At 38.9% G+C, this 71,318-nt stretch overlaps 5 protein-coding genes and 1 pseudogene across 5 annotated transcripts; all 6 read left to right on the top strand.

Annotated features, from left to right (window-relative positions):
* Positions 1-9,472: 9,472 nt before the first annotated feature.
* Positions 9,473-12,905, top strand: LOC115821712 (nuclear factor 7, brain-like). The gene is made up of 6 exons (XM_030785515.1): positions 9,473-9,922; positions 11,408-11,503; positions 11,611-11,844; positions 11,952-12,007; positions 12,115-12,224; positions 12,391-12,905. Exons 1-6 carry the CDS (start codon positions 9,473-9,475, stop codon positions 12,903-12,905), a joined length of 1,461 nt encoding a protein of 486 aa, XP_030641375.1.
* A 9,529-nt stretch (positions 12,906-22,434) lies between these two features.
* LOC115821321 (E3 ubiquitin-protein ligase TRIM62-like) lies at positions 22,435-25,042 on the top strand. Its single transcript, XM_030785148.1, has 6 exons — positions 22,435-22,884; positions 23,522-23,617; positions 23,697-23,930; positions 24,053-24,105; positions 24,228-24,343; positions 24,534-25,042. The coding sequence occupies exons 1-6, from the start codon at positions 22,435-22,437 to the stop codon at positions 25,040-25,042; spliced, it is 1,458 nt and encodes a 485-aa protein (XP_030641008.1).
* A 3,574-nt stretch (positions 25,043-28,616) lies between these two features.
* LOC115821711 (E3 ubiquitin-protein ligase TRIM62-like) lies at positions 28,617-30,970 on the top strand. Its single transcript, XM_030785514.1, has 6 exons — positions 28,617-29,069; positions 29,424-29,519; positions 29,638-29,871; positions 29,994-30,046; positions 30,162-30,271; positions 30,456-30,970. The coding sequence occupies exons 1-6, from the start codon at positions 28,617-28,619 to the stop codon at positions 30,968-30,970; spliced, it is 1,461 nt and encodes a 486-aa protein (XP_030641374.1).
* An 8,121-nt stretch (positions 30,971-39,091) lies between these two features.
* Positions 39,092-41,542, top strand: LOC115821710 (E3 ubiquitin-protein ligase TRIM17-like). Its single transcript, XM_030785513.1, has 5 exons — positions 39,092-39,535; positions 39,764-39,859; positions 40,647-40,880; positions 41,224-41,303; positions 41,419-41,542. Exons 1-5 carry the CDS (start codon positions 39,092-39,094, stop codon positions 41,540-41,542), a joined length of 978 nt encoding a protein of 325 aa, XP_030641373.1.
* A 2,862-nt stretch (positions 41,543-44,404) lies between these two features.
* Positions 44,405-47,922, top strand: LOC115821052 (zinc-binding protein A33). Its single transcript, XM_030784802.1, has 6 exons — positions 44,405-44,746; positions 45,110-45,205; positions 45,710-45,943; positions 46,237-46,292; positions 46,498-46,613; positions 46,712-47,922. Exons 1-6 carry the CDS (start codon positions 44,576-44,578, stop codon positions 47,239-47,241), a joined length of 1,203 nt encoding a protein of 400 aa, XP_030640662.1. The 5' UTR covers positions 44,405-44,575; the 3' UTR covers positions 47,242-47,922.
* Positions 47,923-54,872: 6,950 nt separating this feature from the next.
* On the top strand, positions 54,873-66,570 carry LOC115821709 (zinc-binding protein A33-like; annotated as a pseudogene).
* The last annotated feature ends 4,748 nt before the right edge of the window (positions 66,571-71,318 follow it).

The raw sequence follows: 71,318 nt of genomic DNA, 5'->3' as shown, positions 1-71,318 counted from the left end.
AATAGCACAAAAGAAAAAGAAAATGGGGGGGGGGGGGGGTGACTAAAATATTACAGGGCAATAGAATAGTTTGATAACTGTAACAGAACTATCTTCAATTCCAGAACTGTGTCTGGTATGCAGTTGAAATAACTGCGGGTGAAAATGTTTGAGGTCAAATTCTCACATCAAATCATACACGACACGATAAAAAAAAAAAAAAAAAGTTAAATGTCTCGAGATAAAATGTGTCATTCTGCAAAAGTGTTTATTAATTGTCTTCTTCTGCGACATACATGGAATTATATGTAAATTCTCTAGTGATCCTTAAATACATAAACACAACATTTTCTAAAGCTCTTTTGTCTGACTATGTGATTCAATGTCAGATCAAATCCTGACACAAAACAGAGAGAGAGACAGAAACAAAAACAGAGAGAGAGAGAGAAAAAAAAAAAACAGTCGCTGTGAAAGAAGACACAACATGCTGAACACTATCCACGAAACGCGATTATCAGAATAATTCCTGAGGGAGGGTGTTCACCTGTTTTGGTTGCATTCTTTTGTTTGGGTTTGAACTGGTTGAATGATTCGTTCTGACAGGTGCATGTTTTACAGTTGATTTTTTTTTTTTTTTCCCTCAGCCCAGCCCACATGAGGTGTTTCCTGATTCCCTGACTTTATAAGTGCTGAACCAGTCAGTCTCAAAAAGACAGAGTGAACATACAGACCAGGTTTCTACATGAGACTCCAGTAGCCAGTAAGAAAATCTAGTCATGCTTTCTCTCTCTTCTCTGCTCTGCCTCTTGATAGAAAATCTAAGCCTTTTCTCATTGTCAGTTTGTTTGGTTGTTTTTGATGTTGTTGTTGTTTTAACTGAAAAACTCTTGGCTCTAGTATGCATTGCCTGCATACATGCAATTTCTTTTTCTCTCTCAGATAAGTACAGTGTCACCTTTCTCAACACTTCTTGAGCCGAGTATGAGTTTAATGCTCTAAAGTCGTTACAATAGCACTGTAGCAGAAACAGTGAAAACATTTACAGACAAAATCATGTTTGGTTACTCTTTGCCGCATTCTCTTTCAGTTATTTCCTCACATCTGTACGCTGTCGTCAGCTGCGGCTGTATTCCCCCGACATGTCTTCCCATCATCAGGCTTCACTTATGCTTCTCATCCTGTTCCTCTCAGGTCGGTTCCCTTTACACGTCCACTTAACTATCCATGCTTGACCTCACTGCCAAATGTTATAATATCAAAAAGACACGTAAAAGATAAAAGAAATACATTTTCCTTAACAGTTCTGACTGTCCATTCTGCAACATCAGTAACCCCAGCTTCTCGGGCAGGCGCACTCCCAGGTATGTAAGTGGTGCATATCCCTGTGGATGTATGTCTGAGATTTGATTGGTCCACATGGTAACTCACTGTGTCTCCACAGATTACGTGATGGGGTTTAGGTTTAAATTCGTCCCCGTGAACGCGCTGACGCAAAGTCAAATCACGTTTTTGTTGCAACAGGCAGAAACTTCGGTAAGTAATGAGCGTGCATAATTTCACTGCACTGATTTTAACACAGACGTTATCATTTCAGACTACACACTGCAGTTATTAACGAGAGCAGTGAGTTATATCACTTGCAGATCTAATTGTCCAGATTTATCCTCTGTAGTAATATATGTATTTACGGTCTGCTCAAGGTGGGTGCTAACTGCTTATGAAATGGCAATATAATTTAACGACAATCCAGTGTACTTAATGAAAGTAATCACATGTGCTACATTAAGATGTGTAACAGGGTAGCCTTTCTCATATGTAGATTGGCAGCTGTATATTGAATAGTGAGAAGTGTGGCTTTAAACCTTCTTCCCTGTTATTGTTTTCTCACAGTTTAAAAGTTTGCTAAGCGGACGTTTTGACCAAGAAACCATTGACAGCTTCTCACTTCGTCTGAGATACCTCGAAAAATTATGAATGTACACAGGTACAAAAAATTCCCCATGTCACTTTTTGGTTAAAATGTAAACTAATACTTCTACTGCTATCTCCACAACTACTGCTACTGCTGTTGTCAATAATAATAATAATAATAATAATAATAATAATAATAATAATAATAATCATTATCATCATCATCATCGTTTTCTATCCCCAGGTCTGCAGTTGGGACTCTGAAGCCCCTCTAATGCTGTGTTTAGGGATATCTCCAATTGAAACCTATCACTGAAGAAAGTTTAGCTCTAAAATCTGAATATAAAGCCTATAATGAAGCACTAGTGAGCCAGGTAAACAGCACTGACTGTAGTCACCATGGTAACTGTGTTGATAACAATTATGAGTGTGGCAAACAGCATTTACTTTAGTCACCAAGGATACTGTGTTGAATGTTGGAACTGAAAGTTAGCCACGCCCTTTTGATTCAAAATAAAATCGAAAGAAAAATGAACAATGAAGAGACATTAAACAATTCGGTGTTTATTTGTTTTATTTAGTTTTTTTGGTTTGTTTTGTTTTGTATCGTTTTACTATGAAAGAAATGCTTGCCTTATCTGCAACTTTAAAGAAAAATATCAAGTGTCATCTAATTTTGAAGTGATAAAGGCCTTCTTATATGTTGAGAATGTCTGTTTTTCTTTTATCTTTTTTTTCTGTCTCTGTATCATTGTATCGATTTCTGTGTGGGATCTTGTTATGAATAAAAGCAGGAACATGATAAGAACACACCTGATTTGAAAAATATAAGTGTTTCTTTGCTAAGTTTCACAGTAGTAATGTATAGTAAGACAAAGAAGACAAGTTTGTACATTTTTATAAGACTGAAAATGAAAGTTTTCGAAATATGCATTCACATTAAAAAAAAAAATAAACAAAAATCAAAAAGTGAGTGGGCAATCCTATTCTCGGAAGATGCGTCTGCAGGTTGTTAGGTCTGCTGATCTATCCCACATTTTCAAATTAAACAATGACTTTCCAAATCAAAATATCACTCCAGATATCTAGAGTTTCTCATGACCTACAAAGATCACAGGCAACTTTTCAATGGCCTTCATCTTGATGAGCCTCAGCCTATGAAAGTAAAATGTGAAAGACTTCTTCACCTACACTCGATGAAGGGCAGCTGAGATACCGAAACTAACTCTCCAGAGAGGAGATAAAACCATCAGTTAAAAGAGTTGAGCTATAATGGGACGGGGGAGTGGCCGGGCGTGCGGTGGGGCGTGACATTCATGCATTGCCAGACGCTTTGTTAGTCTTTACGCGTGGAGCATCCCCACAGTTTCTCTGTTAGGATGAAAACAGACGTAAAGATTGTAGAACATCGAGTCGCGATCAGAAAGATAAGGGTATACCTCACCTAAGACTAGGTGAGGTATATAAGGTATGATAAGGTCTCGTTTTAAAATGATAACATGACACTTATTGGCACAACAAAACCTCATTTAAATTCGACTCATTTCCCGTGCTTCTCTCCTGGATTCTATCTGAATAGGAAAAATAGTGATGCACTGTCATTGTATTGGGATTAATCCAGGTCTACTGGACACAGACAACTGGCTTAGAGACCTACTTTAGCAAAAACCACCAGTAGATTGCTGTTGTGATGCATCCATATTAATTGGTGTAAATATTCCTGTTACACAATTAACTTTAAAATCAACCTGATTGTATTCATTTTCAGTTTTAATTTTTGATGGAATAGTAGAAGCGACTGGCTTGTGGCAAGGCTCTAGTGACGTGGAAATTGCGAGGACTCCACCTGAGACCTTTCACCTCAATAGTTTGTAGGTATGCATCTCTAACCTGTAGGATGGGTTCCCCAGCACAGCTCCCCAAAGTTGAAAGTTAAAAAATTGTGATGGAGAACGGGGACCACTGTACTCCCCTGCCAACAGGGGAAAAACAAGTTCAATTACTATAACAGACCTAAACACAATAAAGGAATGCAAACTGATACCCAATGATTCTGCCCGAGTCGGAGTTCTAGATACACAGCATTGCTAAAACTCACCACCATATGAGATCATGGGAGATTACAATTGACACAGAAATGCCAAAATAACTGGGGGGGGGGGGGGGGGGGGGGGGTTAAAAAAAAGAAGAGCAAACAAAATGGACAAGAGATAAATCAGTAACATAAATGGCAAAACCAAACAAACAAACAAACATATATATGGTGAATAACCAAGCAAAGAAGAAAAGAGAAAACCCATACAAAAGAGAAGAGAGGGCAAATATAAGCAACTGGGACAACCAGGCAGACAGGCATGACACGCTGGCACTTCGTGGGAGATTAAAAAAAAAACCAACAAAAAAAAAAAAAAAAAGAAAAAACAACAGAGTAGCAATCTAGCAGGCAAATTAGTTTGTACGTTGGGCTCAGATAGGGTGTGTCACTCCACTTATAATATACGTGCAAATGTGAAAGTGAAATTTAGTCTCTGGCCTGAGTCTAGGAAAACCTCATTCCTTTAACACTGATATGTGTTAAAACAAAGACAGTTATCAAAAAAAAAAAAAAAAAGGAATCCTCATAGAGAGAGCACTGAGATTCTATGACCCCTTAGAGAAAGTCAAGATTTCAGCTGATGCATCTAAGCATGGACAAGGTGCAGTGCCACTGCAAAAGCCTAATGACCAATGGCAGCCCGATGACAACGCCGACTGAGACAGATTACATGCACAGACAGATAAAGAACTGTTGGCAGTCACTTATCCATATGATCATTTCCACGAGTTTCACTAAGAACAAGTGTTTATTGTTGATACTGATCTCAACCCACTGGTGCCCAAGAATACAAAGAACATTGATACCACTGTAGTAGTTGTCTACACCCTGGCGAGTATATGTTTGCGGCCGGTGCCCTTGCGTGAACTTTGGATCAGAAGAAAACAACAAACAAAAGAAGACTACATTGAAAAGAGAGGACTGCATAGACGAGGTTGTTGTCTCTCTACCTTTGTCTTCAAACAGGTCTGAACAAACCAGTTGAAAGACTGAGACAAATGTAACAATGAAAGAACTGAAAGCAGCAGTTTAGGAGGCTTGGCCTTTAAACAGAGAAAAGAATGTAGAAAGACAATACAAGCATTCTATAATTGTGGATGATAGTTATCAGTTATGTAAGGCGTAGTATTTAATGAAAACGTGTGTATATATATATATGTGTGTGTGTGTGTGTGTGTGTGTGTGTGTATGATTCAGCTTCAGAGCCAGCTTTACAAAAAGAGAGATTCTCCGCAAAATCCGGAGGAAGGTCACACAGGAGAAGAAAAGTGAAAAAAAAAGAAGAGCATGGGAAGTAACGCACTGGCTCTCAGAATAATTTTCTCAAACAACACCGTGCTTGACGTGCAAGCCAAAGCAGCAAGATGGTCCCTTGTCACCCAGTCCAGCGCCTGACACCTAATAAGTCTTTATAAAAAGTCTACGCAGATCTTATTGATTTTGAAGGAAAAAAAGACGTATTGTGTAGTCACTGACTACCGCTCCAGTTATCCTGAGGTAGCTACGTTACGGACAGCCTCGGGGCAAAACAGTCCCTGCTTTTACACGAGACTGTATTCCCCGCGCGCGGGGTCCCATCACGTACTGTCCTTCCAGACAAAGGCCCGCAGTTCTCCAGCTCAGAGTTTGGGCACTTTGACGAGGACCGGCGTTTTCAGCATGAGACTCATAGTCCTAGCTACCTTATCAAATGGCTTATAGGTGAACATTCAGTGACAAATTATAACAGTTAAGGAACTAATGAAAAAAGAAAAGCAGAAAAAGTCTCGTGACCTACGGGAGTGCACCAATGGAAAGTGGGTTTTCTCCAGCAGAGATGCCACCGAGAGCAGGTTCTTGCTCTGAGAGGTCCGTACTAACTTCCCCATTCGCAATCTTCTGCATCACCACTTGCGCGTTCCAACCTAGTGAAAAGCAACAAAGAGAGAAAAAGATCAAACAAAAAAGGTTGTACGTCAGAGGAAAAAAGAATCCTGTCTTGCCTAGGACCAAAAACTTCCATCAGACTTTTAGATCATAACACTGCAACCTGCCAACAAAAAGGTTGCAGTGCAAAAAGGGCAAGCTGCATGCTCCTCTTGTCATTCAAACTGAAAATGGTGAGATTGTGTGAAAAAAATGACGTTGACATAGGACCAGACCCTAAAGCCGAAATGGACACAAACCTAAAACAGAAACTGGGGAGTGTATTTAAACCCCGTTACATTGTTTCAGTTGCTAGTTCAAAAACAATGAAAAACATTAGGGCTTTTAAAGTAATATTGAAGTGTTTGAACATGAGAATGAGCATTAGAACTGAGGATGTGAGAATGTAGTTATTACACAGTCACAGATCAAGGAGAGACCAATTAATATCCTTGTTTTATGGTAAGATGCAAGAAGATAGAGTTATGTGTTCTCTCTTTAAATAGGGGAAGATGTCATGTTATAGAGTAATTACATACAGACTACAGTTCCCATAAACTTGGGGAGACAGACAGGAATTGTAATGGGGTAGTCATGGAGACAGTTGAAGAAGTTCAACGGCTATCGGTGTAATGTGCAAGGAATGAGAGTGAAGACAAAGAACACACCACACTGGTTTGTCATTTGTTTAGTGAACTATAGGACAAACATAAGATCTCTCACACCTTACATTTGCAGCCTGTGTTTGAGACACTGAGCAAACAGCGCCATCTGTTGAGTATGAATGAATACTGCGATAACATCCCATACTTGTGGAAATTATTATATTAATGGATCTGCTGTGCTGCTTTAACAGAACGAGTGAAAGAATGAATGGATGTATGGATGGATGTATGGATGGATGAATAATAAATAAATAAATCTAATAAGCATGAGTGTAGTGTTTTATTATACAATTCAACCAGTGCATTGTGAATTATGTGGTAAAAACATTCAAAAACATTTCATAGTCAAACAGTCTGTTTATCATACCTTTTCGATTTGGAGATAATGTAGAGATTATCCAACTCCAGTTCTGTGGGCCCACTGACTACGGGAGGTTGGTTCTGTGTGTGTGTGTGTGTGTGTGTGTGTGTGTGTGTGTGCTGATTATCCATGGAGAGGACAGTGGGCATCATCTGAAGAGAGGGCAGTGTTTTGTCAGGCTTCAGTTATGTCTATGTAGACTCACTGAGATGACGTGACACAGTCTATGTGAATGTTGATTGTTGACAATACACTATCACAGATTCCAAACATGAATGGCCTTAAATAAGAAATGTTTCAAGGATTGTTTAGCATAGATGTTACCTCTCTATCACATGCCAATGTGATCCTTCTGTGTCCAGAGGGATCCCAGTGCCTGACATTGGACAGATGGAGTTAATGTTAGCTAACTAGCTAGTTAGCTAGCTAGTTCATTCACTCAAGTCAAACTAACTAGCCAGGATCGTGATGGACAGCCACTGTTTAACATAGCGTGACCGCGCAGGAGTTAGGCCTATTCGTCAGATGATGTCTGGGGATGAATGGCACTGAACTACACGCAGCCTGCTAGTGAAGTTCTCTAGTTACCTGTATCCTGCGGATTCAGCCGCCTGTCTGGTCTGCTGACGTAATCAAAGAACCACCATGCTGAGTAATGATTCTGTAGTAATGACAAGATCATTCACTTCAACCATGGTAAACCAATGATGACCAGATAAGGAAATCAGTTATCTTGGCGTTGTACTATATCTTTTGCAGTTATTTTAGTCAATTATTTCACGACTTTTATTATATACACCTTGGAAAAAATACAGAGGTCTGGACCTCGGTGACCTCAGTGGTGTGGATACAGCCATACATCTGTAATCAGTTAATATTGTCTGGCAATGACTGTCCTGGATGGAAATCCATGACACTGGTAGCAATGTAAAATATGACAGCTACACGGTGGTGGGAAAAAATTATAAAGGATCAAAAGCTCGAGGGAATTGTTTTGCGACAGTTAACGACGTCATAACAGCAACTTGGAATCACCTCATGAGAACCCTTCATACAGTCAAACTTTTTCCTTGTATGACTAACATACCCTTTATGCGATCTTGCACTGTCACATGTCTGAAACACCTCCCTCTCCTCCTCTAACAGTGTGTGTGCTATAGTTGAAAGAGGCTTGATTATAGTTACGACGTAATGGTTTTACCATCAGAGATAACAGTACGAGCTGAGGAAAACAAAAAAAACAAAACGCAGCATCTGTCCGTTTTATGGCATCTTGTGGCATACAACATCCTCTGGATTAGAATTATTTATTTATCTATTATTATCATTGATACATAGCAAATATGAACACATTCAGGAGCTGTGTAGATCACATCCTGGATAGTTACGGAACTTTGGAAAGCTGAAACTATATATGAAATGTGTGTGTGTTTGCGTGTGTGTGTGTGTGTGTGTGTGTGTGCGTGTGTGTATGTGTGTGTGTGTGTGTGTGTGTGTGTGTAAACAATTACACCTAAAGGACAGTGGCCAAGGACCATGTGTTAAGTGGTATTTTTAGGGCTACAATTTTTAGGATCAACTTATCTAACAAGTCAAGTTTATAACTGCGCTACTGATAAGAGCATGAGCGTTAGGGGTAGGGTGTGTGTGTGTGTGTGTGTGTGTGTGTGTGTGCGCATGCGTGCATGTGTGTGCACAAGATGTCACACAGAAATGGACTGTCTATCTAATAGCAGGTAAAAAAAAAATATCTGGATCTTATCAACCAAGAATCTGGTATTATAAAATGAATAGAACAGAGGGTCAAACCATGCAATGGAATCCTGAATAGTTCATTTTGTTTTTTTGTTTTTTTAAAAAACATAAATAAATTGAAGCCATCACAAAACTGCACAACTGAACACTGTTTTTTATAATGCTGAATGTACCATCATACAGACACTTTTTGAGATACTTAAACTTGATACTGTTCCTAAAATTTAACAACAGTGTGCAGTTTACTGCTGTGCAAACATGATTCAGATTCTATTTCAAAGTGTAAAACCAATATTTTCAGAAAATAGACTAGAAAATCAGGAAACTGCGCTGCTTTAGATAATGCTCTGGCCAGCTCCTATAAATAAAAGGGGAGTTGGAAAAAGAGACATGTTTTGCCCTGATGTGCTTTAGGAATGCCTCAAAACATGGCATCCCATAGCATCATTTGAAACTAAAAAGAGAGAACGCTATGGTATGCGTGACATATATGTAAATCTCCGTGATTGCACACGGTCACAAAGACAGTCATAAAACACTGTCAGTTAAAACAGTGCCGAGAATTTACTTGTAAGACAGGCTGCTGAATGAATTTCCAGTAAACCGCTCCCCCTGGCAAGATTCCAGAGGTACAATGTCTTCTCGGTCCAAAGTACATACCCGCAGGCTGTTCAGTTAAGAATGAGAAAAAGTTCATAAGCTTGTCATATCAGCACAAGGGACACAACTAGGGAGCACAGTGACTAAAAAAAAAATCCTTGCTTTAACATAACGAAGTTTGAAAAAACTCGAACCATCCCCATGCATTCGGCTTTGTCTCAGCAGATCCAGTGTCCGATATGCCTGAACCATTTCAAAGATCCCGTGTGCCTACCCTGTGAGCACTCTTTCTGCAGGGGCTGTATCACCCGTCTCATGGAGTGTAACCCTCACGACTTGCGCTGCCCAGAGTGCAGAGGCCCTTTCTCCCAGCACGACGTCCGCACGAGCCGGCTCCTGAGAAACATGGTTTACGCGACGAGAGCGCATCTAGAGGAGCACGAGGCCCTGAAAAAGAGGGTGGACATGATTGGCACGGCAGCCGCGACTCCGAACAGGGATTCACCTGAGCTTATTTGTCCCAAACACAACGAGCCATTTAAACTGTTTTGTGAGACGGACCAAAAGCTCATATGTTTCATCTGTAGAGAGGAAAATGTCCACCAGGGGCACAAGTTCAAAACCATGAACGATGCGGCCAAAATTAAAAAGGTACAGTCTTCTCTTTTCACACAAAATGTAGCACGTGACTGGTAAAGTTACATTAGTGTGACCATTTTCAGTATGGTTATTTGAAGAAATGTGAGGCTTGAAATTTCTTCTTTCTTTCTTCCTTTATTTGTTCATTCATTCGTTCGTTCGTTCGTTCGTTCGTTCGTTAATTCATTCATTCATTCATTCATTCATTCATTCATTCATTTTTTTTTTCTTTGGATGTCAATAGAAATTGAAATATGTGCTATCATCCTAGAGCTTAATGATCAACACATATTGTTGAAATTATAAAATATGAACGTATTCATAATAACTAAGCCTAATTTACATAATAGTTTGGATGAGTTATGATTATACATCCTGCCATATTACAAACTTTATTAGTTTACAAAAGACTCAAATAAATGAATTATGTGAAAACATGAAACACTAAAGAATCAATCACATTTTGTTTGTTTCATTTTGTATTTTGCTATAAATGGCCTTGAAAGGGCTAAATAAACATATGTCACTCCATGCACTGATGCACTGTTCCACTTCTATACATTCTTCTTCACCAAATGCAAATGATCAAATACATAAAAATTTAACTTCATTTAAATTCAAATGATGAGCTAAAATGGAGATTCCAATTCAAATGTGTGACTCAAAGTCCACATTCCAGCAACGGAGTCCAAAAAAGTATTGCCAAAAAAAAAGAAAGAAAGAAAGAAAGAAAGAGAAAAAGAGAATGATTAACAGTCATTAAGTGAATAACATTCAGTGACGAAGGCCATAAGTGCAATATAAGAAGGTGCATTTGGACGAGTCCATGACTTTAGCATTTCTGTCCATGTTGTGCATTTAGACCTGTCTTTGACTTTACTGTGTCTGTCTGTGTTGTGCATTTAGACCTGTCTGTGACTTTACTGTGTCTGTCTGTGTTGTGCATTTAGACCTGTCTGTGACTTTAGTGTGTCTGTCTGTGTTGTGCATTTAGACCTGTCTGTGACTTTACTGTCTGTGTTGTGCATTTAGACCTGTCCGTAACTTTAGTGTGTCTGTCTGTGTTGTGCATTTAGACCTGTCTGTGACTTTACTGTGTCTGTCTGTGTTGTGCATTAAGACCTGTCCGTAACTTTAGTGTGTCTGTCTGTGTTGTGCATTTAGACCTGTCTGTGACTTTACTGTGTCTGTCTGTGTTGTGCATTTAGACCTGTCCATGACTTTAGTGTGTCTGTCTGTGTTGTGCATTTAGACCTGTCCATGACTTTACTGTGTCTGTCTGTGTTGTGCATTTAGACCTGTCCATGACTTCAGTGTGTCTGTCTGTGTTGTGCATATCCTGCCTTGTAATCTATGTCTTTTTACCCCAGCCTCTTGAATTGTCTGTTGGTCAGAGTCGTTGGTTATGTGATTGGACCGGCTAATATTTAAAGACTTTTGTAATGTTCACATTCTGAATGCTCACAACAAGCGATTCTCTTTTGTTAAAATCTGTAGGCAGAAGCAAACGCAGTGCTGAAGGTGTTATTCAGTGAGGATGAACAACTGACTGACATGAGTAAGAAACAGCATGACGAGATGTCAAAAACCAAGGTAGGATTAAATCTTGCTCAGTCAACAAGTAACAGAAGCAGACTTTTACCATCAAACTGTCGGGAAAAAAACCCCCCAAAAAAACAAAAAACGCTCAACGTTTACAGAGCAAGTCCGAATTCCTTGAGGCTAGGATTTCTGCACAGTTTGCAAAGATGCATAAGTTCCTGACTGAGCGGGAAGGGGAGTTGAAGAAAACACTGAGGGAGAATGAGCAGGAAGTAGTGGGACGGATGGAGCAAAATGTACGTACGATGGAAGAGCTACTGTCAGACGGAAAAGAGGAGCAGGGGACTTTAGTTTCGGCCCTCGAGACAGACAAACCAGACAGCTTTCTTAAGGTCAGAACGGTTCACTTTTTTTTCACCAGCAATTTGGAGATTTTCACCTTTTTACTTATTCACCTTACCTTCTCTCTCTCTCTCTCTCTCTCTCTCTCTCTCCCCAGTGGTGGAGTGAACAAGGAAACCGTATGGTTGAGGGAATGCTGAACGAGAGAATTAAGTGAGCACTTTTTATGGAGTGGATTTTATGAATACCGGAAATAAGTTTCATTTTAGGATGAATGGAAAGTGTTTATGATGACACATATTCCCCCTTTGCTGATACAGACCAAAGCTGGAAAATGTTAGTGTGATATCTGACTGTCTCTCCCTGGGACCCTACGAGACTTACCTGCAGTTCTTTGCGTGGAAGGAGATGCTGAGAACCGTCAATCCAAGTGAGCTGAGATCTCAACACTCCAAATATCATTTAAGTTAAAAGTTACCTGCATGTCCAAAAGACACTGATACAAGCTCATTTAAAAGAACTGTCATTTTTAGTTGTTCAGTGAAGCACAGATTAAGTCGGTAACTATGGAATCACGTTTGTTTGCTCTGTTCCAGTTCCTCGTCGTCTTACTATGAAGGACAACGATGACGCATGTCTAAAAGTGTCCCCTAGTGGACGCTTTGTCCAACGGTCAAGCAAGAAGGGTAAATTTTCCACTAAGAAGTATAACATGCCTTTCACCAGCAGCGCACAGTCTTTCCGTCATGGACAGCACTACTGGGAGGTGGAGGTCGGAGAGAAACTCTCCTGGGTCGTTGGTGTCAGTGTGAAGGAATACAGCCATGCAGACACAGTGCTGTACTTCAGCTCTGAGGAAGGTTACTACATCATTCAGTACGGTAGCGGCACGGCAGCGGAGAGAGCGCTTACAGGCATCGAGGAAAATCTCCGAAAGATAGGAGTGTGTCTGGACTGTGAGAGAAATCAGGTCTCATTTTATAATGCTGAAGGCATGACTCTCATCGATGTGACGGAATGTGATTTTAACTCTCCTCATTCACTGTGTGTCTCCCCTGGACTCTATCATGATGGGAAGAACAGTGATCCAGTAACACTATGTTGGTATTAATTCAAATGTAATATATATGGTAATAATTATAGTAATGGTCCAATCTGGTCTAGTCCTAAAGGGACCGGACATGGGTCAAATAATTATATGAGGTATTTAAATGACTCTCCAAATAATAAACATATACTTGAAATATATTTTAGAGGTTTCTTTTTACAATTTTGACAAGGCTAATTGTGTCAAAGCAATATCAGTGTGACAGGGCTCCGATACTTCAACTGTTTATTTGACCCTGGCCCGGTAGCGATAAAAACGATATCGATGTTCAGATAACAATATACAGTTGCAGCACCATTTTAATCAATGTGTGAGTCAGCAAAACTTAAAATAAATAAATCATCAATGAGTCTTTAAAAATATATGTGGCAGGGTTTGACATTTTTTCATGGAGCAGCTAGGGCTACCTCATATCAGTAATGATATTGAAGGATGGGCCTCTTGGGATATTTTAGATAACATGCATCTAGTTAGAGTGGAACTAAATAGCTACTAGCCTATAGCTCACCTGTTGCTATCATTTACATTCCAGTGGGCGTAAGTGTTTTACCATCTAAAACACAATGTTTATTACTGGATATTCTGTATGTAATTTAAATGACAAGCAAGCTTCCTTGTAGAAACTGAAATCTTGTACTTTTTTATTCAGTCAAAATAATTTACCTTGGCCTTTTAAATTTTCGGAGAGCTAGTTAGCTAACATAGGTTACTAATTGGATGTGTCTTAAAACATAGAGAGCGGCCTGCATAGGCAACATGTTGAGCCATCAAATTCACAGCCTTTACATCAATGCTGTCCTAAATCTTAGATACTTCAGATGCAAGGTTTTATAGTTATTATACCACTGCACTCTGATGAACGCTGATGACTGAGGTGACTAAGCATAAGTAGCATGAAACAACTGGTGATGTAATCACTTTTGTAATTACTATGGAAATAAGCTGTCTCATAAGGTTTCATTCTGGTTATGTACGCAGTAAGGAGAGTAACAGTTCATTAGGTTTTGAAACATACTCAGTATATTGGGAAAATGCTGACTTGCTGATGTGCTATATTCATGGCTTTGAAATGGATGTACTCACAGAGCTTAAAAGAACGTCTGGGAATGAAAGTGATGAATTTACAAAATTAAAATGATGACTGAATCAAACTGATTCAACAGTTTTATTCTATACTCAGGAGTCATTTGGATAAAAACACTTGAACTTTGTCTTTTAATTCACTGTCAGCTAGGATTGAAGATTGCAAATATGAAAGCAAAAACAACAACAACAACAAAAAAACATGAGTTGATGCATGAATTGATGCATTATTTCATGGATTTCATACAGTACATTATTGTTATGTTAGAGTCACTTACATCTTGAATCTCCATATGCAATATGACTGATATAGCTACAAAACCTGTAATTTTTGATATTTTTGTCTTTTCAAATATCTTACCTGTTAAGATCTTCATTTGATTTATAATCTAGTCTTCTGATTAGATTCTGGCCAAGTTCTCTTGCTTGAGTTCATTTGAAAGTTCCTTTCATCAAACACATCCTCAAAAAAACATGTTCTTAATCATTCAAAACAAACTATCACACTAACATTTTCCAACAGGTTTTAACACTTAAAGTTTGAGCTCTGATCAGAATATTCTGTGGTACCAATAACATTTTTTTGACTGCTCTCGAAAACTGTCACAGAGGTCACTGAGTCCACAAGAACCCACTTGCAGAGATATGACCTGGGACCCCAAGAGGTTTTTCTCTTTTAAGCTTTAACTTGAGAAACCAGAGAACAACATGAACACTCCTGAGTGCCATTACAAAAGGGCTAGAAACAGACACTGACACAAAATGAGACACAATGAGTCAGAGTTGACCAAAGACCAAGAATGAGCAGTGAAGACAGAAACATGGAGTGGGGGTGGGCAGACTGAAATATGCAAACGTAACAATCAGAGGTGGCAAAAGTAAAAGCAGAAGTACTCTTGCTACAAAAAGAAAAAAAAAAAAAAAAGGCTCTTAGAGTCCTTTTTTTTTTTTGTAAGAGAACTTCTACTTTTTACCTTTGCCACCTCTGATGACAAGACACAGGTGAAACAGTTTGAACTAATAAACAGCCAAATCTGAATGACTGTGTTTCTTGTCCTCCACCTCCCTCTGGTGACCAGATTGAGATATGACTATAAATTTAACATAGCTGTCTTTGGAATCATTTCATAAATGTCAAGTACTGTTACTTTTTGCTTTCAAGCAGCAAGTCAATCAAGTTAACTCAATTCAATTATTGTTATTTTTGTTGTCAACAATGACAATAACATTTGTGATTTTCTTAACAACGTCAGCAACAATACTACATTCAACTTGAATTATCCTTGGAATGAACTTACCTGGTAGGCTATGGAATGTTTTTTCAAGTAAACGTTTCCTTCTTCTGAGATCATGGCTCTTCCTAGTACAGGTTTTTAAGGACTATATATGTTTTTGTTAATATATTTTGTTATGTTCATTTTAATAAAAAGATAGTCAAAATGAACTCCTTAGTAGTAAGTATGTATGTCCTCAAACGGAGAAATAGTTTAGTTAACTATTTAGTTTCAGTAACATCCACATCATTATCTAGCAAGATGTTTTGCCTCCCAGCAAATCACAGTGGTACAGCCCGTGGAATGCATTTCCCTGTCGAGTCACATTTTAGTCCCAGTTTTAATCAGAAGCTGAGCAGTTTCTTTAGTATTTTGGATCTGAACAGGGGAGAGAAACAACAGATCGTGAACAATTAGTAGGTATTTTTTTTAAAGGGAAGTTAGGAGAACTTGGCTAAGGAAAGTGCGAAAACATTTGAACATGGCTTCAGCGTTGTCTCAGCAGATTCGATGTCCAGTATGCTGGAGTCATTTCACAGATCCGGTTAGCCTGCCCTGCGATCACTCTTTTTGTAGAGGATGCATCAATGGATATATGGAGTGTAACCCTGACGACTTCTGTTGCCCGGAATGCAGGGGTCCTTTTACCCGGCATGATCTCCGAACAAATAGAGTCCTGAGAAATATGGTTGAATCTATTAAGACACACCTAGAGGAGCACGAAGCCCTGAGAAACAGGGCGAACATGATTGCCGTGGCAGCTGAGGCCCAGAGCAATGATTCGTCTGATCTGATGTGTCTTAGACATAATGCAAAATTTGAACTGTTGTGTGAGACAGACCAAAAGCTGGTTTGTTTTACCTGTTTGGATGAACATGATGGACACAGGTTCATATCCATAAAGGATGGGGTCACAGTTATTCAGGTAAAATCACTAATTTTCTTTTTTGCATTCATATGCTTTCGTACATTATGGTAGTACTCCTAGGTTGTAGGTTTCAATGTAAACTTTAATGTGAATGACATTTAATGTTAAACTTCTCTTGTATGTAGCTGAGCTAAAATGATTGTATAGGGTTAGAATTAGGGTTAGTAAGTCTATAATAGCAGTCTCTTCTTTCTATTGCATATGATCCACTGAAATCGCATTCAGTATTAAAACTGATACTTTGGACCTATACATTTATTTTGTGTGATTTACTGAGCAACCATTTTGTTGAGTAACAATCAACTCAGGTGTTGCCAATATTTAACAAGGCTTAATAGTGGATGGGGCTATTTTAAAACCAAATCTAAATGTTTATTTATTTATTTATATTTTTTATATTTGTGTGTGTGTGTGTGTTTGTGACTTTTGTTTCTCCAGTTTTTCTCTCATTGTCATAAACCCCAGAAAATGATGGGCAATATTGTGATCATCAGATGCATTTTGTTCATGTCTGTAGGCAAAGGGGCAAGAGGCGTCAGACCGGTTAACTCAAGAAACTGCAGAATTGTGGAAACTGATTGACAAACAGAATAAAGAGATTGAGAAAATAAAGGTGAAATACAAAACATCCTGAATCAAAAATATAGGAAACTGGTTTTTCCTCCAAAAAAAAAAAAAAAATGTAATAGCATTTGGGATTTTCATTTACAGGAGAGGTCCAGATTCCTCTCAGCTCAGATCATTGCTGAGTTTGAGGAGCTGCATCAGTTGCTGCGGAGGAAGGAGGAGGAGGTGAAAGACCTCTTGAAGGAGCAAGAGCAAAAATTAGTGAGACAGATGGAAGAGAATATGCGTAGAGTAGAAGAAACATTATCAGATGGCATAGAGAAACATTATATTTTAATGTCGCACCTGGAATCGTCTGACAGCTTTATAGAGGTTCGATCAATAATGCTCTTTTTATTTCTCTCTTTTCTGCTTGAGTTTGTGTTTTTAAATTGTAGTTCTTGTTCACCTTACTCATCTCTCTCTCTTTCTCTCTCTATCCCCTCTGTCAGTTTTGGAGTGAACAGGGAGGACACTCCCTAATTGAGGGAATCCTGCAAGGAAGAATTATGTGAGAACTGTTTACTGGACACTACTGGAATTCATGAATACTCAAAAGAAAATGTACTTTGAGAGGCACGCCAAGTGTTTGGGAAATGAAAACTAATCCTCTTGCTGTTACAGGCCAAAGCTGGAGGGTGAGAATGTGACATCTGACTCGCTGCTATTGGGGCCCTATGAAACGCACATGCAGTCCTTAATTTTGGGGGACATGCTAGAATCCATTAACTCAGGTAGGAAGAAATGACCTTTTTTTAAAAAAAAAAGCACCACTGGCCAACTGCTAGATCCGCTACTTAGTTACATATGATGTTTTTTGCTCCCTGTGCTACTATCTACAACCACTCATATTTGATATTTTATGTGCGTTTAGTAAAATACATACCTATTTAGAAGAAGTGTTTCTGTTCTTTAATTTTGGTAAGGCAGGCTAACTCAGTGTCTTTTTCTTCTCTTTTGTCATTTGTTTTTTAGTGGCCTCTCGACATACCACAGCTGGCAGTAACGAACAGGCAACAGAGATCAGTGACAATGATGTTCTCAGTGAGTTAGAGATTCAACTTATTGAAAGCATACATTTCAATGAGTCCTGACAGACCACAGTGTAAGTGCACACAGTCACTAAAAAAGGAAGATGCAAGAGGAGACCAAGGATGGTTTTTATGTCTCCTTTTACATCCCCAAAGGAAAATGAAAATTTTGTTAAACCTTAGACAGGTCAAAGAGCTTAAATACAAAAACAGGTTTAATCAGGTAGTTCATGGGTTTGTCAAAAGTAATTGACTGAGTTAAATATTCTGTGTAGATATTTATATATATATATCTATATATCTATATATCTATATATATATATATATATATATATTTTTTTTTTTTTTTTTTTATTTATTTAATGGCCTGTGTCACCCTCTCCTAAGTGCATACCATACAATGCATAATGAATGCCAATGTGCAGGTTTGGTATGGGGTGTGTCCCTAAAAGTACCTGTGGGACTAGTGAGTTCTTGAAGAGCCTTGATTTAAGTTTACATATTCCAACTCAGACTAGACTAGCTTTTTATCACTAAGGATATCAAAATCAATGATCTGTACAATCATTGGTCCTTTTATATGCCAGCATGATTAGCGGTAGATAACTGTTTTTTTCTTCGACTTTCAATTTTAAACTGTACTGTTCCATAACCTCCTCTATTTTGGAAATAAAGCATAACAGTAACTCATAATTGGCATTGTTTTTTTACTGAGGGTTCACCTGTCATAACTTATGCTTTACTAAAGACAGTTATAACAGCTTGTCTAAAAACATATCCATTCTTTTTTCATATTTCAAAACATATATATATATACATACATTTGCTGTGGAAAATGAGGGCCTTGACCTGACTTTCACAATGTGTATTTTCAAGTTTTTCTAATTCACAAGTCAATGCCATGAGTGGCTCCGAATAGAAATAGTAATATAGCTGAGAAATGGACTGCCATAGAAAGGCCCTTTGAGAAATGCACACTAGCTGCACAGTAGAAGTAGAAGTAGAAGTAGTAGCACATCTGAAGTTTAGACTTCAGATGTGCTAGGCTCATCTTCAGGCATGGCAAGATCATCAGCACCAGAGGAAGAAAAATGAGATGAGGGATACATCAAGGACACAGACATCAATGATGGCTATAAGTGCCTCAGAATAGGCTAACATCAGGAGAACCTGACATTCTCCTGAAAAGGGCAAGAAGAAAGTCACAGACACCATAGGCACAGCCATAGACTGAAGCAAATCCTGACACTCTAACTGTACGGATGGAAGAAGACTGAATTAACAGGTACACCTTCTCAGTAAGAAGCTACACCGATAGGTAGTGCAGAGACCTGGAAGAGGTGTACGGATGGATGACGGAGACCGAGCTCAAGGCATCAACATAAGCTCTCATTGCTGCAACACTGAACCAGGCACTGAACACCAAGTGCCATAAAGCAAGGACACTGAAGGTCATCAAGGACCCAGAATGTAAACTGTGCAAGGAACTGGATAAGGCAGTCACCAACACCAGCGACTTGAAGTGTGAAAGATCTTGTTGATCTACTTGTTGTGAAACCGAAACCTGCTAATGTTTTGGTACCAGATACCACAGGACACCTTCAAAGGTCTTGTAGAGCCCATGCCTTGGCAGGTCAATGCTATTTTGCTGGCACATGGAGGACCAACAGCATATCAGGCAGGTGGTCATAATGTTTTGGCCCACAGGTGTATGTATGTTATATGTTTCTGAATCTTTAAATAAATCACTGTGTTTATGTGTGGTTTAATATATTTCATAATGCTTTGTGAACCAGAAATACTTTTTAATAACACTTTGCTCTAACAGTGTTTTTGATATGGATTGCATCATACATTTTATACATGTAGGAATTAGTAATATCATATAAATATTGAGTAATCTTTCTAAACATGGAGTGGAGTGCAAAACTGCACTTTAGTAACACCACATGAAGTACAGGTTAGTCTATCCTTTCATGGCTTGCACCCCCCCCCCCCCCCCCGCCTCCTCTCTCTCTCTCTCTCTCTCAACATTTGAAACAGTCATAGGACTGGTTAGCTACGAAATGCATTTCTAGCATATACTTCCTTTTAGTGAGATCAAATATCTGTAAGAGGTCTCTATGAACTGACATAAGGGAATGTCATAGTTAATGAAGAGATAATCATAGTGGATACCTTCATAACATGCTTTTTGTCATTTCCACAAGCAGAGAAGCTGTTTCAGTCAGTTACTCAAACTGATATAGTCAGGTACTCTCCTAAAATTATTGCAGTAGAAACCCACGTGTACTGTTTCCCAACATATCATTCTGGTAGGAGCCAACCGATGAAAAGCCCTGCCACGTCACATTTTTGCGTGAGTTTGCCGTGCAGTTTCCTCATAGCAGATCTGCATCTTAATCAGACTGGAAACAGCTTCAGTAACGTCTCTGTTAAATGTTCGGAACTTACATTATGTTAAGAATAAGCAATCGACATAAGCTGAAATAAAGCAAATCTAGCTTTAAGAAAAAAAAAAAAAAAGGCAAGAAGAGTGGAAATTCAAAACATCACCATGGCTTCAGCTTTGTTTCAACAGATCCAGCACCCAGTATGTTTGAAGGATTCCGAAGATCCTGTGAGCCTACACTGTGAACACTCTTTCTGCAGGAAGTGTATCGCCCACCATATGAAGGAGAGCAGCAAGGATAGCAAGTGTCCAGAGTGTAGAGGGTCCTTCACTCAGGGAGATCTTCGAGCGAACCGACTCCTGAGAAGCGTGGTTGAAGCCGCTAAACGCAGGAAAGGAAAAGGAAGGCAAACATGATTGCCTTAGTACCTTAGCATCTGATTCATCTGTGAGACACAGATGAAAAGCTGGTATATTTTATCTGGAGAGAAGAAGGTGAACACCAAGAACATAAATTTAAGCCAGCGAAGGATGCAGCTGAAATAAAGAAGGTATTGTAACTGAGACTCACACCAATTATTGCAATTCCGTGATCTCACTGTGATCTCCTCTCCAACTTCCAGTTTAATGTATCAAAAGCTTGAAAAGGTTTAAGATGAGAGAAACTTATGGGAAAGATGCTGAGGAATAGAAGGATTTTGGCCTACCATCTTATTTTTCACATCAAGGACAGAGAGCAGGAATTCATCCTGGCTGGACATTGCCCAGTGAAACAAGGTCTGTGTCACCTATTGAACAACCAGGGCAGAGCCAAAAAAATCATCTAGTGCATAAGAAGACAGCTGCAAATTGGTGCCTCGATCATATGTGGCATAATGCAGCTCAACAAGCTACAAATTCTGGAATTGGAAATGCAGCTATTACAGGTTAGTGTTTGCGGATGAGCAGAAGTCTTGAGGAAAAGACAAGGTCTCTTTGTTACAACATGAGGACAAAGAGTTCTTTACACAGACATCGCACCTGTGGAACCGTTCAGAGAAGACCGGGAAACAGTAGTGTATAAGATACATAAAATATGTATGCAGCTGTGGAAAATAGGAGTCTGGATGGAATCAGTCTTCGAACCAATCCCAAAGAAGGGAGTTTTAAAGTAAGTCCCTCATTACCTAACCATTTTATTAGTATCTCATGCCAGTAAAATACTGTTGAGATTTGTTTTGGAAAGAATAAGGCTCAGAGCAGAACTAGAAATTGCAGAGGAGCAACCAGGGATCCTCCGAATATTGAAGCAGAAAGAACAAGAAAACCAGCAACACCTTTGTTTTGGTGATATTCTAAAGGCTTTCAGCTCCATGCCACACAAGAAGGTCTCCAGAGCTTCTCATCCCAATGTTAGAGATGGGGTGCCCACCTCAGCTACAACAGTTGTTAGTTAAGGTCTATCAGAAATAATGAGCCGTGATCTGGGTTGCAAGTGTGACATCACACAGGTCTGAGGTTAAGAAAAATATGATGCAATGTTGTGTTCTCTCAGCACGCTTGTTCGATATTCTGGTAGTCGAGATGGTAATGAGAGAAGCACTGAAAGGTTTCAACAGAAGAATTGCGAATGGAGAGAGAAGGATTTCAAATCTAAATATATTCATGACGTCGTGCTTTCAGCAGGCGTGGAGAAGGATTTAGAAGAACCGTACTGCTGTTGAAATATTATTTGAAACAGTGTTTGGAATGAACTTGTCTGACAGGAAATGGAAACCATTTCCAGTAAATACTTCTCTCTGTTGAGATCACTTCTTTCTGTCACAGGTTTGTGACATCAAAAATGAGGCTATGGACTGCGTAACAAAGAGGTGATCATAGTGAAATCTTTCTGAATAACCAAGTTATTTTCAATTTACTCAAACTGAGAAATCATTTAGTGAATTAGGTATCATATATTTTAAATAAAAAAGTAATTAATTGACAACAAGTACCCCTGTATGTCACATGGTACAACCCAGGTCACACGTTTTCCTGTTAAGTCACATTTTTGCGTCTGAGTATTTGACAAGATCTCTTTACTAAAGACCTGTACTTTACGATTTGCTTCAGTCAGACCACGAAGAACACAAAGAAATTTCAGTAGTATTTCAGGGGCAGACATTAGAAGTTTTTGACAAATTTTTCATGCATCGTTGCTAAACAAAGCTAAAAATACTTTGAAATTTTGAGCTTCATCATGGCTTCTGCTTTGTCTCAGCATATCCGATGTTCGATATGTTTGACTGATTTTACAGATCCTGTGTGTCTACCATGTGAACACTCTTTCTGCAGGGAATGTATCACCACCCATATGACGGTAAAGGGCAAGGAGAGCACGTGTCCGGAGTGTAGAGGTTTCTTCTCTAAGAAAGATGTTCGAGCAAATCGACTCCTGAGAAACATGGTTGAAGCTGCTAAATCACACTTGGAAGAGCATGAAGCCATGAAGAAGAGGGCAAACCTGACTACTACAGCGCAGACCGCTCAGAACAACTGTTCTCCTGATCTAATGTGTCCTAAACACAATGAGAAATTTAAACTATTCTGTGAGACCGACCAAAAGCTTGTATGTTTTATCTGTAGAGAAGAAGATCAACACCGGAGGCACAAGTTTAAAACCATGACTGACGCTACCAAAATTAAGAAGGTAAAATCATTTGTTGTCAATCAAGTTCTTCTAATTCAAGCACCTTACGTTTAATAGACTCTACCTGTAGTAGATGATTCTGTATTTAAAACATTTCAAAGGTATATTACATGCCATTTAATCAATGATGTGCTACAGTGCATGTTATAGTAGAAGTTTGCTTTCATTTTCAGTAAATAACAAGTGAAACCTAAGCACTAATTACAGAAAAGGAAGATGGGGATATAAATAAACCTCCACATCCACATGCACACATGCACACATGCACACATACACGAGTGTGTGTGTGTGTGTGTGTGTGTGTAAAGAATAGAACATTGCCTTGTTTTTTGGTATCAGCTCATGCTACTATTTTCCCCTTGTCTTACTAATGTATGAAACTTCAAGGTTCATGCTCGGAAACTTCTCTGTCATGAGCAGAAATACAATATGAGCTGCTAGCAAAAAGCAGTGCAATTTCTTGCTCTAAACAATGCCTTGCTCTCCCGCTTGTGGACAACTTGTGGAGAACTTTTACATGAAACATGAAGATGCATCACTGACATCAAAAGTAGAACATGACATCTTATGTTTTGACAAATATAAACTTTTCAACTAAATATTTGAATAAGTAAATATATTATAACAAAATGTTTAGGAAAAGGGAAATGAAACCTTGGACCTGTTGTTTAGTGAGGATGAAGATCTGACTGCTATTCTTCTGAAACAGAGTGAGGCAATCGAAAGAACCAAGGTAGGAAAAGCTGTCCTCAGTCAAATACTGCATAAAGCAACTGGGCATTACTGAAGTAATACTGATGGTTAATTCACAGGAGAGGTCCAAAGTCCTCTCAGCTCAGATCTCTGCTCAGTTTGAGGAGATGCATCAGTTCCTGAGAGAGAAGGAAGAAGAGGTGAAGAAACAGCTGGAGGAGAAAGAGAAGAAATTACTGGAAGAGATGGAGGAAAATGTGTCTGAAATAGAAGAGATGCTCTCAGATGGAAGAGAGGAGCAAGGCATTTTACTTTCAGCTCTGGAAACAGACCAGTGTGACAAATTTCTTGAGGTTTCATCAGTTTAATTTTCTCCCTAAATGTTCTATGTATTTTCATCATTGTGCTTTTTCATCTTACCCCTTTGCCTCTTTCTATCAATCTCTTTCTGTTTATCTCTCTGTCATTCTGTCAGTGGTGGAGTGAAGATGGACAATCACTCGTTGAGGCAATCCAGTATGAGAGATTGTAAGGACTTTTTATAAAGACTTCTGGAATTTATGAACATATGAACATAAATGTATTTATTTAAACAAAATATGTCCTGATATATTACACAGTATTTATATCAATAAATATTCCTTTCATAGTTTCAGGCCAAAGGCAAAGAGTCTTGTTGTGATTTCTGAAAACCTCTTTCTGGGACAATATGAGTCTCACCTGCAGTTCTTTGTCTGGAAGGAGATGCTGGGAGTCATTAAACCAGGTGAGCAAGGGTGTCTGTACTTTAGGTTCAAGGGTGTCATTGGGATTTACTTTAGTACTTCATCTTTTCCTGTCATATTTTCAACTTTGTACATAAGTTCAATTTAAGTAAAATTTTGTACGAATGGCACTAACTCCAACATTCAGTGAAACATGACAATTTTAAAAGAAATATAAATTCCATTTTACAGTTCCTCATCGGCATATCCTGGAGGACAAAAATGACCCTTATTTAAAGGTGTTTCCCAGTGGACGTGCTGTTCAGCGAACATCCAAAAAGGGTGTGTTTGGAACTAAGAAGTATCACTCACCTTTTGCGTGCAGTAAGGAGTCTTTTACACATGGACAGCATTACTGGGAAGTGGAGGTTGGAGAGAAATTAACATGGGCCGTCGGTGTGATGGAACATGGCGAACCCGATACAGTTCTTGCATTCATGTCTGAGGAGGGCTATTGTATTATCAAGGATGACGGTGAAGACTCAACACAAGGGGCTATGATAGATATCAGAGACAAGCCCAGAAAGATAGGTGTGTACATGGACTGTGACAGAAATAAAGTTTTGTATTATAATGCAGACAATATGTCACTCATTGGCAAGGCAGAATGTGATTTAAACCGTCCTCATTCACTGTGTCTCTCTCATGGAATGTATCAGGACGGGAAAAACAGTGATCCCCTCACCATATGCTGGTATTAATTCACATCTTTTGCTGTTAGACAGCTGACACTGAGAACTGACTTTGTCAAAACGCTGAAAGGATGCTATAGTGATGAAAACATTTTCATTATGTTACAATTGCATGAAAATTTCACAAAGCAATTAATCCAGGACAGTTTCCCTTTTAATTTTTTTTTATTTAGTCACTTGAGGAAGACTTCTTTCTTGAATTGGAATCAAGTTATGTCTAAGTGGACTTTATTATTATTTATTAATCCTTTAATGTACACAGTATTTAACATATAGCGCGTATCTCTTGTGTAATGAATTGGATTTGATTTCCAGTAATGCACAAACATCACTGAAGAAACTATTTGATCACATCTGTATTTGTGTCTCGGCAGTTTTGTGGAATGTATAGCTACTATAATGTCCAAGTGGTTTTAGTACTGATTACTCTTCCTGCACTATCCACTACATTTGATATGTGATAAAGAATTGTTCCTAATGTACTTTGATGAATTAATGTCATGTCTCAAGCTGGCCACCAGTGGGAGTCAGAAAACAACATGAGACTTTTGCACTCATAGTGATCAGTTTACTACATGATCACCTTGTTACTCATTTAGTGCTTGCTCCTGTTTCTTGTTTGTTTTCCTATTTAAATCTTTGGTTGGACTTTTGTTGTTGTAGTTGTTGTTGTTCAGTCTGTCTGCTGTTCAGTTTTTGTTGTGCAATAACCTTTCTGTGAAATTCTAATCTTTGAACAAACATCTGAGTCCTGTAATTTTTAGTGCATTGGCTAGTAATTGTCCCTCTTTTTCAGACAAGTATTTTTTTGCTTGTTGTCACTTCATTTTGCCTGATTCTAATATACTTTACACTCTGAAATCTCTACCCCTGCCCCCTTGCCAATTTTTGGCTTTGAGTTTGAACTTCATTAACTGGGTTCACAACAGCGCTGAGAATTCTTTAGGCTATTTTTCTGAAGCTTTGTGATGATATGTAACGGTAGCCTGCAAGTAGAGTGCTACGCAGTGAGTATACTTCACTGCCCCCCATTACCTTAAGAGGCGTACTATTGACTGACACTAGTGCCCATGGGTTTTAGCCTCCTTGCTAACATGCCCACCTCCCATCACAAAGGTCGCCGGTTCTAGCCTTGTGGTAAACACAAGACAGAGCGGGTAACAGATGCAACAATGAAGATCGCTATACACCCCCCTCCAGCCCAGCTGCTAACCAGTGCACCAACAATCTAACAGAGAAACAAAACGTGTAAACTAAAGCCATACAAAGTCCAGTTACTACAACATAACCAAACAGGGGTAATAAGAGAAATTAATCCAAATAGAATCAGCACCAGCAGATGGGCTAGATACACAGTATTGCGAAAACACCACACAAAATAAAGTTTTGCAAACAGAACAGAACACAGAAACATTACAAAATCAAAGCAATGAATGAAACAAACGAAACAAACAAACAAAAAGGGGGAAAAAAAACGATAAATAAGTGATAAAAATAGCACGTAAAAAAGCAAAATGTGTAAATCACTGGGATCTGTAAAGAGGAATCAAACAGGAATTAAATAGCCCAATATCAAAACATGGTGCCACAAGGCAATTAGTACACCATTGACCAGAATATTGTTAAAAAAAAATAGTTACCTGTCTTCAGAATGATGTTCCTCATCTGTTATGCTAACATGCTAACATGCAACACTAAAGAACAATGGGAGCATTTTCACCACAGAATTGCACTGAAAAGCACCTTAGCACCTAAGCACCTTAGAAACATGGCATACCTCAGAAGTACAGACTCTTACCATGCCGTTCAGCATTGTATGTCACTCATCACCTCCAAGGCAGGGGTGTCCCTCTTTATCTTCAAGAACCTCTTGAGGACTCACCTTTTCCGAGAGCACCTCCTCCACTAACAACTAACACATCCAAGACCTTAACACGCCTTACTCGCACCTACTATGTACCTACTCTCCTGCCTCTGTCTTGAAAGAAAACTCACACTTAGTACTTGCACTTTAAACAGACGTAACATTAGTACCTAGTCATCGGTCTCTCTCTACACTGGAGCTTGAACTGTTTCCCCAGTTGGAAGTCGATTTGGAAGTTGATCAGTTTGACTATTTATGAAACAGTATCAATTAAGCCAAACAAACAGGAATGACTGAGCAAAACTTCAACATTAGATGCTAAAATGTAGGCGATTACCAAACATCTGGGACATGAAACATTTGTTGCCTGATGTTAAAAATAAACAAACAAATAAATAAATACACAAATAAATAACTGGATAAAAGGCCAGGCCTACATGGCATCAAATCTAGCCTATCGACTACCAGGAAGCATTTTATTTCTCCTTTTTTTCATTGTGGCAAAGTCCTCTGCTGCTGAATTGAAATCAGACATGTCCAATGTACCTTTGCAGCCGGGCTTCAAACCAAAACTTTCTTTTTTTTTTTTTTTTTTTTTTCCTTTTCTTTTTTTTTTTTTTTAGTTGGTTCATTCCGAGCAGAATTGGTATTTTAAGGTTTCCGGTTTTGCGTTCCACCTTAAAGTTATCATTCCTGAACCGCTCAGAACCAAGTGAAAGGCTGAAAGGCCATGGAGGGCTGTGTGACATGACAAATGTGCAAATGTTATTGTATGCAGAAAAATATTTTAATTTGTTGTTTAAAAAAAATGAAAGAACGAAAAAATAACGTCATTAACAGGTTATCATTATCTCAAATAAATGTTTCTGCTCAGAACATTGAAAAATTTAAAGTTTTTGGTTTTTGTTTTTGTTTTTGTTCCTAGCGAATATTGATTTTTTTGTGGTTTTCATTTTCATTCCTTGAACTGGTTTGAAGCCTTGCCTTGCAGCTAGCAATGTGCATAAGCTGTGTCACTCTCTCCTCTTCCAGACGACTTCGCAGTGCCGTCTTAATTCAATTCTTTCAAGTAAGAGCATGATTACCGGACATTTTGACTGGCAAGTTTTTAATTGATTGTTTGTTTGTTTGTTTGGTAAATTTTACCTGGCAAAAACCGACCAACAGTAACCCCTAGCTCTCTCACAACCAGTCAGTGGCAAATAGGATCTACATTGACATCTGGATTCTAGGTCAAAATTTCAGTAATGTTTACCTAGGTGACTTGATTCTGACAAAAGAGTGTAACATAAAACAATAGGATAATCGAGACCTAGGCAGATCACACTGTTTAGAAAATGTGTCAGGAGTATACCTGGAATATACAGATGTTACATCATAGTTGCTAACACATGGAGTTCAATTTATGTATAGATTGTGCTCTTCTGAGAACTGCAACCAGCGGTACTAAGTAATGTTTTGGCCAACTTCTGTTGATGGTTGACACGTTACATATATGGGTGTGACTTTTTGATAGCGCATGTGTACTTTCATATTAAGTCCAAAGTACAAATCTATATCAAGGATTGTGCCAATACGAGAGAGTGAGCAGTTTCAAGAGTACCCCTTCTAAAAACAAGGGCCAGAAAATAGGACCATTGAATTGATTCATTATCATAAACACAGAAGAGCAGGAGAAAATCTGAAAGATTTTTTTTTTGCTTTTTTTACCTCGTCATTATGGCCTCAGGCTTGTTTCACCAGATCCAGTGTCCTATATGTTTGAATGATTTCACCGATCCTGTGAGTCTACCATGCGATCACTCTTTTTGCCGAAGGTGCATCACCATAGACATGGAGATTAACTCCGATGCCTGCCGGTGTCCAGAGTGTAGAAGCACCTTCACCCGAAGAGAGATGAGAGATAACCGGCTCCTGAGGAATATTGTCGAAGCTGCTCGAAGACATCTTGAGGAACACGAAACCCTGAGAAAAAGAGTCGATAGAACAGCTCCACCGCCTGTGACTCAGAACAACAGTCCATCTGACCTAATGTGCCCTAAACACGATGACGAAAAGCTCAAACTGTTTTGCGAGACGGATCTAAAGTTGGTCTGTTTTATCTGTAGAGAGGAAGATCAGCACCAGGGGCACAAGTTTAAACCCTTAAAGGACGCAGCAGAGATTAAGAGGGTAAAGTCGTAAATTTTTAAACAAATGATCCTGACAAGTAACATAGTGCATAACAGTTAGATTATATCTGTGAGAGTGGAATACAGATTACACTGAATTAGGCTTTCTCTACTTGGTGCGGTAAAGTTTGCGTATATGGCCCGCAGGAAAAAAAAAAGTGTGAACATGTCGAACCTGTCGTTGACCCCAGCACTTTTCGAAACGAACCGACGCCCACGAGTGAAGTGTTTGTCATAATTATTTGATTTATGTCACAGTGCAGACTGTATTTCCACCGTTCGGTTTTTCCTTAACTTTAAAAAAGAAAAATGGAAAGACGGTTAAATCAATAATTATATTTTCTGAAACTGACAGACAGAGACAAAAGAAGCACGAGACATGTTACTTGAGGAGGATCAAGCTCTGACTGATCTGATTCAGAAACAGCGTGAAGAAATCAGGATGACTAAGGCGAGAGAATAAATCGTTCTATTTCTGTACAGTAACTATGAAATCCTAACCAATAAAGCCAGCAAGCTTTGTCCTACTGTTCATGAAAAATAATATCATTCACTGTTTCAACGTACAGGAGAGGTCCAAAGTCCTCTCAGCTCAGATCTCTGCTCAGTTTGAGGAGATGCATCAGTTCCTGAGAGAGAAGGAAGAGGAGCTGAAGAGGAGATTAGAGAAGGAGGAGAGGGAATTAGTGGATGGGATGGAGGACACCGTTGGTAGAATAGAGGAACTCCTATCAGATGGAAGGGAGGAACAGGGCGTTTTACTTTCAGCCTTGGAAATAGACCGATGTGACAAATTACTTGTGGTGAGGTCACTTTAACTTTCTCTCCAAGCGCTCTGTGTATTTTCATCATTGTACTTTTTCATCTTACCTCCTTGCCTCTTTCTATCAATCTCTTTCTGTTTATCTCTCTGTCATTCTGTCAGTGGTGGAGTGAAGATGGACAATCACTCGTTGAGGGAATCCAATGTGAGAGACTGTAAGGACTTTATGTAAAGGCTACTGGAATTTATGAACATAAATGTATTTATTTAAACAAAATATGTCCCGAAAATATTACACAGTATTTATATCAATACATCTTCCTTTTGCAGCCCAAAGGCAGAAAGTCTTGTTTCACTTTCTGAAAACCTCTCTCTGGGACCATATGAGTCTTATTTACAGTTCTTTGTTTGGAAGGAGATGCTGGGAATCATTAAACCAGGTGAGCAAGGGTGTCTGTACTTTTCGTCCAAGGGTGTCATTGAGATTTACTTTAGTAATTCATCATTTTTTCATTGCCACATTTTCAACTTTGTACATAAGTTCAATTTCAGTCAGATTTTGTAAAGATGGCACTTACTCCAATATTCAGTGAAACATGACCATTTTTAATTTCCATTTTACAGTTCCTCATCGTCATATCCTGGAGGACAAAAATGACCCTTATTTAAAGGTCTTCCCAAGTGGACGTGCTGTTCAGCGGACAACCAAAAAGGGTGTGTTTGGTACCAAGAAGGGTGAGACATCTTTTGCCTTCATTAAGGAGTCTTTTACACATGGACAGCATTACTGGGAGGTGGAGGTTGGAGAGAAGTCATCATGGGCTGTAGGCGTGACAGATCATGACAAACTCAATACAGCTCTTGTCTTCACTTCCGATGAGGGCTATTGTATAGGCAAGGATGATGATGATGATGATGATGACGATGAAGTGGTTATGATAGATATCAGAGACAAGCCCAGAAAGATAGGTGTGTACATGGATTGTGACAGAAATAAAGTTTTGTTTTATAATGCAGACAACATGTCACTCATTGGCAAGGCAGAATGTAATTTAAAAATGCCTCATTCACTGTGTCTCTCTCCTGGAATGTATCAGGACGGGAGTAACAGCGATCCCCTTACCATATGCTGGTATTAATTCACATCTTTTGCTGGTAGACAGCTGACACCAAGAACTAACTTTGTCAAAACACTGAAAGGATGCTATAGTGATGAATAAATATTTGCAAAGTCACATTCACAGAAAAATTTAAGTAAGCAATTAATCCAGGATGGTTTCCCTTTTTAAGGTTTTTTTTTTTTTTTTTCATTTGGTAACAGGTGTGGGTCATTTAGCTTCATTCACTGGAAGACATCTTCTTTCTTGTCTTCTTGTCTTGTCATCTTATGTCAACTTGTCCTTGTACACTGTGCGCCTTTTAATGTACATTACATTTCACATATAGCATGCAAATATCTCTTGTGTAATCAATTGGATTTGATTTCCAGTAACGCACAAATGTCACTGAGGACACCATTTGAGGAGAACTGTATTTTGTGTCTTGGCAACTTTGCGAAATTTATTACTACAATGATGTCCAAGTGATTACTCTTCCTGCACTATCCACTACATTTGACGTGTGATAAAGAATTGTTCCTAATGTACTTTGATGAATTAATGTCATGTCTCAAGCCGGCCACCGGTGGGAGTCATAAAACAACATGAGACTTATGCACTCATAGTGGTCAGTTTAACTTGATCACCTTGTTACTTATTTATTGCTTGCACCTGTTTCTTGTTTGTTTCCCTATTTAAATCTCTACTTGAACTTCTCTGTTGTTTTTGTTGTTGTTCAGTCTATCTGTTGTTCAGTTTTTGTTGTGCAATAACCTTTCTGTGAAATTCTAATCTTTGAACCCACATCTGCATCATGTAATTTTTAATGTGTTGGCTAGTTATTGTCCCTCTTTTTCAGAGAGAAGTATTTTTTTGTGTGTGTTATGGCTTCATTTTGCCTGATTTGTAATATACTCTATGTTCTGAAATATTTACTTCTGCGTCCTTGCCAGTTTTTGGCTTTGAGTTTGAGCTTCTTCAACTGGGTTCTTCAATTCTAAAGTAACATTTTGTAAGCATATATTTATATAACATTTTGCGATTAGCTCAAAAAAAAAAAAAAAAAAAATTCAACAAACAAGTAAAAAAAATAACAAACAGGAAAACAGAAAATAAGGTGATATTGAAATTTCTATTAAAACTAAAATTAAAACTAAATCTCAAAAGACTCAGTTTTAAAAGAGATCTCAGAGAAAACACAGACTTGGCCTCTCTTTTTTCCTCAGGTAAATGTTTACACATTCGTGGACCTTTGATCACAAAGGTGTGGTCTGTTTCACATGACAGTTTAGACTTTCGCATAGTCACTGATCTTTTTTACACTTAAACAGGAACTCATTTGCAGACGACCCGATATCAGGCCGGATGCTTTCAATAACGTCCCTCAGTTATTTAGTGGAAATAAGATCCAAAGAGTAGGCAGAGTATTTTTGATAAACAATAATCCCTATAATCTGAATAAATGTGAATGAATTCATATGTACCTCAAAGTTTTGTGAATGTGTCTCATCATATATCTCTATTTTCTAGTTCTCCTCTTCTTCTTCTTCTTCTTCTTCTTCTTCTTCTTCTTCATTTTTACCAATACTATTCATCAGGTTCAAAGCATTCAGTTTCACTCAGTATGATCTCAAGATTTGCAACATACAGCACAAATGCACTATATATAACATGCAAATCTCTATTCTCTATGCAATATTCTCTCTATCTCTCTCTCTCTCCCTTCTCTCTCTCTCTGTGTGTGTGTATACATATATATTCATATGAAACTGAAAACATGCCTAGGAAAAGTGCCAGGTGCCCTGCTAAGTGAAGAACTTGTGGAGGTTGTCTCCATCTAGTGGCTAATTACCAGCATTTCACAACTGTCATAATCCTGCTGAGATATTTTCACACAAATGACTAGATACAGATCCAGTGACTCTGCCCTACGAGCATTCTTTCTGTTGACAATGTACAACTGCTCACATGCAAACCAACCATAGTCCAGCCCTCTGTCCGGAGTGCAGACGGCCGTTCAAGGAGAAGGAGAAGGAGAAGGATCAAATACAGTTATTGGTAGCTGTAAAAATCTCAAAACAGCTGATGAATTCATATATAAACTTGTTTCCAATGTCCTAATCACTTATAAGTTTATCAGGAAGAAAATTCAGAATGCAGGAGTTCTTTACAGTGTAGCTTATATGTGTTTGCATAAGTAACATATGTTTATGTGAGTTTTATATGTTTCATTTGCATTTTTTCGATTATTCATTCATTTTCAAAGCCACTTATACTTATTAAGTTCACGGGGTGCTGGAGCCTATCCCAGCGCTCACTGGGTGAAAGACGGGGAAATACCCTGGACAGGCCACCAGTCCATCACAGTCATTTGCATTTTTTTTTTTTTATTTTATTTTTTTTTTTTTTCAATTTACAATTCATCTCTATATCTGGCTTGTTGTCTTGTTTTGGGAGATTTATTTCTCTATTTTCATAGACTTAGCTGGGCTATGCTGGATAAAAAAATCAATCTGAGATTGAAATAATTAATATGAATATAAACAAAGGCAGAAAGAGCTGCCAATCATCATTCAGAAACAGTATGTTTCTTGCACTGTGGATAGAATATGAATCATAAAATGCCCCTCTGTGGCAAGTGGTGACAAAAAAAGTCAGCTGTTTTGTTTCAGACAGTGAATGGTATGTCTTGTTACGTGTTCTTTCACGTCTAGCTCTCATTACAATCATATCAGTCTGGACATGTGAGGCTAACCCATGCTTCACTTTTAATGCATGAAACCAGACACCAGTGTGTGTTATCGCACTGTGACATGCGAAGTACAGCAAAATTACAGACAGAGTCTGGAAGAAAGCATTTAAAACCGCCCACATCTACAGCACAGCCTCACTGATAATGAATACTGACAAACAGGGAGAGACTGGAGGGATTCTGATCAACACACGATTCACAACTTACATATTATAATCAATAAAACTATTATTCTCTGTCCTTTCCAAACCCAGAAATAGGGCTCAAAGGATCAGTTTGAGAGAGCATGTTTTATGACTAAGTGCAAGATTCTTCTAACTTGACTTTCAACTTTTACCTAACTTACCCTTTTCTAATGCTCTCAGTAGAAGAATTTATAAACAAAGGTTTAGATGACTCATAGATGAGATTTCCTGTTTGGTTAGTTTTTGTGCCAGTGGTCAGAGGGCTGTTGACACAATAGGCCAAACAAAACCGAGAGTAAGCTTCAATTCAAAGGCTATGCGAAGAAGTTAACCCAGGGATAATCAGAGGGAAAAAAAAAATATTATTATTAGTAGTAGTAGTACAAGCAGCAGAGTGAAGGCTGTATATCACTGCATTTACATTAGGGTTTCGACATATATTAGAATGAGTTCATCCGCGGATCTTCGTGACGACCTTACATGTCCTGAGCATGAGGAGAAGCTGAAATTATTTTGTGAAACGGATCAGATGCTGGTTTGTGTTATCTGTAGAGATGGCATTAAACACCACGATCACACATTCAGACCTGTCAATGAGGCGGCCCAGATCAACAAGGTAGTATGCCTTCAATATTCAGTTTTTTAAACAAGGGGTAAGAACATTAATAACTAAAATTATCACTATTTACCGATCGGTACGGTGCCCGAGTTTATGCTAATAAATAATCACGCTCACCCACTTAAGAGAAAGAAAGTCATCATATTCAAACGACACGTGTCATAGATCATATAGATCAAAATGTTGATTTTAGAATTGAATTGCGAACCCTTTCTGGCACTGCAAATGTATGTTTGTTTACAGCTAAGTTTTAAGCAATATCAAGCAATCAGAGAAAGTTTTATTCTATTATTCATAAATGTCAGGAACATACCACCATACCAAACCTAATCCCAAAATTAGTAATGGCATTAATGGTTATTATATGACAACAATGTTCTATATTAGCTTACACGTTAGAGTTACGTTGTAGGTGATATTAGCAAGGCAGCAACAGTTGCCCTACAGTTGATCATGTCGGGGCATCAATTCTGATTTACAACTACATTCGACATTTTGTGACGAATTGAGAGAGACCAGATGCCAGTGCAGTCAAACATTTTAATCCAAATCGCAGTCCAAACACAAAGTCAGAGTGGAGAGAAAGCCAGAGAGTTTGATTCAGTGCGGTTGGTAGTTGAGTAGTTAATAAAGAATGTGTATGTCAGATGCACTTTATGAAATGTCTGAAATGTGCCACTTCCCGTCCGATCACCTTGTAAAGTGTGAATAAAGCAGAGAAGGTTATAAAAAAATTGCTTAAGAGTTTTTATTTCAGATTCATTCAATCATTTTCTAAGCCACTTATCCTAATTAGGGTCGCGGGGGGTGCTGGCGCCCATCCCAGCATTCACTGGACGAAAGGTGGGAAACACCCTGGAAGAGTAGCCAGTCCATCACAAACTGCAGATTCAGAGTTCAGTAGTGATTTTGAAGATGCAGTGAGTCCTCCGTGCGAGCAAGCGTTCTGTCATAAGTTTATTACCGCTCGAAAGTGAGTATCAAGCAGTTCAACAGGACCTCAGAGGTGATCTCTCAATGGACATTACGGGTACAAGAGAGCATCTTTAAAAACCCAAAAGAGCAGTTTGTGCTGCGCACCTCAAACTGCTCTGTGAGACAGACTGCAGGTTAGTTTGACTAATCTGCAAGTGTGACCGGTGGGGTGGGAGGGCAACGGGTATACTGACAACACCTCTTCGGGAATTTCGCCCCAAGAGACTCTTACACCTAATCCCTTAGCAAACAGCAAGTATTGCACTGGTCTTTTTATTGTAAAACAAGAGCTGAGACGTGGTGTAATAAGGGTAAAGTTTATTTAAATTTGCTGCAATGGAAGAGAAACTGCCAGAGAGGGTTAATGTACGAGAAACAGGATTTTATTTAAATACCAAAGAGTTTAATTTACTATTTAATAAGACCAAAAGACGGGTTTAACTGAGGTATTTCCGCACCTACCAACTGACACTATGGTTTAGAACAGCACAAGGCCAAGGAGCGAAAGAACAGGAGAATGCGGAAGGCTGACTGCAGAGGGAACCACTGGGGGCTTACCTAGCTCAAGAGAAGAGTACTTACTGTAAGGGTAGCAAGCAGGTACAGTACCGTGGAGTGAGCTCACTCCCTGACACCTTAAGAGTCATGCTAGAAACTGAGGTTAGCACCCACGGGTGTTAGCCTCTTTGCTAGCACACCCGACTCCCATGCCCGCGGCTGCGTGATCGAGTCCAGTGTGGGATTGTTTCTGTCTGTCAAAACAATGCAGTTAACATTGGTGCCATGACCCGGATGAGAGTGAGGTTTAGGGGGGTGAGTGTAGGGGTGGGCAGCAGGTACAGTGCTGTGCATTGAGTAAACCTCACTCTCCGACACCTTCAGAGGTGTGCTAGTGACCGACGCTAGTATCCATCGGTTTTAACCTCCTTGCTAGCGCACCCAACTCCCATGCCCGAGGTTACATGATCGAGTCTGGTGTGGGAATGTGTTTGTCCGTGAGACCAACACAGGCAACATTACCACCACCACACATGATCGTGAACATGCATGCGCTCACACAAATATATGGCACACACTGCAGAAGAGCTGCAATAGGAGATTAGGTGCAAGAAAATCACATCAATTAAACTTGCAGTGCCAAGAGTTAATAACAGGAAACCCCATTTGTATTCGATGGCTATACTCACCCACTTAAAAGCCACAGTAAACCACGGACACTGCAAGAAGTCACTGAAATCCTCAGCAGAGACTCAGGCAGCCCAGTTGCCAAACACAAGACACACACACACAGTATACTCTATCATAACACATATCTTCTGTTCATGTACTAGCTGTGGAGATGCAATATAAGCTAATATAATGAAACTGTCTTGTGTGAACCGTTCTCTCCTCTAGGGAGTGCTGAAAGAGGCTTTGAGCTTTTTATCTGAAGAAAACCAGCAACTGAGTGACATGATCCTGAAACAGGATGCTTAGATCACAAGAACCGAAGTGAGTTAAAGGTTCACGTTCATAATCATCGTTGTGCTCCCTAGCCACTTAGCCACAATTTGATCCCTCACAAAAGAATTACTGAATGCCTGAACCCCCCCCCCTCTCTCTCTCTCTCTCTCTCTCTCTCTCTCCCTCTCTCTCTCTCTCCCTGTATCTCTGAAAGCAGGCAAAATCAAAACTGCTCTCAGCCCAGATCTCCACTAATTCTGAAAAGATGCATCAATTCCTAAAAGAGAAGGAGAGAGAGATGAGGAAACAGCTGGAGGAAGAAGAGAAGAATGCAGTAGAAGCCATGCTAAGAAAAAAGAAGACAATAGAGGCATTACTGAATGAAGGAAAAGAGCAGCAGAATATTTTAGGGCTCAGTCTGAACTTCAGCCTGACCAGTTTCTACAAGTAAGATTATTATCCTGATGCCTATGCTAATTTTTGGTCTTTTTTTCCCTCCTTATTACACTGTGTATGCAGCATTACTCTGTAAAATGCATATGGTTCACAGTGGTGGAGTGAAAAGGGGTTTGCAGAAATTGAGAGAATGAAACTCCAGGATAATAATGGTGATAAAGATACCCAAACGAGTGACCCAGCCGCTCAGTGAGTATCCCCTGTTGTTACAGACATGCAAAATCTACATTAGTCTTAGGCTTCCAACCAGCTTGTGTTGTTTTATTTCCTCTCATTAAATTATCCTACAGTAAACTACCCCTAGTTTGTGCCAGTTGGCTGTTTGTGGTCCTTTAAGTGATCTCATCTAGTCTGTGGCCGGAAGTACCATTCAGAATGCCTGTCTTTACCACATAATTATTGAAAGAAGCATTGGATTTAACTTTGCAAATTTTGCAGTAGGTACAGATCAAGGGTTAAAGGTATATTCATCATCCCAGATCACCTCACTTTTGGACCTTCAAGCACTATCCCAAGAAGGAAAATGTTTCTCTCTGGCAGCGTCTACTTTACGACCAGTCCGAGAAAGTATGTCTGAGCTTTACAGATAAGAGCATCCAGATTGTCGGACCCATGGGTGATGAAATATCAATAGACATTCAAGTGCAACCCCGGAGAATAGGGGTTTACCTGGACTGTGAGAGACGTCAGGTTTCATTCTGTAATGCAGACACCATGACTCTCATTCACACTGCATGGTGTGGAGACATTTAAATACATCCACATTTGAAGAAAAGGTACATGATGGTGGCCTTGTATTGACCTTACATAACTTCTTGCTTACAATTACATTAAAGAAGGCATATCTGAACCACACAGCTATCCAACAATGTTAGATTACATGTTGTAGGTGATATTAGTGAGGTAGAACTAGTTAACACATTTTATGTTTCTCAGGGTAAGGCTGGATTGTACTCCTCCAGCTCCAGCTCTAACTGTGAAAAAGTGCCCTCTAACTACTCAAATATGTAAAGTCTGACTCTCAATTTTTTTTATATATATATATGACTAAAGGTTTTACTGTTGTGCACAGGACTAGTGTTTTAAAAAGCTCATGCAGTTATTAGTAGGATGGAGTGACTAAACTTTTTTTGTTATTTTAAATGTCATGTTAAAGTAAACTTATAGACAAAATATTTACATTCAGTACATTTCTGTGGGACACTAGTATTTAACATAATGACAATTCCATATTCTATCCATTTTAGGTTGTTATTCCACCATCTTATTTTCATTTTCAGCAAAAGCTAAGGGAAGTTCTTTCGTTCAAAAACTACAAATGCTACAGATTAGGTTATGTGAAATACTCGATTAAAGGTTACTTTGTTTGGTTTTGTCTTTTTTTGTGTGGAGCAGCATTATGTAAATAAACATTAATAATGTTTGAGGAATACTTCAACAACATTATGATGATAATAAAAAAGTTGTTTACTCCAGTGCATTTTCATTCTTTCACATTAACGAAACTATGTGGGAGTGTCATGTCCCTCATGGGGCTCAGAGTCGTAAGGGTCTGATAAAAGATTGAAAAGTGAAAGCACATTCTCACACAAAGACTCTGGAGATGCTACAGAAACTATTTCAGTCTGGACTGACTGACTTCAGGGGAAGATTATAGGATCTGAGGACAGATTGAAATACAGTCTACAATAATATTCTAATTGTAGAATTTAACAGAATATAGCATGGCTACTATGGATGCTCAGCTGTCTTTGCAAATCAAGTGTTCAGTGTGTTTGGGGGACTTTACAGATCCAGTGACTCTACCTTGCGAGCATTCTTTCTGTCGACAATGTATAACTGTTCACATGCAAACCAGCCGTGGTGTGGCCGTCTGTCCAGAGTGCAGACGGCCATTCACAGAGGAGGATCTACGCACCAGTCGACTGCTTAGAAATATAACTGAGGCCATGAGGAAACATCTTACTGTTCAAAAATCTGAAGCTAATTCAGAGGATGTGGCAATTTCTTTGAGGGTACAAGAAGTTCTGAATGAGTTGATGTGTCCAGAACACAATGAGAAGCTGAGGTTGTTCTGTGAAACAGATCAAGTTTTGATATGTGTGATTTGTCGGGATGGAGAGAAACATCGGGGACACATTTTCAAACCTGCAAATGAAGCAGCCCCAATCAAAAAGGTACAACTCTCACAATTAAATAACCTTGCAAGTCAAGTAAAAAAAGGGGAGTAAAAAAGAAAAGAGCACCATAAATAACGTTAGTCTTGTTTTTCAGCTTTGATTTGAAATTATGACTTGGCATTATTACTGTAATACAAAACAAATTTGTTTAGACCAGTTTCCAAAATGTATTATGGAATTTGACTTGCAAAAGAGCTCAAACTGGTTTTTATATTTGTGTTGTAGGATTCTGTCCGAGATGCACTTGATTTCTTGTCACGTGATAACAGAGAGCTAGTTGTCTTGACGCAACGTCAGAGTGATGAGATTGATAAGACTAAGGTGAGGATTGCTTTTTTTTATGAACTCTCTCATTCACAATGAATAGTCAGATTGCTCTTAAAAAGTGATAGTTAGTCTCACTGACTGCATTTTGTATTCTCACGCAACTGTGAATTCAACATGCAAAGGCTTGCACAGACATTCAGAATGCTCACAACACACTCAGTAGCTGCAGATCCTTTTTTATGAAGCCACTTGAGGGTGAATAGACCAAAGACATAGTTATCAAACCTTCTTGTCTCCTCATTTCATTATTTATTCTTCCAAAGTGGGAAGAATGCTCATGGGATTTTTATTGGTGAAGGAAATGAAAATGGAAGCTTCTTTTGTCCATATTGTCTTTATGTTATAATATGTATAAAATATATAAATAATGCAGACAAAAGCATTTAAATACCTGCAATCGAAAAACAAGATTAGGATATAGACAAGATAAGAGTAGAATACCTCAAAGAGTTGAAATACATCATGCAACATGCAATGCCACCACCATGCAACATGCAATTAGCTAGCTATTCACATTGTCAGAAAAAAACAATGAGGCTTTATTTGTGATTATAGCTATGTCAGCAGCGTATAGTATAGGATTAGAATGTTATGACATTTCCAAATGTGCACATGTGTATTAAATGAGGCATATATAGAGAGAGAGGCTTTATGTAATATAAGTTGAATTAATAGTGGATTCCATTGAGATCCAAATTCAGCATATATTGTGTATTTAATTGCTGGTCCAAACAGATTATGACTCCAAGTTATGGAATTTTCCTTTTCATTTACATTTCAGGAGAAGTCAGGATTAATTGCAACACAAATCTCCTCCCAGTTTGAAGAGATGTATCAGTTTCTTAGAAAGAGAAAGGAGGAGGTGGAAAAACTAGTGAAGAGTGAAGAGAAGAAAGCTCTGGAAATCATGCAGAAAAAACAATGTCTGATTCAGAGACGGATGATGGCGGGAACAGAGCTGGAAGTTCTTATACAGTCTGCAGTGGACATTCCTGAACCTGACAAATTTTTGCAGGTTATATCTATAGATATTGTTTACTTTATTCTCAGTTAGACTAATAACTACTTCTACCGGTGTATTAAACTCGTATATCACCATAGCCCTGCATATAAGTGCAGGGTATACTTTGCTTTATTGGAGTGACTGGAAAATTACTCATAGTAGGAATGTCATGGTGAGGAAATAGCAATATCTGGTTAAAAATCAGAGTAAATACCTTGATCAACATCAATCCCTGAAGAAAAAAAAAAAAAAAAAAAAAAAAAATATATATATATATATATATATATATATATATATATATTTTTTTTTTTTTTTTTTTTTTTTTTTTTTTTTGTCTCTCTCTTTTTCTCTGCAGTGGTGGAGTGAAAAGGGATATTTTGTTACAGAGGGAATGAAACAAAGGGAAATTGGAGAAAATGCATCACAAAACATCAAGTAAGTTCCCAAACACTGTCATAGACACATACAGAAATTGCGATAGAGTTAGCATCCGTGATGAACATCAATATACTCAGTGAAAAAATGTGATAATAGGTTGTTGTTGTTTCAGGTATCACTCTTACGGGGAAGGCCTTTATGTGATCCCTGATACCCTCTTCTTTGGACCCTATGAGACTCACCTGCAGTTCTTTGTGTGGAAGGAGATGCTGAGATCCATCAAACCACGTAGGTGAAAGCAGGAACATGTTAAGACTCTCTTATTCAGTATAAGAGGCTGAAAGTTATCTAATAAAGAAGACATTCACAAACACATTGTAAAGAAAGAATACTTAGAAAATAATCTGTTTTGTAATGTATTGTCCATTTTTGGTTTTTACAGTACCATGTCATGATACCATTAAGGATCAAAATGACAGGTGTTTGCAGGTATCACCAGATAGACGAAGTGTCCGGAGGACAGCCAAGACAGGGTTGCGGGCCTCTAAGAGGAATCACATGCCTTTTGTCAGCATTAGTCAATCTTTTCATACTGGGCAACACTACTGGGAGGTGGAAGTTGGTGAGAAGTTAGATTGGGGTGTGGGTGTTGGTGTGACAGAGAATGACAGTGAAATTCCAGATACAGTTCTAATTCTCTGTCATAAGAAAGGCTACCATATCAGCCAGAACCAACCAATCAAAGATATTGTAGAAATCAGAGACAAACCCAGAAAGATAGGAGTATATCTAGACTGTGAGAGAAATTGGGTCTCGTTTTATAATGCTGATAATATGACTCTCATTTCTGCTTTGGAATGTCAATTTAATTCATCTCATTCACTCTGTATCTCTCCTGGACTCTATCTGGGGGGTAAGAACAGTGGTCCACTCTCACTGTGTTTTTATTGAACTCACTTCCACATTAGCACTTAACCTGTATTCATTTCATTGCATTAAGATTATAATTCAGAATGCATATTATATATTTGTGTAGGTTCAAAGCTATTTCAAATGCAATTGTTGGTAAGCATACAAATCTCAAAACTGTTGATGAAGTCATATATAAATTTGTTTCAGATGTCCTAATCACTTATAACTTTATCAGTAAGAAAATTCAGAATTTCACAGTTCTTCACTGTGTGGGTTATATGTGTTCCATAAATATCATATGTTTATGTGTGTCAGTTGTGTTTCATTTGCACGTTGAATAGTGTAAGATATTTTGTTTTTGTTGTTATATATTTGCACAGGTCTAAAGCTTATTCAGTTAATATTTGCGGTAACCATACAAATCTCAAAACTGTTGATGAATTCAAATGTAAACTTGTAAACTTTTCATACCCTTATAACTTTGTCGGTAAGAAAATTCAGAATATATTGGTTCTTCACAGTGTAGCTTATATTTGTTTGCATAAGTAACATGATTGTTTAGACTATTTTTGTTTCATTTGCATGTTGAGTAGTGTTATACACTGTGTTATTTTTTAACTATAAATAAATATTGCTAAAGATCTTAAGAACATATGTAGTAAATAAAATCATTTACAATTCAGCTTTACATCTGAATTTTGTTCTGTTTTTGGAAATGTTTACTTTTATTTTCAGTGAATTACCAGGCTCTCTAAATAATTGCTATAAACATATTGAAACAAATAAAGAGCTGTTTGGAATGTTTAAATCTTTAATGCCCTTCCACTGTAATTGCTTGACAAAACAAGCCAACTGTCTTGTTTCAGACACTGAATGGAATGATCTGTTGCATGTTCTCTCATGTCTAGCTCTCTTTGACAGCCGTAACAGTCTGGGTGTGCGAGGCTAACTCTTGCGTCCCTTAACGCATGAAACCTGACACCAGTGCTTGTTTTCGCACTGTGACGTGTGTAGTACTGCCAAATGTCAGATAGACCCTGAATGAGCAGTGTTTCCTTAAAACTGTCCAATCGCCCTATGCAACCACCTAGGTTGCCTATGCCTAGAAATGCCCCTGCATATTACAAGTTACGTATTGTTTTCAGTTATGCCAATTGTTCTCTGAACTTTATTCTTATTCTTATTCAATATGTAACCTCTCGTTCCCCACCGACGCTACTCTAACAGGAATCACAAACGGGATGGACCGGGTTCACAGCTCTTGTTTTATTAACTGGCAAATAAACAGTATTCGGTTGTCAGTTTACAGTATTATAATACAACTCGTCTAAGGCTCCGCACTCGCCACCAGTACAATGAATAGGGACGAGATATCGTTCACATATTACATAGTAACAGGTTTTGATCGTGTTTTCTTTTGTTTGTTTTTTTGTTTGTTTTTTGTTTTAATTTGTTACAAAACACAGTTACACGTTTTGTTAAAATCCATTATGTCTAACAGATAACACAAATAACATTCAGAATATAGTAGCCACTTAGTTAACTAAAAATACATTTAAACACAATACATTTTAACGTACCTGGCAAATAAACAGTATTTGGTTGTCCATTTACAGTATTACAATACAACTCGTCTCCAGCTCCTGTGCATAAAAATGGAATACCATCATTAATTAAATAATTCAAAGCATTTTTAATATGACAATGGCCGGAGCTTGTGTTTTAACCTACCGCACTCACCACCAGTACAAAGAATAGGGACGAGATGTGGCGTAACCAATGACCTTGACAACTAACGGTTACCAACTGACGCGAGGAGAGGGGCATCCGAATTCAAAGAGATTAAAAAAAAATATCATGAGAACACTTGGAAAGGGATATTCGGGGGAATGAGAATCTAACATTTTGACGAACTTCATTTGAACAGGTTAAAACTGCTCTTGCTACATATACCACTGAAATTCATCCCATTATGTATTCAGATATGGCTGCTCATAAACAAGACACAGTACTCAAAGACAAGGTTTTTTTTTGTTTGTTTTGTTTTTTTTTTTTTCACGAGGTGTCCTTCTTAACCTCAGAGATATAGCTCAAAGGACCAGTTTGAAGGAGAGCGTTTATCACTTTCATTCATCAAATGCGCTTAAGACACGAGCTTCTAAATTAAGCCTTAGAAGACTCATAGACTAGATTTCCTGTTTGGTCAGTTTTTGTACCAGCACTGGGATTGGTGCTACAACAGACCGAACAAAACCGAAAGTAAGCTTCCAGACAAAGGTTATGCAACGAAGCTAATCCAGCGACATTCAGGCTTCATCGAAGACAAAATCTGTAGCAGATTTTTTTTTTCTTTTAAAAACAGCTCGGTAAAGGCTGTATCTCACTGTACTTACATAAAGGTTTTCACATACTTTAGAATGAGTGCATCTGCGGATCTTCGTGACGAATTGATATGTCCCGAACATGAGGAAAGACTGAGACTGTTTTGCGAAACGGATCAGAAGCTGGCCTGCGTTATCTGTAGAGATGGCATTAAACATCGCAATCACACATTCAGACCTATCAAGGAGGCAGCCCAGATCTACAAGGTTGTATGACTTATATTAAACAATATTCCGTTTCTAAAACAAGGGGTAAAAACATGAACAACTTAAGAATTAAGTTTTCAGTATTTACCGATCACTATGTTGCCCGGATTTATGCTACAAATAATCATTCGAATCAATTTAGGAGAAAGAACGCCATCATACTCAAACAAAATATGTCATATACATCATATTCTTTTTAAAATGTTGTTTTCAGAATTGATTTATGAAGCCTTTCTCATACTGCAGACGTACATGTTTGCTTTCAGTTAAATATTAAGCGGCATTTGTTTGCGTTCTCTCCAGAACATTTTATGAGTGGTATATGCCATTTGTATAACTGAACTTTGTAACATTGTGTCATAGGGCCATCTGATGGAGGCCTTGAGTTTTCTGGCAAAAGAGAACAGGGATCTAGGTGACTTGGCTACACGTCAGGCTACTGCGACAACAGAAACTGAGGTAAGAAAAAAAAAAAAAGAAAGAAAAACTATAGTTACTCAAATCTATGTCAGGGAATTTGAAAAGAAAGGAAAAGTTTCCAACCAGTTCGGTTTTGCACTCGCGTGACCTTTCATATTCAAATATAACTTTCGTGATGCATTCCAGAGTCTTGGAAGACAACACCATAGAATCAGAGCCAAGTTACAGGGGAATTAGTTTTTCTTGCTGTTGTCTCAGTGGTTAAACAACAGGCAAAGCCATGTTATCGTATGCTACTTTTGAATGAGCGTATTGTGAAAAATATGTTTTGTAGGCTTTTTTCATAAGTGCAGTCGAGCACAAAAGGGCAGCAATTTAATAATAAAACTATGATGTTTATTCAGAGTAATGCTGAGTTAGGGGAACACTTTACAACACATATACGGCTGATTCAGAAGTAATTATTTTTTTACCCAGTGATGCAAGTGATCGTATTTGATTACAGTGCATTATCATGTTTCTCTCTTCCTATGCACTGTGTAGGACAGATCAAAAGTTCTCTCAGACCAGATCTCTGCTCAGTTTGAAGAGATGTATAACTTTCTGAAGAAAAGGGAGAGAGAACTGAAGGAACAGCTGGCAAATGAAGAGAAGCACCTTGTGAATCCCATGGTGAGAAATCATTCCTCTATCGAGAACAGGTGGTTGGACGGAAGAGAAGTGGAAGTTCTTCTTCAGTCTGCCCTGGATATTCCAGAACCGGACCATTTTCTGAAGGTTTGTCTAGATTTGCGTTTTTGTAATCAAAACAAGCCGGTTTAGTTACGTAACCAGCGTTCAGCTGCTGTGCTCAGCGACGCTGTATGAATGCAGGTTATTGTTGCAGGTTTGTGGGCGGTGGGATGGTGATAGTCATCCCTGCTTGTCATTCGTATGGTTTTCATTTGTTTGCTGAGTTAGAGATAGTGTAGGGGAGATACTTCCTGGAACGACTTGCCGTATTTACTTTAACCAGTGTGACAGTCATGAACGGGACTGATGGGTGGATGTCGTTTTTTCTGTCTCTACAGTGGTGGAGTGAGAAAGGCTACTCTGTAACAAAGAGAATGAAGGCGGGACAAACAACGTAAAGTACACTACCAACACTAATGAGAACCAAATACGACAATTATTGTCAAACCATTCAAACATAATGAAATTCAAATAACGGTCCATAAAAAAAATAAAATAAAATAAACTTCACTGTTACGTCACTGTTGTTTGTTTGTTTGTTTGTTTGTTTCTTTCTTTCTTTCTTTCTTTCTTTCTTTCTTTCTTTGTCTTTAACTTAGGTACAAGTCAAAGGTGAAAGATGTAAAAGTGATTCCTCACTCTCTGTTCCTTGGACCACTGGAGACTCACCTGCAGTTCTTTGTCTGGAAGGAGATGCTGAGTTGCATCAAACCAGGTAAGAAAATTCTGGGGATTTGAATAGAATCCGCAGCCCAAAGTAAATGTGCCCGGAACAGATCCTACATCATGTCACTCCGTGTTCCTGTTTTGCAGTTCCTGAAACACTAACCATTAAAGACTCAGGCGACTCCTACCTGAAGGTGTCTCCAGGTGGCGCCCGTGTGCGACAGGCAGACAGGCAGACCAGCCAGTACAAATCCTACAACCCTGGGGTCGTTACCAAAGACACCTTTCAAAGGGGTCAGCATTACTGGGACGTGGAGGTGGGAGAGAAGTTAGACTGGAGCATCGGTGTTACGGCAGACACAGACCCCAAAAAAAAGGATCCAAAAAAGCAGATCACTCTCCACCTTAAACATGAGAAAGGCTACATCCTCAGCCATGAAGACAAGGAGATTCCCATCACGATGAACCCACTGGTGAAACCCCGAAAGATCGGGCTGTACTTAGATTGTGACAGACGCAGGGTTTCCTTCTACAATGCAGACAACATGACTCTCATTCAAGCATGTAACTTCAGCTCCATTCCACCCTATTCTATCAGCCTGTGTCCCGGGCTATATCTGGACGGCAAGAACAATGACCCACTGACCGTATGTTGGTACGGATCTGCTAGACGCTAGCGCCGATCGCTAATGTACATCCAACCTCATGCATTCATCTGTGGACTACCGCTAGGTGTTGTATCTGATTAGCAGTCCAGGGACAGAACAGATTTAGCTGTCTGGATGTCGTTGTGCTCTAACAGATTACTAGTTTTAATATGCATACCTTTAGTTTGATTTTACTTTTCATTCGTACGTATGGGTGTGCCTTTCGCGAAGATGTGATTATTTTGGTTGTATTAAGTCATCACAGAAATAATCTGAAGGAAGTGCCATTGGTTTAATACATCATCCACTGATAAAGTTTTTGTTTGTTGGTTTGCTTGTTTGTTTGTATTTTCCAAACTCAGCCCATTGATAGTCCCAGACAAGTCACTACTGGTCATTTTGCAGAGGCAATTCCATGTAGTACGAAATATACACGTCTCTAAATCTCTTATATATATGCAAATGTAATCTGTCAGCTGAGATATTTCTATTTAAAATATCAATTTTAGTTTCATTTGTCATACGAAGTGTTCTGTTATCTGATATCAAAGTACTGAATTTACTGTGTTCACAATATGTAAATGGTGGCTGGAACTTGGTGTATAAATAAGTAGTTTAAAAGAAACATTTGTCTTCTCTTATAGATTTATATTTATGCAATGTGTGTGAGATCCCATGTCAGATTTGTTAAAAAGTATTTGATAGGAAGACCACTCTTTTGGTCTTTTATTTGCTAGACTCTAGTGATTAAACACTAGATGTAGGATTTTAGTTTGACTTTTTGTGCAACACAGCTTCGTGTTTTCATTTATGCAGCCTGTAGGGGGCAGTGTTCACACAGGGAAAGCACAGAGGAGTATGTGGTAATCAGAAGCCAAACAAACACATGTAACTGGATGTTCCGTTTGTCAGTCCTTAAGACTTGTATTCAACTATGTGAAAGCAATAACTTCATTATTATGCTCCATCCTGACTCAAAATTAGATCTCTGCAGAAAATCAAGGGTTTACCTTGTTAGACTATTCATAAATGAGTAGTAGTACAGCCTAATAAAAAAGAATATAATCTCTATAACAGATACAGCTACTCCTGATCACTTGATCTATGAGTTTATCGACCTGCAAATTTAATCCACCCCTCCAGTTTCAGTCCTCAGACTTAATGCTGGCTTTGAGTGGGGTTGCTAACTTTGACACAAATGCTCATGAGCACACCACCCCCACACATACATACAGAGAGGGGAGGAGAAGGAGAGAGAGAGAGAGAGAGAGAGAGAGAGAGAGAGACACAGAGAGATAAACAGCAGAAGCAGCAGTGGGACAGAACTGAATAATTTTTGCATTTTTTTTGCATTCCACTCTTTCACTCTTCATAACACAAGTCCTCATACCAACTCATACCAGGGCTGTACTACGAAGCGAGGTAATTGGCTTATCCAGGTAACTTTTGGTTAAGTTAACTCAGAGTATGTAGTAATAGAGGAGCTCTATGGCTTTGTTTTGCTAGGAGAATGAAGCCATAGGTCTCTTCTATTAGGAGCTTTACTACTCACTCTGAGTTAACTTACCCAAAATTTACCTTTACCTCGCTTCGTAGTACAGCCCTCTGCTCCATTACTCTTACTGTTTACACCATGACTGTTCTCACTGTTGCCACCTGCATTTTAAAATTATTACACTACATTGACTGTATATTTGACCTTGTTTCATCCTTCTATGTATTGTACAACTATCTATTCTTTTATTGTATTTATTATCTATTCTACCTATTCTAATATGCAAAGCTGAGTTGGCTCTGAGTCCAAGAATTTCATTATTACTGATAGTGATGTCGACATTGTTATCTAGTACACGACAATAAACTTGAAACTTGAGTCTTCTTTTTCATGTCACCAGGGTTTTCAAATAAAAAACTTTAACAGTGAATTTCAATCACTCAGTATTAGTGTTCTGTGTTTCATGGCACTGAGACCTTGCAGTATCTAAGAAACTGTCTAGTGTTTTTTTATTTGTTTGTTTGTTTGTTTGTTTGTTTTTACCTCTGTTAAGAACCAGATTAATACAATACATTCTCTTTACACTGAACTCATTTTACCTAACTCTGTTAATAAACTATACAGTATCTGGATTTGACTCTTTAAAGGAACTGTCATGGTCTGAGGGAAGTTCTAGATACTTGTGCAGATTTGCTTGGTTTTATTTGAATTGAACAGGATGAAGAAAAGACTTCTGGGAACTTACTGGTTTCATGACACATTGTGTGGAATTGCATTGTGTTGTGTTGTAAGTCAAAGAAGGGAAAACTAGGGGGTATTTATATAGAACAGAACGAGTTTAGACAAACCAAAAACAGCTGAAACTAATGATATAATTAACAAGGGGAAGCAAAGGAAGCCAGGGGGTAACACAAAAATGACCTGCAGAGGGGGAGAGAGAGAGAACCAGGACTGATTGTAACCTTAAAAACATAAAATGCAACATTAAAATAAATCAAACATTCATTGTATTTTTTTTAATTCTGTTTATGCTCATACATGATGGAAGCTTGATAACTGTGGTATGTTTTGAAAAGGTTGACCTTGACAGATAGGCTTTGTTTTGCCACAAAAATGTTTTATATGTTAAAAAGACACTAAATTGACTGTTGAAATATGTTTTGTATTGTTATATGTACAAATGATTGTGGAGCTTTTATTTTAACTCTTATATTTTATTTAGAGAGTAGAAAGGAAAATGAGAAGTAGGAAGTAGGAAGAACTGTAAACTGAGAAAGCCACGGCTGCATCTGTATAAATCTGCATGTTTAATCCCAATTAATCCTTTGTGTGTATTCCTAAAAAAGCAATGGCTGTAAGTGTTACATGTTCTTTACCTGTTAGATAATTAATAGTGCTGAGTTTTATGGACATTTTCTAAGTTTGTACGAACATAGTAGCTAAATGTGTTTTGGCCCATAAAATAACAATACCATCATATACTAACGTTGCATGCTACTTACCTAGTTGTCTGTTATGTTAATGACAGTCTTCATACTTAGCTGTTCTATACCTATTGGTCTACAATGTTAATGTTAGGCTGTTCATATTTACCTGTTGCTCATATAGCAGCCCATTAAGTCTGTTTTGTATATTTTTTTTTTTCTAGTTTCACTCCATTTCAGTGTTTTCATATTGAGTTACCTGCTGTGTACGAAGTCATTAAAGAAGCAAGAACAGTCACTCTCCTGGCTCTTGAAAAGGAGTTTGGCTGCCTGTTTATCTATGTCAACACTTAGGAAGTAAGCACATAAAGAGAACAGTACGGGCTGGTTTTCATGCTGTGACAGAGGGCTCTGTCTCAGGCCACGAGCGGCGTTCCTCCCCCCCCCCCAACTAACCACTGTCCTTAGTTGTACTTTGTTCGTTCGTGTTTGTGTCCTGTTACGTGTACGTCATTCATACATATCTATAATACACATATTCCAATGACATATTGCGGTAGCTTCGAGGGTGCTCACTCGAAGCACGCAGTAGGTTACCCGGTTTCATACACGCAAACATTTCCAATTCACGTTCACAATCTTACAGTTTAAAACACCCTACAAACAAGCACACTTTCTGTCTTCGGTGTATTACTACTTATTTTGAAGCGAGTATCAAGCAATGCAGGTGCCCAGAATGCTGATGACCATTCGGTCAACAGAGCCGTAGAAGTAATCGGCTCTTGAGGAACATAGCTTGTATGACAAGAGAGCATCTTCAAAGATTAAAAAAACAACAGGGCAGTTTATGTGCCAGGTACCATGAGGTCCTCAAACTGTTCAGTGAGACAGACTGCGGGCTAGTTTGCCTAATCTGCAAGGAAGCGTATAAGCATCATGCACACAGTTTCAAACCTTTGAAGGAGGTTACAAACCACTATGCAAACGGTGCCATCGAACTTTTCAGATAAAAGGAGGAAACACCTCCAACTTTGCGCAGTACCTTGAGGACAGACATTCAGATTTATTCAAAGAATTCAAGGTGAGTGAGTTTAAATTCATATTAATGTTACATTAACAACTTATCCAAAGTGTTATCCTTATTATCCTCACCCTGAAATACACGTTACCAATATTTTTGTTTGAGACAGCTGGCATTGCTGGGTAGCCATCTATGTTCCATATGACGTTTGCAACGGCTAAACGCTAAAGGCCACAGTGTTTAGGCTAATGTAATGTAACCACACCTCGTGTATGTAAACTACCATCATTACCGTTCAGTCTATGTCAGCTGTCATCAAAATATAATGCTAGCATTTTAAATTATTATTTCCAGACTAATGGTCTGTCACCATGTCAGTAAATTTCAACTACTGCTTGCACTCTGAGTATAGAGGGGGGTGTGTGTGCGTGTGTGTGTGTGCGCGCGCGTGCGTGCGCGCATGCGTGTGTTAGTACACGCATTAGTCGTGAGCTATATCTGATAACTGAAATCTCATAATTTTCCTTTAACAGTATCAGCCAGAGGAGGATGTTGACCAGGAGAAGCTGGAGCAAAGTCAGCATACACATACACAGCCAACCATATCAGTAGCGACTTGCCACTGTTTTTTTTTTTTTTTTTTTTGTAATGTTAACGGTATTAGGTTTCGCCCACAGCTTCCTGCGTGCCTTGAGTTTCTTTCTTTCTTTCTTTTTTTTGTTTGCCTGTAGCGTTCTGTTTTGCCTTTAGTTCACTTCTCATTGCGTTTCCGTTTATTGCTTTACCTGATCAGGCAAGGACCCCGATCAGAGTCTGCTTACCTGAGTTTGGGTTGGCTTGTATCGTCCTGCATGCTTGGGTTTACTGTTTTGCGTTGCGCTGCTGCGTAATTTGCGTTGCTTGCTTTTACTGTTTTATTGTTTTGCTGGCTTGCTTTACTGTCTATTTTGCTTGTTTGGGTTTATTGCTTTGCCTATTTTACTGTTTTGCCTGCTTTACTGGGTTTTGCATGCTTTATTGTTTACCGTGTTGCTTGAGTTTTATTGTAGACTTGCTTATATTGTTAACCAGCTGCTTTTGTTTTTTTTAGCATTAGTTTGTCTATCTTTCTGATACAAGTTTCATAGTTGGATTCCATGCTACTAACCCTTGCCACTGCATGCTTAATTGATGTGCTTTTCTTGCACTTAACAGCTTATCGCATCTCTTTTTGCAGTGTGTGTGTGCTGTGTGTGCCGTGTATGTATGAGTGTGTGCATGTTCATGATCTCGTGTGGCGGTGGTAAGTATATCCCTGTCAGCTAGCTAACTCTCCCATTAGTCCCCTCAGCGGTCGGCCTGCCTTTCTTGGTGCCCCTCTTTCTAGTGACTTTTTTCTTTTTCTAGTAACCCTAGCGGCAGCTGTAGGTATAGACACACCTTGTTTAAATCTCTTATTGCTTTAGTAAATAGTAAATTCAATTCTGTAGTATTTAAATAAAGTGTTTTTTGTGCATGAACACTCTCATGCAGCTCTTTTTCTCCCATTACAGCGACTTGAAATAAACTTTACTCTCATGATGCTTGAACACCACGTGTCTGACTTGTTTTACAATAAAGGACCTGTGCAATACCTGCTGTTTACTGAGGGATTAGGTATAATACTATTTTTTTTTTTTTTTGGGCGAAATTCCCAAAGTGGCGTGGTCTGTGTATACATTGTCCCAGGAGGTTCAAGTTCAAGTTCAAGTTCAAGTTTATTTAGAGCCCAATATCACTGTTTACAGTCTCAAGGGGCTTTACAGGCCACAACAGTCAAATCAAAATATGACGGCACCCCCTGACTTAATCCTCATGGCGGGCAAGAAAAAACTCCCCAAAAACCCAAGAGGGAAATGGGAAAATGGGAGAAATCTTGAGGAGGACCACAGAGAGAGGAGACCCCTCCTTGGTCAGACAATGCATTTCTTATCTTGTTAATATTTCTAAGATGAAAGAAGGCTATCCTGGTAATATTATCTACATGAGCTTCAAATGAAAGACTGGGGTCAATAATTACACCAAGATCTTTTACTGCTGCACCTAATGAAAGAGAAAGGCCATCCAGAGTAACTATGTGGTTTATTATGATAGCGTGGCGAGCTGCATATATTATTACTAAGAAATATTTTGAATGAGATAAGATAATGATCTGAGATAGCTTCAGATTGTGGAAATGTGACTATACTTCCTACATTTAGTCCGAGTGTTAGTATAAGATCGAGGGTGTGGCCACCATTATGAGTGGGCCCTATGACCGTCTGATTAATCCCTACTGAATCTAGAATGGACACGAACGCTGTTCTCAGAGGGTCCTGTGGGTTATCAAAATGAATGTTAAAGTCTCCGACAATTAGAGCTTTGTCTAAAGAAATAACAAGGTTTGAGATAAAATCTGCAAATTCACAGAGGAATTCAGAGTACGGCCCAGGCGGTCTATAGATAATAATTAGTGTGATAGACTGGGTATTTTTTGTGGCTACATATGTTATGTTTGTATAAAGAACTTCAAACGCATTGAATTTATGTAGAGGTTTTTGTATGATGCCTAGGCTATCATTATAAATAACTGCAACGCCTCCTCCTCTGCTAGTTACACGAGGCTGGTGTATATAACTGTATCCGGGAGGACTAGCTTCATTTAATGCGACGTACTCATTTGGTTTGATCCACGTTTCTGTTAAACACAGTACATTAAACTCCTGATCAGTAATAATTTCATTGACAATGAGCGCTTTAGGAGTAAGAGATCTAATATTTAACAGTCCTAGTTTTAGATCGAAGGTGCTGGCGGTACATTCTGTATGATTTAAATCTATGTTAATTAGATTACTAGAACAAATTCTCTGAGTATTTCTACATTTTCGTATAGGTCGGGGAACAGACACAGTCTCAATATAGTTTAACCTGGGTGACGACTCTGTGCAGCTAGCAGACGGTCGGTTTAGCCTTTTTGCCTGCTCCCTGGCCTTGGCTCTGGATTGTCACTTTTACCTACCTATCTACCCTAGCCTCCTCCTTCTCACCCGGTCACATCAGTGTGTATAGATTTGTATTTATGTAGGTAGAGTTTTAGGTACTGCGTACGAATGACCAGGATGAATTACGCGGTGGTTGCGATTGCGTGTATGCAAATGGAACGTACTTAGCCGCTAATTCTGTGCGTGCACTCACAGATGCAGCTAAATTTTAACTGGAGAAAGGGAATGTAATATGGTGGAGGTTAACCAGAAGTGTTGCCGTGGTTACCGACAGAGCCCTCTGTCACACTCAAGGATGTCCTTTTGTTCTAAAACTACAGAGAATATTATATGAAATACTTGCTATGTGTTTAAAGCTTACTCTATTCGTATTCTTTCTTTTAGATGTGGAGCAGTATTATGTAAATATACATTAATAAAAGCTGAGAAATATTGCAACACTGTTACAATGGTGCCAAAAAGTTGCTTACTCAAGTGCATTTTCTTCTGTTCACATCAGGAAGCCTACATGGGAGTGAGAAGTCCCCCGCCCCCTAGTGCTCAGAGTAGTAAGGGTCTGATAAAAGATTGAAAAGTGAAAGCACATTCTCACACACAGAATCTGGAGGGGCTAAAGAAACCAATGTAGACTGGACTAACTGACTTCAGGGGAAGATTATAGGATCTGAGGACAGATTGAAACACAGTCTACAATGTAACTGTAGAATGTAACAGACTATAGCATGGCTTCAAAGGATTCACAGCTATTTTGGTAAATTGAGTGCTCATTGTGTTTAGGTGACTTAACAGATCCAGTGACTCTACCTTGCGAGCATTCGTTCTGTCGACAATGTATAACTGCCCACATGCGAACCAGCTGTAGACCAGCCCTTTGTCTGAAGTGCAGACAGCCATACACAGAGGAGGATCTATGCACCAGTCGACTACAGAGAAATATGGCCATGCAGAAACACTTTACTGTTCAAAAATCTGGAGCTAATTCGGAGAATGTGGGAACTTCTTTGAGAGCAAAAGTTGCAAATGAGTTGATGTGTCCAGAACACAGTGAGAAGCTGAAGCTGTTTTGTGAAACAGACCAAGTTTTGATGTGTGTGATCTGTAGGGATGGAGACAAACATCGAGGGCATAGTTTCAGTCCTGCAAAGGAAGCAGTCCCAATCAAAAAGGTACAACTGTCACAATTAAATAACTCTGCAAGTGCAATACAAAAAAATAAAATGAATTAAAATCATTAGATTTGCAGTTTTTCAGCTTTCAATTCAACGTTTGATGTTGTTAAAATTATGGAAAAAAAATCCAAAATGTATTGTGAATTTACAATGAAAAGTTTCTAAAGACACTGTAAAACTGCCCAAGCTTTTTTTTTTTTTCTCTTCATTTTAATCTTTATGCAATAGGATTCTGTCAGACATGCACTTGATTTCTTATCACATGAGAACAGAGAATTAGCTGTCTTGACCCAACGTCAGAGTGATGAGATTGATAAGACTAAGGTGAGGATTGCTGTCATTTCATGAATTAAAACTCATCCATTCACAATGAATAATCACAATGCTCCTAAGAACTTAAGGTCAGTCTCATCAGTTGCATTTTTGTATTTTCACACAAATATGTTCTTAATATGCAAAGGCTTGCAATGACATTCAGTAATAATCACAATACTCTCCGCAGTGGCAGATCTTTGTTTATACAGCCACATGAGGGAGAATAGTGCAAATACATGGGAAAGAAATGGGAATCAGAGTTTCTACTCTGCTCATTTAATGCATTTTTCTGATGTCCTTGTGATGTCATCCCTGGGATAGAGGGGGATGCCTGTGGAGGTGATAAGGTAGCTGGAAAGGGCTTACATCTTTATAACATACTGAGGAAAGTATGAAAAATGCAAACAGTGACAATAACTTGTGAGAAATATTTTTAGAACAGCCAGTTCATTGAAGTATTGCACCAAAGTGAACCAATAAAAGAGATTTTTGTACTCATTCCAAATGCATAATGTGATCTGTTTTATAATCTCTTTTCTATCTGTCATTTCCATGTTATCACATTATTAAGAATACAAATGACAAGTTTTTACAGGTATCACCAAGTGGACAGTGTCCAGAGGAAGGCCAAGCCAGGCTTATTGTCTTAGCCATCCTCATCAGGTGTTTAAGAGAATGTATGTTTCAGGATGCATGTTTTTCATTTGTATATGTTCAAAGCTGTTTCAAGCATAATTAGTGCTACTGATAAACTCATATATCATATGTATCATTAGATACAGTAAGTTACAGTGCTACATGTGACTTATTTACATGTTATTTATTTATTTATTTATTTTTGAAAGTTATTGTCTTATTTATCCGCATTTGATTTATTTATTCATTTATTTTTGAGAGTTATTGTCCTATAGGCATGCCTATATTATCTTCTCGAAACATCTATGCTGACAGAAATATTTTGAGCAGAAGCATTGTATTTATGAATATATTTAATATAAAATTAAAAATTTTATGAGTTATAATTTTTATGAATACGATAAAGAACTGATAATTGTTGTTCAACATTTTTAGCATTGTTTGGCATCGACGTTTTAAATGTTAAAAACAGTAAACAGGCACATAGATGGTTTTCAGTCGTAGTCTTCTTTATCGGAGGTCAGTGATAATAATACAGCTGAACAGGATAAAGGCATTTAATTACATGTGTGTCTATTCTTTTGACCTTAATACCACAGAGAACATTCTGATAGGCCCCACATCTCCCCCCTTCTTAATCATTGAGAAGCCTTAATGATTACTACTGACTAAATATGCAATATGCAAGCAAAACATTCATCAGCCCCTCTATACATATAATGGATGGCCAATCCATTATCCCTCTACATCCTTAAAGTGAGGAGGTCTAACACGTCAATTCTTGTACCATGCACTGGGAATAAGTGACAAATTGAGAAAGGCACAAAGGGCCTTTTAGCACGCTAATGTTTTGGCTTCTGTTGTCGTGAAGTAGTAACAGTCTTAATACCACAACACGTAAATCTCCAAGCAAAATGAATAAACAGCACTGCCCACAAAATCAGTATTAGGACATAACCCCTGTCAAGCCATAGGCCAAAGTCCCCCAGACAGATTATTAAACCTACCACTGTTATCACCCCTCATATTCTGAAGCTGTGTGCTAAGATCAGAGATGATCACCCATGATTTTTGTGAGATTTCCAGTGGGGTTAACAACATTGGTACAACACTTTAGACCTATGACTGAACATGTACTGCCTTGAGCAGGAGAGAAGATAGTCCAGATCCATACAATTTTGTAATGTCAACATACAATGAGATTGCAGCACTACAGAGACATTTGATAGAGCAGCAACAGTTTCATTAGCAAGCATCTGTACTTCATGTGACTGAGCCCTAATATGGTCTAAAGGTTGCATGACATCATAGGAATTAATGCTCCTGACACTGTAGTCCACCACGTTTGTTCACATGTGAAACGTTCCACAAAACCTATTGAATCCTCAATGTCCCGACGATTTTTAGGTTTTGGCCAATGCTAACTGTATCATAACTGTTTAAGTCAGGATCAGTGCTGCATCACCAACTAAAATTACCCTGTAATTGTGATGTAAAAATCAGAGTAATACCTGTAGGTCCATAAACACCATCTGTTAGGGGGTCATTATGGCCCATGCACCGTGGTGGGATTCATAATGAATGTCATGAGTGGACACCATTAGGGAACAAACACTAAAATTCCTGTATTTTCTCAAATAGGGTGATACTAGGTGTGGTCACTAAATACCAACAGACTCGGAAAGTTGGATGTCGAGCCAGTAAGATCTGAGTAACGACAAGCACATTGAAAGAACGCTTAGCGTGATTCCCTGCCCGAAGTGTGAGCGAATGACCACGCTGTCTTTCAGTCAATGTGTCAAGATATATAAATGTTTGATTTGGAAATATAGATCTGATAGCAGGTAACAGGTAAACCAATGTACACCTACCACCAGAATGAGCTGGTAATTCGTTATATGTCGTATGCCCACAGAGCCACTGAGGGCCAACAGGGGCTCCTACTCAACAGAAGTGACTGACGGAAAGCAGCTTAACCCATGCTAAGGGATTAGTTACACAACTTGTGATAGAGTCATAACTGTGAATTTGAGTGCTACCATGAATGAATGAAGTACCGTGTACTTCAGAGACATATGAACACTTAGGTCGATAAATTTCACTCAGCAAGGATGTTTCTCCATAATGTTCAATACGCCAAGAGAAAATTAAAGGTGTGAATGGTGTTGCACAGTTTTACAAATGGATCACAACATTTAGTCCTAGACCACTTATGTTGTGACAAAAGAGGAGACATTTGGAGAGCCATGGTTGGTGAGCAAAAGTGAGCAAGTATCACAATCTGATATTTGATGAGCTACCAATGTTATTCCTGCCCCAACACTCTGAACATGTGGTACATGAACACTACAATTACCATATAGCACGTGACATGTTTTGTTCTGTATTTCCTCAAAGTAACAATCTTTTGGATTAGATGTCAACACCAAAAACCAACAAACCAAGACACTACAATGTGCTTCATGATGAATGATGATGATGAAGGTCTTGGTCTTCTTGTTTTCTGGCCAGTGTGACCCTTTGTGAGTCATAGACCAGCAGCGTAGACTTGCCAGGGACAGGTTATTAGCACTTCACCTCGTAGCGATGCATCTTGTCTCACCTAATTAACAGGATATGGAGCAGAAGCATCTAAAGATCGCCAGCATAGAGCAATGTCCGGCTCCAGAGCAAGTTTTGGACCACTGGCTATGTGATAATCTCGTAGGCCTGGGTCCTGTGATTCAATGGGCTGTTGTGACAATCCAGAAGCTATAGGAATGGCCGATCTTTACAATTATAATTGATCTGCGCACTGTTACATCAGTGACTACCGATGGCTGAGAGTCAGACATCATTGTTCAATTTATGTAATTCACAGAATTGCTTTGGTTCATTGTTTTATGCGACTTGTCAGTTTAGCTGAATGCAGATAATCCAAACGCTCTGGTCAGTGTCTTAATTATTAACAGCTGAAGTACCAAATACAGATGGGTGGCTTAAGGTCATCTATAAGTCTGCCATTCTGTCCTTTTTGCAGTTCAGAATGAAATGTGCCAAATTAACAGTCGAAGCAAGGACAGATTTTGACATGTTATCTCAGACAAAGGGCGCTTTTAACAGATTATCACAAGGACAACACAAGTCACACATAAGGTAAACATCTACAGCATGCTGAGACAAAAGAAAAATAAAGAACCAAGTATAGCAACCAGGACTTCTGTGTGCAGTAATTTTAGCTCTGAGAGTAAACTGGAGAGCCTGCAGACTAATGTGATTCCCTGTTAAACTCAAACCTCTTGGTTCACTAGAATGCTGGTCTGCTGATAACCAAATATTGCACATTGTTGGAGGATGTCAATGGATCTCAGGTCTGGAAAACACAAAGGCAGAAACAAACATATATTACCACACATGTTATAACATAGTTTGCAGAGCTTAGGATAAACCCTTGAAGGTGGGAGCTAATCAGAGTGCAGGTGGACGCTAGAATAGTTTGTTGACTAATTATCCTCACCGTGGGGTGGCCCCTGAGCTTCTAAACAGCCCAGTTCTTCCCACTGGCTCCAATACTCTGACCACATTTAATTGGTCTACAATATTAACCCAGTGTTTCTTGCCCTGAAGTTAAACTGCTGAATGTACAACTAGCAGCCATCTTAGTGCTAGACCTGAAAACAAAAATGTCTTTATCATAACCTACTGTCCTGGTACTAAAAAGTGTCCCCCCTCTGGTGGCTCTCCCAAAGCCTTCCTAACTTGGACTTCTGCTGCTGAAACAGCTTTGGTGAGATCGCAACAATTCTTTCAATCCAAGTCGGTGGCACGGGGACATAATTACGAATGACTGTTCTAATGACTGGTACAATTTCGTCTTTGACTTCTTCTCCACCAATTTTTACAGACTTCTGGGATGTCAGGGTCATAGGTGAGAGATCGGGCTGGCCATCTGAATCATCCTTCTCCTCTCTCCCTTCACCCTTGGGTCATCGGACTTAGTTCTTTGAGCGGTAACAAAGAAGATAACATGGGAGTCGGTTCTGAGTTTGACCCTGTATAGGCGCCGCTATTGGTGTTGTTTGGTGAGGCGTTAGCAGGATGAGTCTGGTAGGCGCCTGGAGTTGGAGAGGCGCCCGGGAGTTGGAGAGGTGCCAGTGCTGCTGATAACACAAACCTGTTTCTCAATTTTTTTCAACTTCTCACACTCGGAACAGAGAGAGGCATTAGCAGATTTCAGTTCCTCATATTCAGAACGGAGAAAATCATTGGAAGATTTTAGTTTACCCTTTTCATGCTGTAATTTTTCCCTCTCGACTTTTGATTCGTGTTGTCTGAGTTTAGAGATAGTCACCAAAAACCGTTTAGTTTTTTCTGTGCCGTCTTTCATGCGTTACCCCATGCCCTTTTGATGTCGTCAGGATGCCACTGATCATTTTTAAGAGGTTTAATGCCATACTTTGAACATATCTCTTTCTCAGTATTGGTTAACTCAAAATGTGAATCAAACCATTTAACCTCTTCATCCTTAACATCTGACAATGTGACATCTGAAGGCAATACTCCTCCCTTGTGTCTAGTGTCGTTCTCTGTACTACTCATGTCAAATTACGTGCACGACTTCTTCTAGCTAGTCTGAGTCTGTGACTAGTAGGAAAAACTACCATATGAGTTTACAGCTTTAAATTCGAACGGAGATAGAACTGAAAACGACTCACGCACGCACACTTGAGGCATTGACTTTGTCACCTCAGAGGGCAATCCCCAGTGGCTGCAGTCCACGGAATTCCGTGTTGTCCGAAGGATCGTTCGGCAACCGGCCCTGCTTATGCTCACCAATCTATTCCATCCGGGTCAGGGCACCAAACATGTTGGGCATCGACGTTTTAAATATTAAAAACAGTAAACAGGCACAGAGATGGTTTCCAGTAGTAGTCTTCTTTATTGGAGTTCAATGATAATACAGCTGAAACAGGAGCAGAGAGGAGAGGAGACTCTCCTGCACACTGTGCACATGATGTTACCCTGACTGAGTCATGATGTTACTGACTAAAGAAAACAATTTCTCGTGCAAAGATATACCCATGCTCCACAAGGCCTTTGACCTTGTCTGCCATAGATAGCAAATACCTTTAACCCATATCTGAGAGAAAATGAGTGATTTCTGGTCTTTGCTTTGTGTGAGGGTAAAGAATTTGTGAGGACAAAGGCAATTAATTACACGTGTGTCTATTCTTTTGACCTTAATACCACAGAGAACGTTCTGCTAGACCCCACCGCATGTTTAACACACCGAAGATAACGTTTTAAACTCTCCACTGCCCCTCTGAAGTAATTATTTGACAACACCAGTCAAGTATATGACAGTTAATATAATACACTGTTACATGTTCTTGCGTGTCTAGTTCTCATTGCAGCAATATCAGTTTGGGTGTGTAAGGCTAACCTATGCTTCCTTTAACACATGAAACCTGATACCAGTACATGTTTTTGCAGTGTGACTTGCGTAGTACAGCCAAATGACAGATAGAGCCTGGAGGAGAGCACTGTTCACTGGAGGAGAGCACTGTTCACTGTTAAAGCTGTCCACATCTACAGCACAGCCCCCTTGAAAACGAATGCCTGCAAGAGCATTACAAAGCAGCAAGGCATGGAGCAACCCTGCGAAGGCACACAATTATTACATACATAGTAAATATATAAGTGAACAAGCTTGTAACTACACTGCCAGAGCTAACTTAAGCTCATCTCCTCCTCCCAGTCAAACACAGCCTGCTTCACATACCGCAGATCTCACAGGAAAACAAAACACAAGTAAGGTTATAGCAAATTACCTCAGCAAAGCAGTGAAGTGGGGGGAAAAAACACACCAGTCAAAAACAAATGGTGACGTAGCAATGGGTTATGTTTTGTCTATGTTTTAATCAGGCTGTGCTGCTCCTTTTCAGTCTGTGCTCTCTCTCCCTTCCACTCAGCACGGACTGCAACACAGCACAGCATAGCACAGCACAAATACCCACTGCCACTGTCCTATCAACTTCCCGTCACTTCAGCACAGCACAAATACTCTACCATGCTCTCAGAACCTTAAGAGAAACACCAGGTTTGTAGCATGTTTTTGTTTGTTTGGTTGTTTCTTGCCAAAAACAATTAGCCTAATTTTTAAAATATTTGTACGAAATAAATAGTAAAAACACACTATTTGTGCTTTGCCGAATACCTTGTCCGGATTCGGCTCCACCCTTACTGAATCCGCGCTAGGTATATTTTGTCAAATGTTCCCCTAATTCAGCGTTACCTTGAATAAGCAATGTGAGTTTGATATGAATTATTGTTATTTCCGGGCCTGAGTTCAACTATAATAATAGCACTCAAAACACATTTTTTTGTAACATGCTCATATAAAAATAGCACAGAATAGCATTTCCAAATTATATCACACTATGATTTCATTCGATCACCTCATTCCTCCCTATGCATATATGCCACCCAAGTTCACTCAGCTCTTTGCGAAGTCTCTCTGTCCTTCGAGTGTACCGGGCGGATCTAAGTCTATGTTTATTGCTGGTGTAATTTTGAGGAGGGCTTCTCGCAGTGTGCTGAACAAAACCGAAAGCCTGCAGGAAACTGCTTGAAAATAACCCGGGGACAATCAGACTTCATCAAGAAAAAAAAAGCTCGCGGCAGGATTTTTGTCTTTTACAAACAGCAGATAGTAGGCTGTATTTCGTTGCATCTACATTAGGATTTCGACATATATTAGAATGAGTTCATGCGCGGATCTTCGTGATGACCTGACATGTCCAGAACATGAAGAGAAGCTGAAGCTGTTTTGCGAAAAAGACCAAAAGCTGGTTTGTGTTATCTGTAAAGATGGCACTACACATCGCAATCACACATTCAAACCTGTCAAAGAGGCGGCCCAGATCGTTAAGGTAATTAACTGATAATAATAACAATTAGAATAATAATAATAAACATATTCATTTTTTAAAACGTGGGGTAAAGTTATTAGTATTTTTACCAATCAGTACGCCACCATAAATACGGTATGGTGTCCGAGTTTATGCTATAAGTAATTATTCTCATCGACAAAGGCTTAAATGAAATAAAAGCATCGTATCCAAACAAAATATGTTTTATATATCTCATTATTTTTAAAATGTTCATTTCAGAATTTAAATCACACCATTTGTATGACTGAGCTTTGTGACACTGTGACATAGGGAATTCTGGAAGAAGCTTTGAATTTTTTGACAAAAGAGAACAGAGGCCTTGGTGACCTGACTCAGCGTCAGGATGCTGAGATTACAAAAACAAGGGTAAGAAAAACAAGATATGATCACCCGAATTTTGCTGATGAGTTTGAAAAGAATTGAGCAGCTGTATAATATAGTTAATTTTTGCCCTTGCATAACCTTTTATATTCAAATGCAACCTTTAGGGTGCATTCCAGAGCTTCTGAAAATGCAGAGACAAGTCACAGAGCAGGTTTTTCTGGCTGCTATCTCAGTGGTGAAACAGCAGATAAAGCTATGTTATTTTGTGCTATTTTTGAATGAGCATGTTGAAAAAAAAGTTTTGATAGCCCAGAAATAACAACAAGTAATAAAAAAAAAATCACATTGTTTATTCAGTTTAACGCTGAGGGGAACATATGATATACCTAGCGCTGATTCAGAGTAGAGGTGGAGCCAAATCCCAAGATATTCGGCAAAGCAAAACTAGTGGGTTTTTACGACTATTTATTTTGTACAAATATTTTGAAAGTAAGGCTATTTGTTTTCGGGAGGAAAAGAAGAAACATGTCAAATAGTAGGTGTTTCTCCTGAAGTTGTGTGAGAGCGGCGTGGGCGTTTGAGCTCCGCCCGCTTGTGCTGAAGCATAGGAAGTCAATAGGAGAGTAGAGGGAAGAGAGAGCGCAGCCTGATTAAAACATTGGCAAAGCATAATACGTTTCTACGCCACCGTTTGGTTTTGATTAGTGTGTTTTTCCCCTTCTTAACTGGTTTGCTGAGGTAGTTTATTATAACGTCACTTGTGTTTTGTTTTCCTGGACCTGCAAAATGTGATGCGGAGTGTGTTAGACCTGGAGGAGGAGATTAGTTTACGCTAGCACTGGCAGTGTAGTTACAAGCTAGTTCACCTATACGCTGTGCGTGAACACGTTTTATTTGTAATGATATTTGTTTGTTTGTTTGTTTATATTCTGTCTGTTCAGCGTCCTACAATTAGGGCGGGTGCTGGCGGGGTTCACAACGTTCTCATAGGCATTTATTAGTTTAGAGTTTAGTTTATTGGTTTGAATGTCAACTAGGACCTGAATGTTAGTTTTAAAATTATTTTCTTTTCAATTATGTTTATGGTTATGCATGTTTATTACTGGGTTTATGAAAACTATACACCAATATTACATTTAAGTGTTCATAATTATTATAATGGATTATTGTAGACCCTTATATTAACACTTTAATATGCTAAAATTCTAAGTGTAATAAAGAAAACCCCAAAACAATATTGTTACAGCTATTTCCACTTTTATTGAAATAAATTGAGACAGAAAGTAATTTTGCTGTCTCAACAAATACAGATACAAATACAAATAAAAATACTGGACCCTCTGCACAGCCCTAACTCAGAGACACTTTTTATACTGACGTAACAATGTAACTGAGTGTCTTTTTTAGCTAGCTTGATGTTTTGGATGTGAAGTGCATTGTCATGGGCTTTGGAGAAAGGGGTATGTTTCTTTCTTCCCTCTTGTGCATTGTGTAGGAGAGGTCAAAAGTTCTCTCCACCCAGATCTCTGCTCAGTTTGAAGAGATGCATACATTTCTGAAGAAAAGGGAGGAAGAGTTGAAGAAACGTCTGGAAGATGAAGAGAAGAGCCTTGTGAATCCCATGGAGAGAAATCTCTCTATTATCAAGAAGAGGTGGTCGGATGGAAAAGAAGAGGAAGGTGCACTACGATCTGCTCTGGAGACCCCAGAACCAGACCATTTTCTCAAGGTTAATTTAGGACGCATACCTTAATCAAAATAAGCCCATTTAGTTATGTAACCAGCATGTAGTTACTGCACTCGGAATCTTTGTGGGTTATTGTTCCCAGCATTGGCATCAAGTGTTTGTTTTTTTTTGTTTTTTTTTTGGGGGGGGGGGGGGGGGGGGGGGGGTAGTATGTAGTCTTCCCTATTCGTAGTTTGTGTGGTTTTCAGCTGTTATTTTTGTGGTGTTCAGCTGTTTCAAAGTTGGAGATTGTGTAGGGGGGGCCTGTTCCTCAAATGACCTGGCGTATTTCCTTTAACCAGTGTGACAATCATGAACGGGACTGATGGATTGATGTTGTTTTTCTGTCTCTACAGTGGTGGAGTGAGAAAGGCTGCTCTGTAACAGAGGGAATGAAAGAGGGGGAGACAATGTAAAGTACACCACCAACACTAATGAGAACCAAATACGGCAGTTATTGTCAGACCATTCGAACATAATGAAACTCAAATAACGGTCCATAAAAAAAAAAACATTAAAAGTCACTGTTACGTCACTGTTTTTATTTATTTATTTATTTTCTTGAATTTAGGTACAAGTCAAAGGTGGAAGATGTAAAAGTGATTCCTCACTCTCTGTTCCTCGGACCACTGGAGACTCACCTGCAGTTCTTTGTCTGGAAGGAGATGCTGAGATGCATCAAACCAGGTGAGAAAACTTTAGTCACTTAACTAAAATCCACAGCCTAAACTTAACATACCTGGAACACATCCTATATTATGACACTACTCCTTGTTCCTGTTTTGTAGTTCCTGAAACCCTAACCATTAAAGACCCGGACGACTCCTACCTGAAGGTGTCTCCAGGGGGTGCCAGTGTGCGACAGACAGACAGGCAGACCAGCCGTTACAAATCTTACAACCCTGGGGTCGTTACCAGAGACACCTTTCAAAGGGGTCAGCATTACTGGCATGTGGAGGTGGGAGAGAAGTTAGATTGGAGCATCGGTGTTATGGCAGATACAGACCCCAAAAAAAGGGATCCAAAAAAGCAGATCTTTCTCCACCTTAAACACGAGAAAGGATATGTCCTTACCTGTGAAGACAAGGAGATTTCAGTTACGACGAACCTACAGGTGAAACCCCGAAAGATCGGGCTGTACTTAGATTGTGACAGATGCAGTGTTTCTTTCTACAATGCAGACAACATGACTCTCATTCAAGCATGTAACTTCAGCTCCATTCCACCCTATTCTATCAGCCTGTTCCCTGGGCTTTATCTGGACAGCAAGAACAATGACCCACTGACCGTATGTTGGTACGGATCTGCTAGACGGTAGCGCTGATCTGGTGATCTACCGTCGCTAATGTACTTCCAACTCCATGCGCTCTAGGTGTTGTATCTGATTAGCAGTCCAGGGACAGAACAGATTTAGCTGTCTGGATGTCGTTGTGCTCTAACAGATTACTAGTTTTAATATGCATAACTTTAGTTTGATTTCACTTTTCATTCATATGTATGGGTGTGCCTTTCGCGAAGATGTGATTATTTTAGTTGTATTAAGTCATCGCAGAAGTAATCTGAAGGAAGTGCCATTGGTTTAATACATCATCTGCTGATAAAGTTTTTGTTTGTAGGTTTGCTTGTTTGTTTGTATTTTCCAAACTCAGCCCATTGATAGTCCCAGACAAGTCACTACTGGTCATTTTGCGGAGGCATTTCCATGTAGTACGAAATATACACGTCTCTAAATCTCTTATATATATGCAAATGTAATCTGTCAGCTGAGATATTTCTATTTAAAATATCAATTTTAGTTTCATTTGTCATACAAAGTGTTCTGTTATCTGATATCAAAGTACTGAATTTACTGTGTTCATGATATGTAGATGGTGGCTGAAACTTGTTGCATAAATAAATATTTAAAAGAAACATTTGTCTTCTTTTATAGATTTATGCAAAGTATGTGAGATCACATGTCAGATTTATGAAAAAGTATCTGATAAGAAGACCAGTCTTTCAGTCTTTTATTTCCTAGATTCTGGTGATTAAACATGAGATGTAGGATTTTAGTTTGACTTTTTGTGCAACACAGCTTGGTGTTTTCATTTATACAGCCTTTAGGGGGCAGTGTTCACACAGGGAATGCACAGAGGAGTACATGGTCATCTGAAGCCAAACAAGCACGTGCACCTGGATGTTCCATTTGTCAGTCCTTAAGACCTGTCATCAACTATGTGAAAGTAATAATAGTTTCATTATTGTACTCCAACCTGACACAAAATTAGATCTCTGCAGAAAATAAAGGGTTCTTAGATTAACTTGTTAGACTATTCATTAAATGAGAGGTAATACAGTCTAATCAAAAGGCATATAATCTCTATAACAGATACGGCAATTTCTGATCACTTGAGCTATGAGTTTATTGGCCCTCAACTTTAATCCAGTCCTTTAGTTTCAGTCCTCAGACTCCACGCTGAGTCTAAGTTAGTTTGCTAACTTTGATACACACACACACACACACATACAGTCTTGAGCACACCACCCCCACACATACCCAGAGAGGGGAGGGGAGAGAGGGACAGAGAGAGAGAGAGAGAGAGAGAGAGAGTGAGAGAGAGAGAGAGAGAGAGAGAGAGCGAGAGAAAGAGATGGAGACAGGCTCAGGCAGCAGTAGAGGCAGTGGAACAGAACTGAATAACTTTGCATTTCACTCTTTCACCCTTCATATCACAAGTCTTACCCTTCACATCACCAGTGTCTTTTTCAAACAAACAAACAAACAAAAAATCCTTCACAGTGAATCACTCAGCAGCAGTGCTCTGTGTTTCATAGCAGTGATACCTTGCAGTAGTAAGTAATAAAGTGCTGTATCTGTTTGTTTGAACTCTGTTAAGAACAGGATTAATACAATACATTCTCTTTAAGCTGCGTCCGCTCATTTAACATAACTCTGTTAATAAACTGTAAAATATCCGGATTTCAGTCTTTGCAGTAGCTATCAGGGTCTGAAGGAAGTTCTGGATATGTGCTGATTTGCATTGTTTTATTTGAACTGAACAGGATGCACAAAAGACTTCTGGGAACTTATGGATTTCAGGACACACTGACAACACAATACAATTCCACACAGCCAAAGAGGGGAAAATGAGGGGCATTTATACAGAACAGATGAAAGACTAGACTAACTAAAAACAACTGATGATATAATTGATAAGAGGAGGCAAAGGAAACCAGGAAGTGACACAAAAATGGCTTGCAGAAGGGGAGAGAGAGAACCAGGGCGTGACAGTAACCTTAAAAACACGAAATAACACACTTCAATAAATCAAATTAAACAATTAAATGTATTTTTATTATCATTATTATTATTTTTAATTCTGTGTATGCACATATAATGGAGGCTAGATAACTATGATGTATTTTGAAAACACTGACATTGATAGGTAAGGCTTGTTTTCATGCGCAACAAAGAAATCTTAATGGATTTGTTTAGAGATATGAAATATTACCGCACCCAAAAAGCTATAGAAAAGTTCTGGTTTAGTAAATGTTACAGTATCAGTGTCGTAGTACTGCACTCTTCACAGCCACGTTATGTGAATAAATTAAGTCTGGCATCTGTTTGTGCTCGTGGTTGGTGAAAAGCAGTTTCTCACTCTGCATTTTTTTTGCCCTGGTCTCAACAGAAAAATGTCTTTCACACGAAGAGGCAATGTTAACCATAAAACTTTCCATTCACACACACATACACACACACATCACTGCCACCACACACATACACACACGCACACACGCACACACACACACACACCACTGCCACCACACACATACACACATGCAGACATGAACACACACACACACACACACACACACACACGCACAAGGAGAGAGAGAGAGAGAGAGAGAGAGAGAGAAAGAGAGAGAGAGAGAGAAAGAGACAGAGAGAGAAACTGGTTAATTCACTTTATTTTTTGTCTGTTCATGAGGACACCAAGCTGCAGGAGGATAAGACTTCAATACATCCTCAACATGAATTTTCTTTTATTTTTCTACATATTAGTCGTCATCATGAAATCTGGTATTCTTCTTTCTTATCCTTATACATATCCTGGTTCTTATTCTGAATAATAATAATAATAATAATAATAATAATAATAATAATAATAATAGCAACAATAGTAATAGTAGTAGTAGTAGTAGTAGTAGTAGTAGTAGTAGTAGTAGTGCTTGGAGGCCATGTATGATGTTGAAAATTTAAAAAAAATCGTAAAAAAATTAACTTCGAGTCTAAATGTCGAATGAGTTCGCGTTTCAGTGCTCTATTTTTTAGGCTAATACATTTAGATCCAAATATAATGATTTCATTGTATATATGTCTTTTCTTTCGTTTAGGTTTATCCGGAGACTGGCTTCACCATGACAGTTTTGTATTTGGAGATGCCGGAGGAAACGTGACCCTTAGCAGCGAAGTAACAGGACCTTCAAAAGATTTCCCGCATATTATCTGGTACCACGAAAGTGCTGCTGGAAAAGTTCAACTCTTGTGTTATTTGAGCATGTACACACATAAAGACCAGCGATGTTCAGGAACACTACCGAAAACTTCGGGCAAAGCAGTTCTTACGATTGACCAAGTCAGGGTGGAAGACTCTGGCCGTTATTTCGCGTTTCTACGGGAAGGGCCGAATTTTGTCGCTGGTCCAGCTCACTATGTGGTTATAACGGGTATGATCGCCTGTCTGTTCGTTTACTCTGGCCTTAAGTAACTGGTATAGAATATATTGCCATACATTCGGAATGAAGATAGCTTAACACGTGCATGCCGTTGAGATCGGGTAAAATGCAATCGTTCAGTATCGCATGTTGTGTCATGTTTGATGTAACCTACTTTATTCTTTTTTGGTGTTTGGTGTTCCCGAGTTTTCGCTGTTCACAGCAAACAAAGTTAAGTCGAATTTGTAAAAATAGTTGCATTTCGCAAAAGGCTGTACGTGTGAAGCTAATTTTTGTTCATGCAGTTTCATTATAGAGACTTCCTTGGAATGTGCCACAACTTTTAAAGCGCATCGTTAAGCCCTGCAATGTAATTTAGAATTCTATGCAGCCCAATCTTAACTCTCTCTCTCTCTCTCAGACCCCAAGGTCTCCCCTGTTCTCCGGGTGTTTGGAGACAGTCAATCCGACAACACCGTTGTGTTTCTTTGTGAGTTGACAGGTGGGGGGCCAGGTTGGAGTGACCCAGTATGGGAAATAGGCCCAGAAGACAAGAGTATAAAGATGGAGGGAGAAAAGAGGCGACGGATAGATGAAGATGGGTCCTTTGTTCGCTGGTCTGTTCTCACACTAGGCAAAACGGAGGACACACTCCTGATTAAGTGTTTGTGTCATGATACCAAAACTGGCACAGTTTTACAACGGACCAGGTCCTTTGTGAATTACGGTATGATGCTAAATTACCTTTCTTCTTATCTTAGTTTAAAACTGCCGACTCCGTATATTGTGCTTAGCCAAAAACTGCACGAAGAAATGCTTTGTGATATGTAAAGGCAGCGCTGTTTAACTTATCTGGCAAAAAAGGCGCCTAGTACTAAAACTGGGCTGCGATAAAATTAAACAGATTATGAAACAATGAGCGCGTTTTGCAATCTCCTCCGTTTGTCAAATTCCACACCGTACTGCCGTCGACTGTATATTTCATGCGGTCGTTTTGATAAACTTCACGGCTCTTAAATCCTCTGTTGCAAATAGATTGCAGAGTGGCGCGCTTTGAAAATGTTCATGGTTTATGCTCGTTGCAGTTTAGAACTCAGTGTAATTACTGAGGAAACGTTAGAATAAGAAATGTTAAATGACTGAATGTCCTTCATGTTGTGTGTGTGATTTTAGAGGGTTCAGATGTTCCTGTGAGTTCCTGTAAGTGGCTGATGTTTCTGGGCTCTCTGTGTGGTCTCCTGCTTCTCACTACGGGAGTATTTACAGTGCTCTGGGCTCAGCGATTCCACAAGAGTAGGGAGGACCAGACAAAGCCCGTTAGAAATTCACACTGACTGCCTTTAAAACTTTTCTGTATAAATGTAATGGTTT

Source organism: Chanos chanos, chromosome 9 (assembly GCF_902362185.1).
Source record: "Chanos chanos chromosome 9, fChaCha1.1, whole genome shotgun sequence".
Classification (NCBI taxonomy): domain Eukaryota; kingdom Metazoa; phylum Chordata; class Actinopteri; order Gonorynchiformes; family Chanidae; genus Chanos; species Chanos chanos.
Note: the sequence above shows the minus strand (reverse complement) of the source record. Positions and strands in the feature narration are given on the sequence as shown.

What these genes read in the sequence shown, in the direction of transcription:
- LOC115821712 (XM_030785515.1), top strand. Translation starts at nt 9,473, where the DNA reads ATGCATTCGGCTTTGTCTCAGCAGATCCAGTGTCCGATATGCCTGAAC. An exon ending in ATGCGGCCAAAATTAAAAAG is followed by an intron (nt 9,923 to 11,407) that starts GTACAGTCTTCT and finishes TAAAATCTGTAG; the next exon opens with GCAGAAGCAAACGCAGTGCT. An exon ending in ATGCTGAACGAGAGAATTAA is followed by an intron (nt 12,008 to 12,114) that starts GTGAGCACTTTT and finishes TTGCTGATACAG; the next exon opens with ACCAAAGCTGGAAAATGTTA.
- LOC115821321 (XM_030785148.1), top strand. Translation starts at nt 22,435, where the DNA reads ATGGCTTCTGCTTTGTCTCAGCATATCCGATGTTCGATATGTTTGACT. An exon ending in AGTGTGACAAATTTCTTGAG is followed by an intron (nt 23,931 to 24,052) that starts GTTTCATCAGTT and finishes TCATTCTGTCAG; the next exon opens with TGGTGGAGTGAAGATGGACA. An exon ending in GCAATCCAGTATGAGAGATT is followed by an intron (nt 24,106 to 24,227) that starts GTAAGGACTTTT and finishes TTCCTTTCATAG; the next exon opens with TTTCAGGCCAAAGGCAAAGA.
- LOC115821711 (XM_030785514.1), top strand. Translation starts at nt 28,617, where the DNA reads ATGGCCTCAGGCTTGTTTCACCAGATCCAGTGTCCTATATGTTTGAAT. An exon ending in ACGCAGCAGAGATTAAGAGG is followed by an intron (nt 29,070 to 29,423) that starts GTAAAGTCGTAA and finishes TGAAACTGACAG; the next exon opens with ACAGAGACAAAAGAAGCACG. An exon ending in GGAATCCAATGTGAGAGACT is followed by an intron (nt 30,047 to 30,161) that starts GTAAGGACTTTA and finishes TTCCTTTTGCAG; the next exon opens with CCCAAAGGCAGAAAGTCTTG.
- LOC115821710 (XM_030785513.1), top strand. Translation starts at nt 39,092, where the DNA reads ATGGATGCTCAGCTGTCTTTGCAAATCAAGTGTTCAGTGTGTTTGGGG. An exon ending in AAGCAGCCCCAATCAAAAAG is followed by an intron (nt 39,536 to 39,763) that starts GTACAACTCTCA and finishes TTTGTGTTGTAG; the next exon opens with GATTCTGTCCGAGATGCACT. An exon ending in ATGAGATTGATAAGACTAAG is followed by an intron (nt 39,860 to 40,646) that starts GTGAGGATTGCT and finishes TTTACATTTCAG; the next exon opens with GAGAAGTCAGGATTAATTGC.
- LOC115821052 (XM_030784802.1), top strand. Translation starts at nt 44,576, where the DNA reads ATGAGTGCATCTGCGGATCTTCGTGACGAATTGATATGTCCCGAACAT. An exon ending in CTGCGACAACAGAAACTGAG is followed by an intron (nt 45,206 to 45,709) that starts GTAAGAAAAAAA and finishes TGCACTGTGTAG; the next exon opens with GACAGATCAAAAGTTCTCTC. An exon ending in AACCGGACCATTTTCTGAAG is followed by an intron (nt 45,944 to 46,236) that starts GTTTGTCTAGAT and finishes CTGTCTCTACAG; the next exon opens with TGGTGGAGTGAGAAAGGCTA.